Source organism: Haliotis rubra, unplaced genomic scaffold, assembly GCF_003918875.1.
Source record: "Haliotis rubra isolate DU_JTF1 unplaced genomic scaffold, ASM391887v1 Scf120, whole genome shotgun sequence".
In the NCBI taxonomy this organism is placed as follows: Eukaryota; Metazoa; Mollusca; class Gastropoda; order Lepetellida; family Haliotidae; genus Haliotis; species Haliotis rubra.
The window spans coordinates 1,866,872-1,932,848 of record NW_025765115.1 but is presented as its reverse complement, the minus strand read 5'-3'; the positions used below and the strand labels follow the sequence as shown (position 1 = coordinate 1,932,848).

The following is a 65,977-nucleotide window of genomic DNA, read 5'->3' as shown; positions in this document are numbered from 1 at the left end:
ACAGACCCCTCAAAAACAGAAAGTTTAGAACTATCACAAAGCGTTGTAAACACCTTTCCAGTTTTGCCACATACTAAGATCAACAAGAAAGAAAGAAGTTTTAGATCGAACTATAACACTCAAGCATCACAAGCATCAGTGGCGTATCAGAACAGATCGGCGATATGTCATACTTTTCACACAACTCAAATACACCCTCACAATTTTTTTAAAATTAAAAAACTATCACTATTACTTGCAAACACCTTTCACCTGATAGTATATTCCCCTCATAAAAATTAAAGGTGTAGGTGAAAGATGTTTTAGAACAATAACTAGAATACTCAAACAACACCCTGTAGTATTTCAATGGCATATCGGCGATATGTCATATTTTTCACACACCTCAAATACACCCTAACAATTTTTTAGTTATAAAACTATCACTATTATACTTGCAAACACTTTTCACCTGATGGTATATTCCCCTCATAAAAATTATTTGCTGTACAGTGTAGACAGTATGTTTTCAAATGTGAAAATCGGATAATTACTGGGAGTACTGAATTTCAAAAATAACATATTAATGATCACTGAAATCAGTTTTTCATGATATCACTTATGATAATCTGAAATGCTGCCGATGAACCTAGAATCGGTTTGGATGTTTTCGAAAATATACTCACCCGAACGTCTAAGTGCGCTTTCCGCCATATTGGATAGTGTTTACAAAATCACGCCTCGCAAAGGCCGGTATTGAGACGCCTATTACATCACGTATATTTCATAGTCAGCTGCGACAAATGCATCACTGAATTCCCCATACATTTTGAAATCAAATCACAGTTGGTATTTGTTACCAATACCAACTGTATACTGGGTGTGAAAACAAACGCTGTGCTCGGAAGACTGCGCTACTGTAATTTGAAATGTAAACAACAAAATATTCCGATTTATACTGCGTAGCAGCCGGCTATTCATTGCTTGCAATGGCTCAATACCTTTAGAATATGTATGGAAAGAGTATCATAGCAAGAAAGAGGAAATTAAAAATAGATACAATGCAATGATTTGATACTTCATAAGAAATTGTCAAAGTTTCCGTACAGCGTGACGCCATAACAGACGCAAAATCACGCAGAACGACAACGGTAATTATCAGCATTTCTGGCTTCTTCTCTTACTTACAAAGAAAACATATAACAATACACAGACAGTCAGAGTCACTCTGATTACTTACATTTCATATTTATGTACAAACGATCCCTGAATCAAGGGAAGAGTCCTCGCAATCGTCCTATCCTTCTGATTACACTTTCAGTACTATGATGTATATTTTGCGTATCATTCAGATATTATTTTTCATGAAACCAATTTAAGTACCTACATTTAGCCTTGTTCAATATCATTTCATACGTGGATATAGGGTATACGTTTTTATTCTTTGAAAGAAATTGACACATTTAGAGTATCACACCATATTTTAAACCAGATTTTAGATCAAGCGTAGCCATAACTGCAACATTGACTTTAGGTCCTATAGTGTGCAATATTCAATACATTGGGACTAATATTCCAGTTTCATATGAACAAGTTGATGGACAGCGATTTAATATAAACCTTGTAAGTAAAACTGATAATATTAATGGAAATGATTTATACAATTTTATCTTGTAATTTTCAATGAAATTTAGTGAGAGAATCCCAAATAATTCATTTATTGATATTTTTTTACGATAAGATAACCTGTACATTGAATTAAAAACATAACATTTGCATTGTTATTCAAACTGTATTTCTATTTTGAAATACTTTGGGAATAACAAGATAAGCGGGTGCCCGTTCGGTCTCGCTTTATGCGTTGCTATGCAACGAAGTACCTCTTATACAATGTACGACATCCGGGTTAGGTTTGGTCTTCAGCAACTCATGCTTGTCGCAAAAGGGGGCTAATGGGATCGGGTGGTCAGGCTCGCTGACTTGGTTGATGTCATTGCATCCCAAGTGCGTTGATTGATGCTCATGCTGTTGATCACTGGATTGTCTGGTCCAGACTAGATTTTTACAGACCACCGCCATATAGCTGGAATATTGCTAAGTGGGGCGTTAACAACAAACAAACCGATAAATCATTTGGCACCAAATGGTGTGAGTTTACATCTGATAATTATTGAGTCGCAAGGACATGAAGCACTCGTACAATTTCAAGCATTCTGCTCGTATTATGTCGAATCCGATTTAAATGAGATCTCAGTCCTCGCTACTTCAAAACAAAAATCTAAGGACGTCCCACAGGGGATTCGAATCACTGTTTAAACGAAAAAGGTGAAGAAATAAAGATTTTAGAAAATTCTACTGCTACACTCATTACATGAAATAATTTCGATTTTGTTCAAATTTGAGATATATGTTAATCATAAAATATGTTTACAATATATGATTGCAAAAGTCTAGATTTTTATTTTTAAATTTTTTGCCCAAACAGTGATTCGAGCCCCTGTGGGATGTTCTAATACAGGCAACGTAAGAACACACCTTTCATTCGACCAATCAGAGCATCGCTTACGAGATCGAGAAAGTAACAGTCGGAATACCTTATCTAATCATGCGGCCTTAAAATGTCTATGGTGATGAAGTCTGTTGTTTGCTGCTGCTGCTCACACGTTCTTCACATGGATTTTACTCAGTAAATACATGTAATATATATTTTACAATGATTGAGTTATGCTTGGTACTAAGACACGAAATTATCCATGTCGATAATGCGATCATCAAGTTCTGATGTCTTCACTTGTGACATTATTGTTATAGTACATACATCGCCATGGTAAATAGACTATAATACAGTTTGATTCGAAAGGGGAACGACGCCCTCAGGATGTCAATGATCTGGCTGTTTCGTTAGTCAAGAATCTAACACTTACAAGTTTGGCATAAATGAATACGAACAGGAACGTATTTCTACAGATTAACTTCGAGGTATACATAGTAAATGTATAGATAGATGAGCAACAAAAATAACCCCAAACAACTCCAAATAACAGAAAACCGACATAAAAACATAAGATAGTTTCGCCAATGGTGTGGAATGTGTTTTAACAATTAACCGCACTTTTCAAATTGTATCGTACAAGTGTATCATTTTGGTATTGTCAAGATACTATATCGTTAGACTCTATAGGTCGGTAAACTGAGTGGGATCCGTTGATACACAAAAACAAGAATGGGCGTCTTTAGTTGGAACACATTAATAATGATACATCGTCATAATAACAAAACAAGTTTGACACTGGAAGGTGACATTTTATGACGCGGCATTCGTCATGCTTAACTCCGACGTGTTTGGAACACACCATGTCTGGCAGAAGCTAACCATGACTCGTGCTTGTGTTGTGTTGGGACACTCATACACAACAAACGTGATACCATGGAGTGAGTGAGATTGACGCCGGTTTTAGCAATATTCTAGCAATATCACGGCGGCGGACACCAGAAATTGGCTTCATACATTGTACCCATGTGGGGACTCGAACGTGACGGCGTGACGAGCGAACGCTTTAACCACTAGGCTGCCCCGCCGCCCCGATACCTTGGACGTACGACAACCACTGTATCATGTTTTCGTGTATCACGTATCATCTCCACATTCACAACACTAGGCTACCCCACGGCCCCCAATTTGAGTTTACGGTCGTGCTACGGTCGTGGTTGATATGTGTGCGGGAGGCATATGGCATAGATGCATATGTCATGTGTAATGTACGCTGACTGACTGACTGAGTTTAGTTTTACGCCGCTTTTAGCAATATTCCAGCAATATCACGGCGGGGGACACCAGAAATGGGCTTAACACATTGTGCCCATGTGGGGAATCGAACCCGTGTCTTCGGCGTGACGAGCCAACGCTTTAACCACTAGGCTACACCACCGCCCCTTATGTACGCATTGTATCAGGCGGTGTAAGAGTGTGACATAAATACATTGATAATATTGACATTTTTTGTACCTTGAGTGGAGCGGTGTGGTAGCCTAGTGGTTAAAGCGTTCGCTCGTCACGCCGAAGAGCCGGGTTCGATTCCCTACATGATACAATGTGTGAAGCCCTTTTCTGGTGTCCCCCGTCGTTGCTTAAATTGCTAAAAGCGGCGTAAGACTTTACTCACTCACTCACTCATGATGGTAGACGTTGTTTCATAAAGCTATATGTGGCTGTGTAACTTTGATATTACAGATATAAGGAATGTCCAAGAGATAAACTGCCGGACAAAGCAAACAAATAATCATACCAAACGGACACACCCATGTGTGATGGCACCCTGAAATTAAACACACAATAAACTTCATTCAATGGGGATGCATTTGAAAAGGGTTACATAAGTTATGTTTGTAACGCAAGTTTACAGTGTTTCCGCGAATGTACGAACCAAGTGACATTTTGATCGTTTGTACATTTGGTCAAAACACTCAATTCTCAAGTTTGTAGCCTACTTTGCCAGTCATTTTTAAATCACTGTAAAAGACATCGAATTTTATGTTCATTTTAACGAATTTCGTATGTGGAGTGAAACTGAGAGAATGTCCGCGAGGGTGTATTGTGTATAAATGTGAACTTCGACAACTCCTCCTGTAGAGACAGATGAATTAGAGATTACAATATGAGTGAGTGTTGAATATGGAACTATTCCAACGAGATATTTTCAAACTCAATTCAAGCAGTTTTTGACCAAAAAACTCAACCAAACAAAGCAGGTTTGTTGATAATTAAAATTAAATCTCGGTGTTCTAGGGATTAGTACTTTTTTTTCAATTGAATATTTTTAATTGTTTATTTTCATCTATGAAGTCGTCGAGACAGAGTTATCTCCCTTTCGTTTTGTTTACATCCGGCATCGTCTGCTTGATTTGTCATCATGGATCACACTGTTTTCCCGTCCTGTGTGTAATAGATCACAAACCTCGTGGATGTTAATATAGAAATTATTCCAACGAGCGAAATATTTATTCTCGAGAGGATATTTTACATATTCAACACCCACTCGTTTTGTAATCTCTACTGCAGTATATCATCTGAAGTACTGATAACAAAAGTTGCCTCTGTACCCCAAAGCTAATTCCCTGGAGGCAACAACGGGCTTCCAAAATTCACGACCATTCGCACGACGTCGTGCAATTCCGGGACAAGCCCTCGTGTAGTTTCCGGAAATTGCGCGTGTTGTCAGAAGTGAAAATTTTTCCACCGGTGACTGATTTAGAAATGGTGAACATCACGCCTCTTTGAAAACCTTCAGTGTTCCTTCCGCTTTCGGGCTGATGTGAGTGAAGTTTTGTGACGGCTTTGTCTTAACGCCTTCACGATACAGGCCAAGTTTCCGTCATGTTGACGCGGAGCCAAGGTGATTGAAGAGCGCCCAGTCATACAAATTGAAGGCATAGCAAATGACATTAATGAGATAAGTTTTCAGTCATTTGTTACAGCCACCAAAGGGAAGCAAATGGTACGACAAACTACCATTGTGATTTTGTTTTGGTTGTGGTCTAAAGTTGAAATAGGTAATACTCAAGCGATAAGACGATGGTCTGGTTAACCGTATCTCGTAACAAACATGTGATCGATATCATAAGCCACGACGCCCGCCATCAGAGAAGAATACCACAAAGGCCATCGGGCGTAACCATGCGGACATTTAAATATAGTCCAGGGCCCAGATTTTCGAAGCTCTGTTAGCGCTAAGATAGTCGTAACTTAATGTTAATGTATGGCACAAGGTCTATCTTAGCGCTAAGAGAGCTTCGAAAATCTAGGCCCATGTGTCTAGGAACACATTTTAAATCCCACGGGAACTGCCATTTTGAGGCAGTCTATGAGTCGAAGAACACATTATAAAAACCACGGTATTTACTATTGTGAGATAGTCCATGTGTCAAGGAACACATTGTAAATCACACGGGAACTGTAAGTTTGATGTAGTCCATGTGTTTAGGAAAACATGTTAAATCTCACGGTATCTACCATTTAGGGGTAGTCCATGTGTTTAGGAACGCATTTGAAATCCCATGGTATCTACCATTTTGAGATAGTCCATGAGTCCTGGAACACATTGTTAATCCCACCCATTTCAGTTAGGTAAGTCCATGCTCTTGGATTCAACCAAATCAGCTCCATTTTATATAGATAAACGCTTCCGTTTTTCTTCCGCAGAAAGTGACATTTTAAACGTACGTTTGGAGTAACGATCATAGTGATTATTCTAAGATTCTAACTCTAATTTCCTGCGAGAGAGGAGGGCAGTTTGGGAATTTTTACGAGAGCTTCAGAAAATCTGCACGATCGTCATACTACGTAGTATTTTATATTATCCACTGTATCTTCTTCCCCGTGACTTACGAAACCTCAATCGTCGAAAGACGTAAACAATCTTCTGACGTCATTTCTCTCGCCTTCCCATCCATAGGTCATCATAGTATTCGAATGGCATCAACAACACTGCCAATAATACGTAAACAATATGGTGTTCGTGAAGTGATATTTGCGCTAGTGCACATAGGATTTTTAAGAACTCGTTTAATCCTACATAATCTCCCGACAAACACCTTTTGGGAGCATTGTGAAAAAATTAATGAAGTTAAGTTTAAATTCAAATCCTACATCAAATGAAAATCTTATATTTGGTTTAAAGTTGAGCAAGGATAATTGATAATGGCAATAAGCCTATAGTTCAGCGATTGCGGGTTAAATTTCATAGAAATTTAAAAATGCAAAATACATGGAGACGTGGCAATCTTGAAGGATGGATGTGTCCATCATATGAAACACAAATAGAAACACGAGACGACTGGTGCAGTAGGAGACATTCAGCTCCATAAATACATTTCACCTGACACATAGCAACAAGAATTTGCAGAATTTGTTGCATATATTAACGTATGGCTGAACATGTCTTCGGACACATAATTTGCACCATGAACATCATGAACAAAATGAAGGTAGAAGGTGACTCTACTTCACTATTATTAATAGTATTAAATACATTCACCGCAAATACAAAACAAAACAGAAAGTGGACAAACTCCGGAACTATCATCCGAGTATTGTACCATTTTATAAATAATTTGAATCTTTTATTATTTGCTCGTACCTAACCTTTAAACACACACACACGCACGCACGCACGCTCATACGCACGCACACATTTATTTAATGTATGTGATATAAAATGTGTTGGAAAGGACAATGAAAATAATTTTGTTACCTGCAGGTAGACAAGAAATGTCAACTCTGTAAGCCACCAACGAGTATGGGAGAACATTATCTTCACACGTGACACTGTCTTGACATAAGCTCGTAAAAAGCCTGCCTGATGTGTCTCTCCCAGAATGTAGACAGATGTATCTAGAAAGGCCATTATTGACAACGAATGTTGCCTCTGCATAACTGATAACTGACTTTTTCCAAGTTGATCGTAATTCATCTCCGTCAATCACCAGGTAACCTGTTTAAAAAGCACATTCGAAAACCATTCAAAACCAGAGCTTGTCAGACTGTAATGAAACATATGCCGTCGAGTCTGTAATCAGTACAATGCGTTAAGTCGACAGTTCGTGTGAATTATATATACTCGAAGGGGCAGTGGGGTAAAGCGTTTAATCGTCACGCCGAAGACACGGGTTCGATTCCCATATGGTTACAATGTGTGATGACCTTTTCTGGTGTCCCCAGTGATATTGCTGGAATATTGCTAAAAGATGCGTAAAATTATACTCACTCTCTCACCCATACCCATTATCAACTGATTAATGAGGTGGTGGTGTGTGCATCTAGCTCAGGTCACAATTTGTTAAAGAAAAGCAACGTTGGGCGCGGAGAGTTCTTGGGCATGTAACCGTGTTTGGCAACTTGACTCCTGAGAGTTTCTAGGACTTCAGTCCTGCCCCACAACGAAGCACGTGTGATACATGTGGTCTCGCCTTAGGCATGTGAGTTTGTTCAAAATTGTCTCTGTTCACCCAGCAGAGAAATGGGTACCCGGTGGGATAAGTCATGTGACTATATATAACCTTCTAGCGCCTCACAGGCAGCTTGGCTTATCCGGGCATTATAAGCATGCAGTCGGTGTGGATTTTATGCAATATATATGGACTAATTGTTGATTCTTAATGATTCGGATTGGGATGTGAAAGAATCTCGAAATACCATGTATCAGTATCATGACTGTTTGTTACTACATTTTCATATGGTTTTCATATATTTGAGGGCGGTGGGGTAGTCTAGTGGTTAAAGCGTTGGCTATTCACGCCGAAGACCCGGGTTCGAATCCCCACGTGGGTACAATGAGTGAAGCCCATTTCTGGTGTCCCCCGCCGTGGTATTGCTGGAATATTGCTAAAAGCGGCGTAAAACCAAACTCAGTCAGTCAGTCAGCACAATATACAACAGTGCAGTGAAATAATGTTACATGCGGATACTTTTCCACAGAGATAAATGTCAGTTTTATCATGTGGATGAGGAGGCAATCAGATTTAAGTCTCAGCTCCCTTAGCAGGATACATCTATCATCCACATTATCTTGCAACCTTGTCAGTCTGACACCTGTCTATTACTATTTAACATAATTGTTAACTATACTTACCTTTTTTTTGCTTCCTGCTGACTGGTCAGTTCATAAACGACTATTATTGAATACGACGTCATTCATGATACAAAAGTTTCAATGAGAAGACTCTCCAGTTTTAATAGGGAAACCCACTTTCAAAGAAAAATATATATAGTTTCATGAAAAACGCTGAAAGGTAAAATATAACTTGATGTGTTGTTAGGTTTTTCGTTTGTTCGCATCAATGTTTAATTCGACACCGAAACAGCTTAATATACTCCACTCACAAAACACGTACCTGTTGGGCTAAAACATTAACAAGAATTAAGACTGCTATGTCGATATTGTAGATACAAGAACTAGTCTCAACACTAAGCTCAAATGACAAAGTGGATATCTCTACTGTGGATGAAAAATGTAAACAGCTGGTGATGAGTCCTTTTATGTCCAATACATACCTCAGCGGTAGTCATTTCTCCCCATTTATATTCGGATTCCGTACTTACTAACCTATTTGCTTTTGTCCATTAGCAGTTCCGTATCAATGCTTATCCAGACATGACATTTTATAGCCAATATGGTAATTTGAGTTCCAACATTAAATTAGTACAAAGAGAAATACATGTAATTGGTTATTATGTTGGAATTTAATCTATTTACTGAGACCGAAAGTAATAGTGTTTATATTCCCGGTGAAGTGATAAACCTACAACGCGATAGCCGATTATTTCAGTTTATGTTTTTGATCTTCAAGCACACGCCTGCACGTTCCATTGTCAAAGCAATTAGTATGTTGAATTCAATGTTCTACATATACAAGAGTGCATGTGCGCGTGTTTGGGAGAGAATTGTGTTTCTAGGCAGCACTGAAGTTGACCACGTTCAGTGAGTGAGTGAGTTTAGTTTTACGCCGCTTTTAGCAATATTCCAGCAATATCACGGCGGGGGATACCAGAATTGGACTTCACTCAGTGTGCCCATGTGGGGAATCGAACCCGGGTCTTTGGCGTGACGAGCGAACGGTTTAACCTCTAGACTACCCCACCGCCCCTTGACCCCGTTCAGACAAACACGATTATGTCCCAAATTGTCTACATGTAGTCTTGTATATTTATGACACTAAATTCAATTTGTTATTTGGTGTATTTCGTATTGGCAATAATCTGAGAACTAGTATATTTCAAATTAAAGGAGCACTAGTTTCAGGACTAGTTTCTGAATCATACTCGATGATCCAGTGTGCTGTAAGCTTCATCCAATTAAGCTGCAATCCTTTGATTCAGAAGCGTCTTCACCATCTCCATCCATCATATCATTATATCAGCAATCTTTCGCTCTTTAACGCATTTTGAGTGAGTGAGTGAGTAAGGTTTTACGCCACTTTTAGCAATATTACACCAAAATCACAGCGGGGGACACCAGAAATGGGCTTCACACATTGTACCCATGTGGGGAATCGAACCGGGCCTTCGGCGTGACGAGCGAACGCTTTAACCACTAGGCTACCACACCGCGCCAGTTTGAGTGTACGGTTATAAGTCGTTCTATTCGGATAGTCCTCATGTTTGCGAAAGGGTCCACAGTATTTCTCCAAGTAGAATGAAGAAATCGCGGATGATATGATCGTTGTTTGACAGTGATGAATCAACACACTCTTATGCTATAGTCGTATTTTGGACCAGATATTGGTTTCGTCGTATTTATTTTTCAACGAGTGAGTGAATGAGTTATAATTTAACGTCACATCGGCAATATTGCAGCCATATCGTGACGAGAACATATTTGACATTGAAATGGAATATATGTATATTATAAAAGCCTGTCGACGAAGGACAGTAAAACAACTAGAATATCACAATTAGAATTAAAACTAGCGTGGAAAGTTAAACCTAATAGCACTATTTGGACAATACAATATAAAAACAGGCTATAGATCGCCAACAACTGAAGGTAGATCACCATACTAGGGACCATGGGGACTTACATTACTTTTGCTACCTGCATGGACCCTAGCTGGATTTACACCATCCCTTCAGCCGCTGGCGATTGTAGGATAATTTAACCGAAATATAAAAGAACAAAAATACTACGTTTAAAAACTTGGTACGTGAAAATTTTACTTTGAAAGTTTTTGGGACTTACGTACCCTCTCAGGAGGACAATAATATTACGCTACTTCAACCCGCTTTGAGGATACAGCCACTAACAATCTAAGTTGATAATCTGAACTGCCAATTATAAAACCTTATCTATTTACAAAACATATATCAAAATTCATTTTACAAGTCTATCTCTTTTAAAAAATCAATGATTAAATGATAATTAACTTTATTAAAACGGTCCTTTACTGTTTTGATATTGAAATATTTATCCCTTATGATGGAGAATTCAACACAGTCAAGCAGGTTCTCTCATCACAAGGGATACAAAACGGAGGACCCTCACCTTTCAATAGGTATGCATGTGTATATCTTGTGTGGCCAATACGACGTCATCGCTTCAAATCTGGACTGACAACCCAAGTAAGTGTAACCGATATACGGTTTTATTACCTAATTGGTTATACCTACTTGGGGTGTCCCACTTCTTCTGCATCAGATCACGGATGTAGGATCTAATGGCCGCTTTGTAATCAGAGTATGGGATAAGAAGTGGTGTCACAGATTTGTTGAGTGCTGCCTTAGCGGCAAGATCGGCCATTGTGTTCCCAGAAATGCCAACGTGGCTGGGTAACCAACAACCATGTAGTATTGGCCAGTAGCAGGATCATTGTACAATTCAATAATTTCTAATAAAAGTGGATGTTTGCAAAACAGATTTTTAATAGCCTGAAGGCACGAAAGAGAGTCTGAAAAGATTATGTATTGTTTAAATTTGGGGTGTCTATTAATATATTTCAGAGATGTTAGTATTGCGTTTGCTTCTGCTGTAAAAATAGAGCTATTATCCGGTAATCGAAAATATATTGTTCTGGATCCAACGACAGTGGCCCAAGCCACTGCGCAACCATCCTTGGATCCATCTGTAAATAAGGACTTGTATGTATTATATTTACTTTTTAATTGATTATATTCCTGTTTATATTGTAATTCGTTAGTTTCTGATTTTTTAAACTTTGTCAGTGTTAGGTCAACTTGTGGCCTCACTAATTGCCAAGGAGAAGAAAGAAGACGGGAAGGAGATATATTCTCCAACTCAATGCCAGCAGCAGAAATGTATTGTTGGATTCTTATCCCAAGAGGCGGAACAAGTGAAGTTTTTTTTATTATACAAAAAGAGGATTAAAAACGCAGTTGTGAGCAGGATTGGATTCATTAGAATATGCCTTTGTGATATATTGTAAAGACAATTTGATACGGCGAAGTTTTAGAGATGGCTCATCGGCCTCAACGTAGAGACTGTCAATGGGAGAGGTTCTGAAAGACACAAGACAAAGTCTTAGACCCTAGTGATGGATAGAATCAAGTAGTTCGAGGTTGCTTTTACAGGCCCCACCATATACTATAGAGCCGTAATCAAGTTTCGATCGGACCAGTGATCTATACAAATGAAGAAGGGTGGTTTGGTCCCCTCCCCACTTTGAAACGACTTTCAACAAATCGAGTGCCTTCAGGCATTTGGCTTTTAGATGTTTGATATGTGGCAGAAAGGTTAAATGCGAGTCAAAGATGAGACCAAGGAATTTAGCTTCCTTGACAACTTTGATGGGTGTGCCATTTAATGATAATTCAGAATCTTTAAGGGGTTTGTATTCCCTACAAAAATGGAGACAATTGGTTTTGGATTTCGAAAATTTAAACACGTTTTCCAGACACCATCTATGAAATTTGTTGAGACAAATTTGTAATTGTCTCGCAAAATCTCGCATGTTTTTACCACGGCAAGAAATATTAAAATCATCCACGAAAAGGGATCCATCGATTGAATCACCTTTGAAAGACTTTTTTTTTTAATACTAAAGAGCGTGACAGACAAAATACTGCCTTATGGGACACCCTGGTCGTGTTTGTGATGATCAGATAGGTAGAACCCACGCGAACTTGAAATTGCCTGTCCGTTAAAAAGTTGGATATAAATTGAGGCAAACGGCCTCTCAATCCAAAATCGTGTAAATCTCCTAAAATACCATGTTTCCATGTAGTGTCATATGCTTTTTCTAAATCGAAAAAGATCGACACTGCACTGTTGTTTTTTAATAATGGCATTTTTACAAAGGATTCTAAACGCACTAAATGATCGATGGTACGTCTGTTTTTACGGAAACCACATTGAATGTCTGTCATAAGGTTATTAGTTTCCAAGTACCACACAAGTCGATTATTTATCATGCGCTCCATGGTCTTGCAAACGAAGCTAGTTAGTGAGATAGGTCGATAATTCGAAGGATCAGTATGATCACGTCCAGGTTTAGGGATGGGTACAATAAAAGCTTCGCGCCATGAAGAAGGAAATTGTCCAGAAGTCCAAATATCATCAAATATGTTTAAGAGGGGTTCTAAGCATGAATCCGGCAAGTGCTTCAGGAGCTGATAATATATGTTCACAGGCTCACAGGCTGTAATGTTGTAGGAAAATGGTCACTTCCACAGAGGTCATTGTGGACTGACCATTCAAATTAATTCAGTAGGTTTGAGTCTGTAATTGACAGATCAAGTGCTGAATAAGTTCCTGTGCCAGGATGTAAATATGTGATGGAACCGTCATTATATATGCATAAATCATTATCTGAACAGAACTCTTCCAATAGTTTACCTTTAGCATTAGTAGTTGTACCACCCCAAAGAGGGTTGTGGCCATTTAAGTCCCCCATAATAATACAGGGTTTTGGTAGTTGGTCATATGTAAATGCAACGTGTAATGTAAGTCGCACTGCAACTGCTTGGAGATTAGTAGTAAGTGTAATAGGGCTATGGATAACATTATGCTTGACTAGGATCGAAGATCCTCCAGTGGCCCTTTCATCCGGAGGTGAAAAACAATGATATGCCTTGTAATGACGCAGGTCAAAAGTGTCCGTCTGTTTTAAATATGTCTCCTGCAGACAGAATGCTGATTGCGTTAAATCCTGGACTAAAAGCTGCAATTCATTGAAATTAGTTCTGAGTCCTCTGCAATTTCATGTATAATATTATTCTGATAACCTATCTTTTGGGGGGATTTATTGGGGATCTACCCCGCACTTTTTAGGTGGGCGACAAGCTGTGTGCCCTACAACGGACGTTTTCGGAAACGTCCATATCCTCAAGAGATCCATATTCGTTGAATAATTGAATTTGATTTTCCGACCCTTTGGGGGCTCTACGACTGAGGTTTTTTGTAAGAATCTGGCTTTTTACTTTTGGTTTTAACGAGACCTTGTTGAGACTTTGTTGACGACTGAGAAGATGGTTCATGATCAGGGGATGTCTCTGATTGGATTCGAAATGTACCAGGAAGTGAGTTTCCAGTTTGTGTAGATGAGAAGGTGAGAAAGGTTTAGGAGATTCTGTTTTTACCCAAGTTAAGTTTGTCTGACAACTTGAAGATACTTCAGTTACTCTAGATGTTGCCTCAGCCGCTGTTCTGACAATGGAAGCATAACTGTTTGTCTGTTCTGAGCTGTGGACTAGTTTCTTGGCATCTGCAAAACTAATGTTTTGCGTGAATTCTATTTGATTGATTGAAATTTGCTGTTTCCATACAGCGCAGTCCTTAGAGTAAGCTGGGTGATTCCCTGCGCAGTTGGTGCACTTTTTGACATTTCTGTTACAATCTTCTGTTGTGTGTGTCTTTTCACCACAGTGAGCGCACACAACAGACAATGTGCAAGTATTTACGCCGTGGCCAAAATTTTGACATTTAAAGCACCTAAGAGGGTTTGGAATATATGTCTCAACATTGAGGTTACAATAACCTGCCTTCAGTGATTTTGGTGCATTAGGGAGAGAAAAGGAATACAGGTACGTGTTGGTTTTAATGGTTGTGTCGTTTTTACGGGTTGAGAAACGTTTAACATAGAGTAGACCCTGATCCTTCATCTCGGAGACAATATCTAGTTCCGACATGTCAGCCAGCAATCGCTCACGATCTCTAACCATTCCCTTGCTCGTATTAAGGGTCTTGTGAGCCGTGACGGTGACAGGAATGCCGACAAAAGTTTCGGTGTTCAGTAGGTTGGTTGACTGTTGTCTTTTGCCACATTCGATCAACAGCGCACCAGAACGTAATCTTTTAATGTTCTTCACATCGCCGGCAATACCTTGGATACCCTTAGACACAGCAAAAGGGTTCAATTTTAATGGTGTCATATCTTCTGTCTCAATGACAACAAAACGTGGCCAGTAATCAATTGGTTTGGGCAGTCTGAGGTGGTTATCAACATGGTCAATTTCAAGAGGACGTTTTTTTTTGCCTGGGGTTTCATGCATAAGCCATGGTTAGTGTTTAGATTTCATCATCCGAGCTCCCCACCCACCACGGAGTATCACAAGGACAATGCTAAAAACAAGCGGATCTCCGACTTGCAGCACCAAGGATACTCGGATGATATACTCAAGCGGAAAAACTAAAAGTTTAAGTTTCCCACCAGATTGGCCCATGAGCCACCGCCCTCTGGCATACGACTCTAGGCAAAAACACATATCAAATTATACTGATTTGGAATCATTGATTTAAAATAGTTTGGCCAAGCCTGAAATACCAAATTAATATTTTTGATTAATTTTGAGCATCACGTAGTTGCAGCACAGGGCTTGGCTTGACCAGCCGATTGGGCAAAGGAACACTGTTCCTGGAACCAGTGCCCTCAACCACCAGACTCCCGTCCTCCACCGACACAGGGGCGCAACCCACGGCAAACGGGTTGGTGGACCAAATATACCCCCGGGATGAGTGTGTGAGTGAGTGAGTTTAGTTTTACGCCGCACTTAGCATATTCCAGCTATGTGGCGGCGATCTGTTAATAATCGAGTTGACTAGATAATCCAGTGACCAACAGCATGAGTATCGATCTACGCGATTGGGTTACGATGACATGCAACGCGGGATGACCAGGGCGGTGGTTTAATCTTCAGTTGCATCTAAGTCTTTGGAAGGCATTTATACGTGATTTCACCCAGTGAAACCCCAGATACCCGGACCCAAAATATCCGGAAACCTCGCCTTCCGGTCAATTTTCATAAAAACACACAATCTCTTACGTTATAAAAGTGACTGTCTATAACGGATATGCGGTTTCCGTTCCCGGACGGTAAATTTTACAAAACCAACCGGTTAAATCAACACAAAATTGACTCACTTATCCGCACGAAGCTTTGATCTTCCGCTGACCGTGTGTGAAGTGAAGCGCGAGTGTCCCACGTGTTTTGACACAAGACAAGTTCTGCTAATCCGGATTAATGATCGATCAGCAGGGTATTGGTGGTGATTAGTAGGACTGTCTGACACGGAGTGAATTGTAGTTGGCAAATCAAAACGACCATGCTGGTTTGTAAGTGATTTTAAACCAGAAGTGTATGCTCGCTACCGTTCAAACACCTACTATATTTTTGTGCATGTTTGAACTTGTTCGCCGGGAAACCTGTGCACAGCTGATTGCTATTTCCGGCTCAAATACACACGGTAATCTTACTGCCCAGCAAAAACAACTTAGAACTTAAAAGGTAAATAATCTTGTCTAGTGATGTTAATTGCAAATTTTACGTCTTTACTGACAAAGTTGTCTTTTGTTGTTTGTTCACGCGAAGTGATGTTATATTGTTTTCGTACCCCTGGGAAACAGTTTGACGAAAGCGTAACTCATAGATAAGCCGACCCCCTTCTACACACTGCTTTTTTATCCTCAAAATTCGGCTTATAGACGGCAGTATACGGTAAGCCTGGATGACAGAAATCCAAATATACTGTTATCCGGACGATTTACGTAAAAACGAATGTGTACGGATATCCGGGGTCTCACTGTATATGAATGTGTCCTTCGGAAATATGAGGAACACGGCGTATCGAGTATATGATGTCTCCTTCATCAGGGGAAAGATGACTTTTCGCAGTATATTTTCACTCCTTCTTCAGGTAACATAGTGAATACGACTTACAGTGATGGTAAAAAGTTCGCTTTCCAAGAAAAATATTCATTTTGATATCGATAAATCTGGTCACTGAGTTTCAATGATGGTGTTACATTAGGGGTTAGATCGACAGCCTGGAGACTGGGAGCGGTTATCAGTAATAATAATACTGATGATAATATTTCTTGATTCTATGTTACATGGCGAGGAGGTCCGTGTTCTCGTAGTATCAGCGTACATAACACATGAAACCTTGAGGTTAATTCATACAAGTGAAGTACAAGCAAGTTGAAATGGTTTGCCAAAACAAGACAAAAACCAGAGAGAGAAAGAGAATACACGTTATATACGTTTGTGTAAAGGAATATTATGAACACTTACGTGAGTACGACATTGTATTCGAGAAGATGAAGACAACAAAATAACTCCCTGTCCCACACCAGATGGTGAACTCCCCGAGGACACTGTATTAGTCCGTCCACCAGTTGACCGTTCGCGTGACCAGGTCACCAGGATTGATGCACATGGCCACCGAGTACACACACATATAGCATATACACAGATGTACTCTTTCAGTCCTGTATGCTGATGTGATGTGATATTGTCCCCGTCCATGAAAGGAAAACTCACAGGTCATCACAGGTCAGGGGGCTTGCTGACCAAACGGTTGTTAATACTGACCAGTTTGACAGATGGCAGTGATGAGCTGATATTGACAGCAACCTACATCTGGCAACATAACAAGAAGAAGGAACATAGACATGTACGGTTATAGTATAAAAGGTTGATAAATATTTCAAAATATTCCGTTCTTTATTTAAAGCTGGTGAGTACGTTTGGCACAGCTGTTTTGCAAATGGGTGGATTGGGTTGTTGATGTGAGGAGTGGAAGATTGTTTTGCAAGATGTAAAATCGGATCGTATTGATACGGTCTAACATCCATTTCAGAAATGACATCAGGAACATCTTTTACTGTTTCAGAATCCACGGACACTGTTAAGTTGTGAGGTAAAATCAAAGAAAGCCATCAGCAACAGGCACTTATGACGTCATGTCACGTGATACCCCCTCTGCTCATTAACTGTCGGGTGTTTCCGTAATAGGCGGACAGACGAGTACGTTTTTTGTGTTTTTATTGCTATTTTACAAACTTTTTGTTCAATTTTAATCACGGAATGTGACTTTTAGAATATCCTTAACAATATATCAAAAGTTTTCTTTTCGTTCGTATTCTCCTTTAAGATAGCACATAATTCGGGGAATAATTTCTGGGTCAAAAGTGTTACTAGATTACAACGACTCCTTGCACAATGTGCTGACTGCCTACATTCGTGCAGGACATGAAAAACATTCACTTTATTTATTCCTAGTATATCATATCAACGACATCGAAACGCACTCTTTTGTCATATCTAAAACAATTAATGTTTCATATAAATTCAAAAAATGTAATTTTTATGTCTGGTGTAATGTTAGAAACAAAATGAACAATTGACAATAATGCCTGAGTGAACGGTCCTAAATGTGATGTAGTGTCAAACACCTAGCAGACATGTTTGTTGAGAGAATTATACTTCATTAAGTCCCAACCTGATGCTTCGGGCAATAATTCGTTCAGTCAGTAAAGCAACATCGGCTTGGTGACCTTGTTTGCACATTTATAGCATTGTGATAAATGATTAGTTTATCACAAAGAAGCCATATATAATTTATCTTACAATACATGATTGATTGCAGGCACGGATAGTTAATGCACAGAAGAACATAGACTCAAGAATAAAGATCGAGCTCTTTATTCTCACGAGTTGATAAGCACAAGTATGTTCTCTAACTTCAAAGACACATCCCTCATTTCTCAAACATAACTCACATTTAGATATTGCCAAAACATTCCTCTGTGCTAAATTTCGATTTACGAAAGATTAACCATATACCTGGCGCTGTTCTATAAAACAATTATGATATGCACTAATATGATCTTAACTCAAATATATTAGCATGGGTTTATTATTATCATGGAGCTTTGATCGCCTTGTATGAATATCGGTATTGATTATCTAGAAAACAAACTATCAGTGGTTGCAGCAGATTTTGATTTGGGAAAACATGACGTTCTATTGATGGGAGATTTTAACGCCCGAACCGGGCTACTTGATGATTTTATCTTGGAGGATGAGGATGATATCAGATTTCTTAATCTCGGTTCTCTGCACCATGTGGATTCATTCTGTCAGCCAAGGAGTTCGATGGATGAAAAAGTTAATAGGTTCGGAAAATCTTTAGCATCACTGTGTAAAGCTTGGGGTCTTCACATTGTTAATGGAAGAAAGCCAGCGGATAGTGATGGTTCTTTACTTTATTGGGAATAATGGTACTAGTCTAGTAGACTATTTTCTTGCATCAGCTAGTCTGTTTTCGTTAATAACGGATATGAGAGTACATTCTTCTACAGTGTCTGATCATTTACCTATATCATACAGTTTGAACTACGAATCTACGTCTACGTATACTACGGCTTCAACTAATATTCCATCTTTTGATGTACCTAAGTTCCGATGGAAAGAGTATGGGAAACATCTCTTTAGTGCTAATTTTGAAAATATCAGAGCTAAAGAGCTAGTATCAGAGTTTACATCTCTTCTTGAAAAACTGATGTTAATGGTGCGGTTGAAAAATTATGTCAGCTTTTCTACTTTGCTGGGGAGCACTTTAAATCCAACAGGGGGTTGCTATGAAATCTATGAAAAAACAACCGATTTGGTTTGACAAAGAATGTTCTTCTTTAAAACGTAAAAAGTATAGCACTTTAGAAAAGCTACGTATGAACAGAATCAGAGTCAATATCAATCAATACTTGGAGGCCAAACGTATGTTCCGGCGCATCTGTAACGAAAAAAAGGAAACATTCATTGCCGAAGCTTTAAATAACTTGTCAATAGCTGTAAATAATAAAGACTGCAGAAACTTTTGGAAACAATTGAAACGTCTCCTTGCTAGTAAACGTGATGAAAATGATATAACACCAAGTGAATGGTTTGTATACTTTAAAAATCTTTTAAATCCTTCTGATAGTCAAACTGAATTTGATCACGATGTTGCACATTTTCTTGAAAATCATGATAGTTTTCCATGTGAAAAATGCTTGAACATTGATATGTTATCAGATACCATCAGCCATGAGGAAATTATTAAAGCGATCTCTGATATTAAATCGGGCAAGTCACCAGGAATAGATGGTCTTCCGCCAGAATTCATGAAGAATGCACGTTCCCTTACTGATCATTTCTATGCATTGTTTAATGTCATATTAGATTCAGGAGTATTTCCCTCTGCTTGAAATGTTGGTTTACTGGTACCTATCTATAAACAAGGAAATATGTCTGATCCCAACAACTATCGGGGAATATCCATGTTAAGTGTCATTGGTAAAATTTTCACTTATGTTCTTGAAAAAAGACTGCGTAGCTGGGCCGAGTTTAATGCTTTACTAAATGAAGGGCAAGGAGGCTTTAGAAATGATTATTCTACCATAGATAATATGTTCTCACTCCATTCTTTAGTTCATAAGTACCTGCGTAAAGCAAAACATCGTTTTTATGTAGCTTTCATCGATTTCCGCAAGGCCTTCGATCTTATTGATAGAAAAAAATGTTATATATTCTACTTGAAAAGGGTGTACACGGCAAGATGTATAAAATCATTGAGAACATGTACTCAAATGTATGTGCCTCCGTTCGTTCTGGTAAATCTAGAACAGATTTCTTTTCAACCAATAATGGTGTTCGTCAGGGCTGCATGCTCAGTCCGCTACTAATCATCCTATTCATCAATAAACTTGCAGACGATCTCCATCATGGCAATACTCGTGGAATGTATGTAAATGAATACATAGAAGCTATTAAGATATTACTGTTCGCGGATAACGTTGCACTACTAGGAGATAGCATTGTTGATTTACAAAGAAAATTAGACATTCTTGAAGATTTTTGTAACACGTGGGGCTTTGAAGTAAATCTGGATAAATCTAAGGTGGTTGTTTTTCGAAACGGAGGACGCGTTAAGAGAAATGAAAAATGGTTTTTTAAAGGTCTACCTGTAGAGGCCACCCCTTATTATAAATATTTAGGAATTGTATTTTCATCTCGTTTAGTTTGGTCCAAAGCATGTGAAACGCTATCTTTACAAGCCAAACGTGCATGTTTCCCCTCTGTTTCAACTGTTCACCAAGTATCAAAGTATGTCTTTAACTATTGCTAATAATATATTTGTCAGTAAGATACTACCAATTCTAACCTATGGAAGTGAAATTTGGGGCTATACTTATAGAACGTGTATTGAAAAGGTTCATAGTGAGTACTATAAAAGATTTCTGTTACTCAGTAAAAAAACTGCATCATGTGCTGTACTTGGAGAAATTGGCAGATATAACTTGTGTGTACATTACCATTCAAGGTGTATTAAATATTGGTGCCGAATTATTCGTATGGACCAAAATAGATACCCGAATGCCTGTTATAAGATGATGAAAGCCTATGATGATAACGGAGGCACAAACTGGGTTTCACATGTTCGAATGCTTCTTTTTACTACAGGTTTCTCCTATGTCTGGTTAGCCCAAGATTGTGGCGATGTAAATCACTTCATGTTTGAGTTCAAACAACGCTGTATAGATATTAATATACAACACTGGAATAGTAAAATAAGAAACTCATCATTTCTTGTAAAATTATAGTACATTTAAGTGACTTCTTGAACCTGAACTGTATATTTCCTGTGGCGCATTAAACAAAGATCTTATGCGAATGTTGATCAAATTCCGATGCCAATCACATAACTTGAATATACAAAAACAACGTTTTTCAAAGATAATTGTCCCATATAAAGAATTAGTTTGTAACAAATGTAATTTGAACGTGCTTGAAGACGAATATCACTTGTTGCTAATATGTCCATTTTATAACCGATGCAGATCCCAATGTATTCCAGCCTATTTCTACAGCCCACCTTCAATTGTCAAATTCCGAGCCCTTATGAAGATACACAGTGTCACTGTTCTTAAAGGAATATGTATATTCCTGAAGCAAAACCTACGTTAAAATAATTCTATTATGAATTATATTTTAACTCTACACACCATGACAATATTGTATTACCTGTTGTACTCTTGGCCACATGGCCTTCAATTCTGAATAAAGTGAAGTGAATATCAGTGAGTGAGTATGGTTTTACGCCGCATGTTGAGCAATACCCAGTACCGGTCACACAAGAAGTGGGCTTAACTCATCGTACCTATGCAGGTGTGAATGTGCCAAGACCATACAGACACATCGTCTATACTGATCTTATCTTTCTGTATCGTCATCAGTTAAATATCCAACTTCTAAATGCACCCCCCAAAATAAACAAAACAAACACAGACACACACAAAAGACAACAACAAAAACAACAACGAAAGAACAAAACACAAACAACACCTCCCCCAAAAAAAAAAAAATAATAAAAAAATAAATAAAATAATAATAAACAACAACAAAAAGCAAAACAAAACACACCCCCACCCACCCCACCCCCAAAAAACAACAACAAAAACAAAAAAAAACCCCAGAAAACAACCCAACAATAACACAACCAACGATATATTCTTTATGCAGGTATCAAAACTTGATTAAGATATACATCTCTGACGTATTAGGTAAATATTCTTTTTGGCACGGGCACCCTAAACGTTATGTCGTCTATATCCATAGAAGGTGTGGAAAGTGGAATATAGTCTTCGTTGCTGATAATCGATAGTTAATACAAGACCATGGTGCAAGGCCATTTACAATTTCCATGGACCCTGAACATGGATTACAGAGATACCCGAACATGGATATACGCTCTGCTCTGATTCATGCGTTCCAATTCTACAGTTCACTATGTCGTACAATGAAGCTGTTTTACCAGACAGTTGCATATAGCAGAAGATTATGAATGTCAGCATGTGCTACTAAATCATCGTTCGTTGTCTCATCGTGTTACGCCTGTCACAGTTGACTGATAGCTTGTCAATAGCTTGTACATTTAATCTAAATATATATGCAGCATGTGTCTTTTCTACCTCATTTGCGACTTCAGTCACTTCGCTGGCATCATGTCCCCCAGGTCTCACACCGTCTTCGTAAGTGTTCTGTTTAAAATTATCAATTTGTGCCGTGATTTTATTGATATCTTACCCGATTTTCATTTTTCTGATAGGATTTGATTAATAAGTCAACGGGTATAGAACGTAAGTTACATGCAAATTAATATTATACCGTTTTCTTAATCGTATATTTAGGATCATTCCTTCAGTTACCTTCTTTTGCTGTTTGTATGAATATAATGAGTGAGTATGGTTTTACGCCGCATTTGAACAATGCGCCATACTGGGGCACACTAGAAGTGGGTTTCACTCAATGTACCTATGCAGGTGTGAATATAACAAAATAATACAGATATCAACATCTCTATTACCGTTATAAAGTAATTGATAAGTCAACGTTCTGTAATTGTAATACAGATGTTGATCAAACCTTCTGTATGGTCATTCGTTAAATATCCAACTTCAAAATGTGAAAAACAACATATTTTATATGACTATATCACAACCATGTCATTTGTCTTATCGAAAATGTAGCTTGAAATAAGGTGATGAGAGTGCTATACAGATAATTGAACATAAGTAAAATCTCTCAAATTGATTAAGATACATGTGTATACATGTTTGATATATTAAGTAAAGTAAGGTACTTATTTGGATCAGAATTAAAATTATACTCGGAGGCAAAATATCTTTTTAAACAATTTATCACTAAACATTAATGATAATTATGGCGAATTACGTGGCCTGGCAGACTGATGCCTCTTTTGATGGAACACTACATCCTGAGTAGTGCCAGGATGGCGAACTTGATGTTGGTTTGAATGCGCATTGGGGTAAGAAACTAGGGAGTCCAAATAAGGAGACATGTTTAACGAAGAACAATTCTTCGAATAGAATATTTTCTGGGTTTTCATATATGGCTCATTTCAAACATTCAAACAAAATTTGTGCTTTCTGTTTCCATGTAGTTTTAATTGATGTTGGCAGTTTTATCAGCTAGTTCATTTGCAAATGTTGTTTAATTTAGTGATTAGTTTCATTTATTGTTTCATTCGGAAGGGCGGTAGGGTAGCCTCGTCACGCCGAAGACCCGGGTTCGATTCCCCACATGGGTACAATGTGTGAAGCCCATTTCAGGTGTCCCCCGCCGTGATATTGTTGGAATATTGCTAAAAGCGGCGTAAAACCCAACTCACTTCCCCCATTGTTTCATTCGTATTTGTTGTTTGGAGATGAAGAATAGACAGTGTCAAGTGGTATGTCACCGTCCAGTCAGAGGAAAGGTCTCCAGTAAAGGAAATTAAATAGTGAAAGAGTTTTGCTTGTATCACAGTGCCATTTGTTTCACATTTCAGGGCCGGACCCTTGTCCTAATCCTCTGTTTCAGCCTTGGACAAGCGCAACAGCAGAGTCAGGCCGAAGTCGAAGTACAAGAGGTAGCTCAAGGACAAGGCCCTATAGTATATCATGCTCGGATAAGACCAGGACAAGCAAACCAAGGTGCCAATGGTGCCACTGTAGTCACCGAAGCACCAGATGTCGAAGCACCGGAAGTGGCTGAAGGTCAAACTGCTCCGTTAGTTGTCCAGACTGGGGGTCCAAATTCACCTGGAGGAGCAGTATCCACTTATCCCCCAAATTATGAATACGAAGCCCCTGAGACACCCGAGGTGACGTCTCCGTTACCCACCACAGGACCTAGTGTTCCCGAGACTCCCCCACAGACTGTAGTGTCCGTCCCCAGAAGGCAGCCTTCATATAATCAACAACAGGCCAGAGGTACGGCAGGATCTGTGTCAGCGTCAGGTCAGTCTACACCTGCAACATCTGCCGGGCAGCAACATCGGCATAAAATCCTGACGCAAGCTACAAATGCGGCGAAGACACATCTTATGAGGAATCTGTTTGAACAATTTAGCAAAATGGCGGAACACCATCAGTTTGACATGCAGAAAATGCGTGCCGCCATGCAGCGGTCAGCCTCATCCTCGGTTTCAGGTCAACGTGGGGCGCCGGTTTATGATGCAGGTCTGGGAAGCAGGCAGACATCAACTTCAGGTCAGAGTGGGGTATCGGTGTATGATGCAGGTCAAGGGAGCATGCAGACATCAACTTCAGGTCAGAGTGGGGCATCGGTGTCTGATGAGACATCAACTTCAGGTAGGTCGGTAATGATGCAAGCAGGAAGCAAGACATCAACTTCAGGTCAGAGATGCACGTCAAGGAAGCATCGGTATATGATGCAGGTCAAGGAAGCGTGCAGACATCAACTTCAGGTCAGAGTGGGGTATATGATGCAGGTATATGATGCAGGTCTGGGCATCGGTATATGATGCAGGTCAAGAAGCGTGCAGACATCAACTTCAGGTCAGAGTGGGGCATCGGTATATGACGCAGGTCAAGGAAGCTTGCAGACATCGACTCCAAGTCCTATTTGGGTACCGATATATCTTGCAGGTCGATGGACCAGGCAGAAATACAATCCAGAAGTTCCAGTGTATGCTGGAGGACAAGGGAACTTACAAACATCCACTCCTAATCAGATAGGATATGAAAGCTCGACTGGGACACAGCCACCAGTTACAGCTGTACCAACTTCAAGTCAGCCTCTCGAACAGACAACGGCTACCTTTCAGACAGGAGCACACTATTCATATGTTACAGGTGCACAGGCACCAGTCAACGGCCAGACAGGTACACAGACAACGACATCAGCACCACTTCAAGTAGGTGCTCAAACACTAATTGAACACCTTTCAGAGGTTTATCCAATATCCAAGACACATGTCAGTGGTCAGGCAACGGCACAGACAGCACCAGCCGCAGGTCAGGATAGGTCACCAGTTACTGACCAGACTCCAGTTGCCATAAAAGAGATTGTACCTGTAAAGACTGTAGAGAACTCGGTAAATGCTAAACTGAGCCATCCGATCGAACCAAGGCTTTCACCCGTTCCCAACACAGACCCATATACAGGCACTGGTAATATACTGAAACCGATAACCAATGCCGAATTTGGGGCAATTATGCAAAGAATGCTGGTTCAAAGACTACGAAAATACATCAGCTCCCAACGAAAATTCCCAGCTTATAATCCAGAGCCTTGAGAAACCCCGTCACCAATTAGACAAAAGAGTAAGTAGCAGTTGTAGCTGTAGACTGTTTTACATTTGAGGTAGGAAGTCGTAAATTTGGTATGTTTCATTTACCAAAAGCTAAAATGAACAAAGTATGATATGACACCTTAACAAAGAAAGGCCAGCGATAATTTCGATTTATTCAAGGTATCGTGAAAGTGCAAGTCAGTGAGGCATCGCTTGTCAAAACGAAACTGCTTTATAATGCCGGTCCACGATATGTTTAAATATATATTTTGAAAGCTTTGTCTGATTGTTTGTTGTTTCAAGCCCTATTCAGCAATATTCCAGCTATATGGCGGCGGTCTGTAAATAATCGAGTCTGGACCTGAGAATCCAACAGCATGAGCATCGATCTGCGCAAATGTGAAACGATGACATGTGTTAACAAAGTCAGCGATTGACCCCCCGATCCTGTTACGACAAGCTTGGGTTTTTGAAGACCAATTGTAACCAGGTTTTGAAAGCTACATTGGTTTTGAGCGCTGAGCACTGTGGCGTCTGTTGTGTCTGTGCGTTGTTAGCACTGTTAGCGTCTGTTAGTGTCTGTGGCGTCTGTTAGTGTCTGTGGCGTCTGTTAGTGCGTTGTGGCGTTAGTGTCTGTGGCGTGACGTCTGTTAGTGTCTGTGGTCGTCTGTTGTTACTCTTTCCGTCGTTATATCATCCGTCTGACAAATCCTCAGGCACAAACATTGTTTGTTAAATTGTTCTGTTATTTCTGTTAAAGATACTAGATACCACCGATGGATGGTCCCACATAATATGACGTCTCACCACGGCGTGACTAGAACAGCCTCAGAAGACAGACCTGATCCATCAGTTACGTTGAAGAGAAGACCCGTCTCATTGCTGAATGTGCTAATATATGCTCAAAAGTCTACTTTCTGAAATAAAACAAATGGTATTTTTCTGTGTAAAATGGAGTGTTCAATTTCCATTGGGTCACTGAAATAGTCCGTTATAGTCCTAACGAGGAAGAACTTTAGAAGGGGTCACTGAAACTGCTGAATGTTACAACCCGTTGAAATCTTTGAAATCGAGAGTGTTTTCTCGAGAACGCATGATTTGGGACTTGTTGCAGCAGCAGATATAGACGTTATAGTGTCGTTTAGTACTGTTACAAATGTTGAACATATATTCCAGGATAATAAAATCACGGGCAAAAGAATGTTTTAAAAGTAATTGTATAGAAATACCAAAAACGCTGGTACAGGTTTGAACCCGCGCAGTAAACATTCATCAAAATGTAGCATGGTCAAGATAACAAAGCAGCTGTCCGAAAACTCCCTACGTATCATGCATTTTTCAAAACGTGAAAAACGTAATTGTGGGACAAAAACATCTCCGTAAGTGTTTGCAAAATCAGACTCCGATTCACTGAAACGTATTTGTTTCTGGCACGCAAGCCTTCTGCTGATTGTTTGTTGTTTAATACAGCTCTGAACAATCTTCCAACTGTCTGACGGTTGTTTGTAAATAATCAAGTCTGAACCAGACAATCTGGTGATTGACATCATGAACTTCGATGTAAACAATATGGGGTACGATGACATGGCTCAGTCGGCGACCCTGGACCAAGTATTGTTTGCTGTAGACTAATTCGAACACTTTTGTCACGGAGACATTGGAACTTTGTCGGACAAAGCTGGCCAACATCGTTTCTTTTAGAAGTTTTGATAAAGACAATACATGCCGAAGTTTTAGACAATTAGTTTATTCAAACATTTCATGTTGTTACACAAAACTATGATCGAGATCCAAAGACGAATTCCAAAAACGTTTGAACAGAGATATTGGCGGATTCAAGAGGACATGAACCTCTCAGGGAACACATACGTGATGTATTACGTACTCCGAGTTAGTCAGTTGGCTATAACGCCATTTGAACATTGTTTCAGTTATGTCATGGCGTGAAGGCTTCATGTGCTGTAGGTGTGGCTGTTGACGTTTAACCCATGCATGGTGGCAGGTTATTGTTCATAATCTGGGTGGACATTGTTTTTAACCCAAGATCAAACAATCTTGGCTTGACCAAGGGACGGAACTGCCCACCTTGATTTGCGATGCATTGGGCCGCTTGTCAGCCTGTACTAATAACCCAGCTAACACACCAACGTTGTCGCAACGTTGTGGGAAGGTTGTAGACTGGTAACGCCATGCCACAACGTTAGTATTACGTCATTTTATAACGTTATGTCACAACGTAATAACAAGGTTGCAAAGTTACGTTGAGGAAACGTTATGCTTTGGGCTCCTCACAACGTTATAACAACGTTTCTTATGACTTGGTGCCACGATAGTTTTCTGTAAAACTTTTCATTTTCAGATTCTTTTTTTCACAATTCAGCTACAGCTTCAGGAAACACGACCAAAACAACATGGAAATTGACGAATAAACATTGAAGTGAATTTCTGCTTTGTTTCAGATGTACTTTTCACTACTGGGAAAACTATTCAACTATTAACGTTAAATAGAACGTTACGACAACGTAAAATACGTTAGCATCAAATAACTTAACCTTGTGGCGACGTAAAAATGACGTATCACAACGTCAGGCCACAACGTTGTGACAACGAAAATGGAGTCCACAGAATAGCGTTGTTACAACGAAGGCATAACGCTGTGACAACGTTGTGACAACGTGAAATTGTTAGCTGGGAATACTTTAACAGTGCGGTTATCCTGTTTTTAAATCTCAGTTTACTACTAAATGATGTAACCAGAATTTATTCAAACTGGATATCAAACTGATTTTATAACAATTACAGTAAAACGTTTTCAGACTTCATACATGCATGCCATTTGAACTTTCATTTGAATATTTGTGCAATTTGTCATTATGTACACACATACACATAATGAAACTTGTGTTGACTATTCGTTAAAGTCAATCAATGAAATGACATAAGGAGGCATCGATTTTCTTTGTTTCTATGATCGTCAAACTTTGTTTTCTAAACAAATATGAAATACCTGGTAGTGGTAAAACTGGTTAATAGGAATGGAATTGACTGTGAGCTATTCAGGTCACGTATTTCGGTCCTCCAGCCTATTATTATCGCTTGATGACTTCCATTAATACGGAAATGATCGATCCTAGCCTTTTCTAGTTTCATTGTATATACGTTTGCAGAACTCCGCTCTGCCATTTACAACGTTTGTTTATGTAGATCGAATATCAGGCCAATTACAATGACTTGTTCGTGATGGCCTGCCCACTCCATCTTGGCCTACCCACCCACAGAGTCGTTCCTCTGTAACGTAATGTCCCTGGTCCTAATACAATACTGAAACGATTTTATGTTTTCAAAAGGGAGACAATTCAGGACAAGTAAATAATTGATTTTGCCTCCAACAGCTAATACATTCATCTGTCAAACAATAAACTAGGTGCATTTCAGATGAATAAATATTAAATATTGAGGTTATCCTAAAATGCATAAAACTGAATGGTTAACAGATTTAAACACTAACTAAACATTGTGAAACTACACTATGGTGCACAGTAGGTGGACACTCAATTAACTGGGAATTTAGCCAGCGGAAAGCATATACAATGACCCCGTTATGAACAGATGATACGGCTTTAAGTAATTATCACACATTCATACATTCACTCACTCACAGGTTATTGACGTACATGTTCATGCCATGAACGGATTCCGGAACTAAGTAATCTGTAGGACTGGCTAAAAAGATCAATAATCGGAAATATCGTCGATGGGAAGAATTATTACATAAACTATTGTGACGAAATGAAGTTTTTATTTATCCAACCCGACTAATACACTACCTGCTAAATACATATGTCCCTCCTAAACTGCTTTAGTGAGTGAGAATGGTTTTAGGCCGCTTTTGGCACCTCTCAGTTTGTCACGCCGATGGATTCCAGGAATAGGTTCCAACATATCCATGACTGGAATTGAAACGTGGTATTCGGCTCGTGGACGAACACGTTAACATATGGCTACCTTACAGCCTGTCGCAAGCTCTAGAGGCTGTCGAGTCGGCAGCAGGAAATATAATCAATCATACACTGAGGAGCAATTGAAACTGAACCTCTCGTTCACTTTATCATTATCGAAAAATTGTCAGTTACAAAGTTATCGTAGTATATCTAAACATGAGTCGTAATTGCCCTTTGTAATACCTTTTCATTTAAAACCTAAAAATAAATGGTATAACGTAATGAACAACTGTTGATGGGTACATCAGACATTTCTTTGAAAATAAAACATTTGCATTCTTCGGCAAAAGATTACAGTTCAAATATAGCAGGGGTCATCTGATTGCAAACTCATTTCTTACACCGGTCTTTCCTGAACCGATGTAGTTTTTACACAACAGTACCCATCCACAGTTACTTTTTACAATCTTTCGTAACTTTAGTGATCGTTAGATGCACATTATCGTATTTAACAACAGCTCTTTCAATTTTCACTGATGCAGAAACATACGGCGTATTTTCCTTTGCTCCTCAGTCTAAACCAACATATACTGATCAAATAAGGAAGGATGCTTTATTGTTTGCCATGATTTGAGAGGTACGAGGGTAATAACATGAGGACTTATCCACTCCGTCATCATACGCGAAAATAGTTGTCTCACATACTGAAAAAGGAGAAAAGATTAAATATATATAAGTCACAAGAGTATAAATTGAAACACATGTTTCCTCTGCTCCAGATAAGCCAGAAGACAAAAGTGCATTCGTTCTCAAATATGATAAATAGCTTCGGTCGTTGATTAATGAAATATCGTGGTTGTTTACATGGTTGTGAATCAGCAATGATGAAAGTAGATGATGAACAGTTTGGTGATGCTGTTTAGTTCATTTAAGCCAATGATTGTCACTTTTCAAAGACTAAGCTGTTTTCTCATATTAAATATACATTTGGCACTTTTTAAAGAATTATGAAAAATAACTTTTAGCTGGATAATTTGAATAAGGTAAAACGAGAAATTAACTTGACGTAAACTTTCTTTGTAAATACTCCTGATTTAAAGGCTTATTTGGAGCTCTATATATGTACAGTGGTATCACAGGCTACGCTCCTCTTAATACACACATATGTTAACGAAGAGGATTGTTTCTTTTGTACACGGCATATCTAATGACGATAACACAAAAAATAACACCCTGTAGGAAAACAAATGTGCGATCATATTGGTTGATATACTGTCAGCTTATTGCAATGGAATTCGAAGTATGGAAATCTTGTTTTTTATATCAGGGGAAGAATGCTATATTTATTTTTGATAAACATATTAATGTCCCAAATGTGACAAAACAAGGTAATCAGCAGGATGAAAAGAATACCATTAATTATGGCGCTTGATAAAAATTTCACAGCTGTCGTGGAAGTTTGATGTCGTCATCAACGATGACGTCATGTATGTCAGCAGTTTAAGTGCGCGTTGAAAAGAATTAAGGCAACTGTTAGGCTATCAGTTCAAGATATAATTTCAAACACTCACACTATCAATAAATTTGAAAACACTTAACATTAACTTCTTCTTTAAATATGTACATTCTGTTTAATGAGTTGCTAAGCAACACCAATGTGAGATGAAACGAAAGGTATTACCAATATCAATGTCGGTTTTGCGGTGACAAGTGTGTGTTTTAATCTTGAACACAATGAATTTGTTCCCGCGGAAGGTTAACTAGAAGAGATTAAAATGACACCTTTATAACTTTCAACATGTCTATATCTACACAATTACCTATCACCCTTTACAACATTAACTAATGAAAGATGAAAGTCCTGATGTTAATAAAAGAAGTTCAATTGAATGTTCACAGGCTTTGGAGACGAATTCGGTAACTTTCGTTTCATTTCGGAACTACTCGGTCTGTTCCGGTGTTTTCCATCACTACATGTAACTGACAGGTTCAATGGGGGTTTTGCTGCCCTTCTTGCTGTTTCCGACGACTCTCCGAGTCGCAGCCTGACCGATGGAGAAGAGGAAACTGAACAGCTCTCCGAGAGTGATGGCAGAAAGGCCAAGCCATAGTCCGAGTTGACCGCCGATATCACTGATCAGGTTCTGAGACTGAGTACAAGAGGGAGAATAAGTGAGTGAGTGAGATTCATTTTACGCCGCTTTTAGCAATATTCCAGCAATATCACGGGGGACACCAGAAATGGGCTTCACACATTGTGCCCATGTCTGGAATCGAACCCGGGCCTTTGGCGTGACGAGCGAACGCTTTAACCACTAGGCAACCCCACCGCCGAGTACAAGAGAGATGTATAACATATTACAGTGTTTATGTTTCCACAAAAATATATTAATTAAGCTCTGGGGCTTAAAGCTAGAACTATTATTCACATCTTGCGTCAAAATAAGCCACGTTCAGTTTTCGGGGGCATTTACCGATATTTCCAAACATCTTACATATTTCGTGTCACAATAGGCCACAATACAATTAAATTTGATTACAAGAAAAGAAAAACTGTCTGTTGATATGCATATATGTTTTTACCTCGTATGCTTTCTGTTGTTCAATTTCTTTGAACAAAAGGTCCTCAAAATAGACTTCTACCCTTGCAAAATCTTCCTCCCTGAAAGGAAATGTAATGTGGATGAATTCTTCATTACTATTACCAAGTTTTCATGACTAGCTCCTTGTACATTGCAAGCATTGCTGGATTTAGAAAAAATATTTCTTCCTGAATTTTGTTGTAAAACAATCATCAGGATTTACCACCGAATTTGTGCTAAATAGTTTTATGCTCTGCAAAATTGTTGTGGGGCCCATACATTTGTTCGACTATGATCTGATTGTCTATCAAACAGCTCGTACATTGTAAGCATTGCTGGATCTAGATGTCTTATTTTGAAAAAGATTTCTTTCTGAATTTTGTTGTAAGAGAATCATCAGGGTCTACCCCCGAATTTGGCATAATAATTCGATGCTCTGCAAAATTGTTGCCCCTAAATGTGTTAGAACGATGACCTTGTTGTCTTTCAAACAAAAGTCCCAGATCCCTCTAAGAATATGGTAAGTTCCTTAATTTGTAAGACACGCATGCTGTAATGTGACATATGAAAGGTTGACTTACTCGACCTGCGATCCGTAGAATTTGTAGTTACTCTGCTGGACTTTACTCTGAAGATGATGCTAAAAACATAATTAAAAAACCCATAATAACAACAGGTATCCAATCTACCAATGTGTTCCGAGGATTAAATAGCCTACCCAGTTTACTTTGGATTTGTAATAATAATAAATAATAATAGCCCATTTATATAGCGCCTTTCCACGTCACAGGGATATGCTCAAAGCGCTTAATGAGCTTTGTTTGGTGTATTTGTTGTTTAACGCCGCACTCAGCAATATTCCACCTATATAGCGGCAGTCTGTAAATAATCGAATCTGGAACAGACAATCCAGTGACCAACAGCATAAGCATCGATATACGCAATTGGTACCATGACATGTGTCAACCAACTCAGCAAGCCTGACCACCCGATCCCGTTAGTCGCCGACAAGCATGGGTTGCTGAAGACCAATTCCTTCCCGGATCTTCATGGGTAGTTTACTTTTTGAATGTTTCTATTTTGGTCTAAAGATTGTATCCATTTGAAGGAGTACTCGTAAACAGGCATTCTTCCCAGTTTACAAAAATGTTCAACCGACGCACTTACTAAAGTATGCAACTGACTAAAGATACCTAAAGATCGTTCTCCGTTATGGTGGAGAGCCGCCAAGTCATAACAGTCAGATCGTTCGCAATTTCCAAGGGGTGCCACTGACTCATTCACAGTGAGTGAGTGAGTGAGTGAGTATAGATTTACGTCGCTTTTAGCAATATTCCAGCAATATCACGGCGGGGGACACCAGGAATGGGCTTCACACATAGAGCTCATGTGGGGAATTGAACCCGGGTCTTCGGCGTGATGAGCCAACGCGTTGACTCATTCACAGTCGTAAGATATATCTCAGTTTATTAAAGTAAGCATCTGACTCTTGACGCGCCATCGTTCCCAGTTTACTAACGTGTGATACTGACACACTCTTTACTGTGATTTATGCCAGTCTGTATCTTTTTCTGAACATTGCCAAATTCACCAAAAGGGTCACTCTTCTTCAGTAAATTTTCTTGTAATTTGTTACATGAAATGTAAAACATACTGACCTTATATTGCTTAGAAGGCCATTGTGCAGCAGACAGCGTCTTCTCGAAACGAACCTCTCTGTAAGTATACATGGGATATTTGGCAGATGCCGTCTAAAAGTTCTAAACACTACAGGAATTTCATGCTCATTTACTTCATCACAAGTCATCGAACGGAGCATTTAACAAATGTCTGGGTGATGCTTCTTTAGGATTAAATTTAGTTTTGTGAAAATATATGGTGTCAGAAATAATGTTAAGTTATATAATTACTCATGTATTATGCTCGACAAAACTCGCTCGTTTGTTGAATGTTGAAAACAAAGAGCTTCCTGGTCTATATTCTACAGTATTTCGAAACAAATATCATATTTTGTATATATATACGTTATCTGTTTCTGTCATGATTTGTTTATTGTTAGCTCGATATATACACATATAATTCACAATGTGGGTGATGCAACAATGATATTGACCGAGAAATGATCATTATCAATTTTTCATATCACGTTTCTATGAAAATGCTCAAACATATTTCAATAATAGCAAAATACTTATGTTTGTGCACGAAAACGATTATTGAAGTGTGTACCCAACAACCAAAGGAAGCATGAGAACATTTATCAATAGCTTATGCTTGAAAATCAAATCATACATGCACTACAACATACTACATTTGAAGTATTCAAACACATGTCTAAACAAAGAAAATAGTTCCATCCTCTAACACGGAAACCGTCCCATCCTATAACACGCACCTGCATGGCTGAGGACAGCTCTTGTCACACTGTTGGAACTCAATACTACACTACATTTGAAGTATTCAAACACAAGTCTAGACAAAGAAAATAGTTCCGTTCTCTAACACGGAAACTGTCCAATCCTATAACACGCACCTGCATGGCTGAGGACAGCTCTTGTCACACTGTTGGAACTCAATACTACACTACATTTGAAGTATTCAAACACAAGTCTAGACAAAGAAAATAGTTCCATCCTCTAACACGGAAACCGTCCCATCCTATAACACGCACCTGCATGGCTGAGGACAGCTCTTGTCACACTGTTGGAACTCGGCTTTTTGCGTGTCCGGTAATTCAGTGCTGCAGGTTTCTGAAAATGCCACAGAGAAGGTCATGGGAGAGATTTGTCTAAAAGTGCCCCTCAATACATTTCCGGCTCAGCTGTCATGTCATTTATGGGTTAATGATTGTGGATATGCCAATATGCTCACAGTAGCGCTCATATACCAGTGACTGTTTTCAACATTTAACTGTCATTTAACTATGATTCTGTTAAATAGCTTGAAAGCGATGAAGGGGAAGCAAAACGTGTTTAGCCTAGAATACATATATCATAAGTACTGAAGTGAGATTTAATTATTGTTTAACATTGCTGTTGAAAACACTAGTTCTGTATCTTGTTGATCTATGACCTATAACTGTTGGTCCTATTAACCATTCCTTTACAGCAGGAATCAATTCTTCATCCTTAGTAATATAAATATCTGGGAATAACGTGAGCAGGGCGGAATCTCGTGACCAAATTCCGGGCAACAACCATTGCAACGTGTTTGATGTGCCCTCGAGGATAGTCGTGACGGAGGATAGCACGTTCTGTTGTGACATGTGACTTTATAGCCTCCCCTAAACAGCAACGTTCCTCACTTTTCTTGTCCATAAAACCTTGCCTGGCTCACGCGTTAAGTGACTGGAAACATTGTGTTACACACTTACAGTGGTATTGACATCTCGCATTGATATTTGTGTCGATTGGTAAGGTGACTAGAAACATTGTGTTATATACTTACAGTGGTATTGACATCTCACATTGATATTTGTGTCGCTTGGTAAGGTCACTGGAAACATTGTGTTACACACTTACAGTGGTATTGACATCTCGCATTGATAATTGTGTCGATTGGTAAGGTGACTGGAAACATTGTGTTACACACTTACAGTGGTATTGACATCTCGCATTGATATTTGTGTCGATAGGTAAGGTGACTGGAAACATTGTCTTACATACATACCGTGGTATTGACATCTCGCATTGATATTTGTGTCGATTGGTAGGGTGACTGGAAACATTGTGTTACATACATACCGTGGTATTGACATCTCGCATTGATATTTGTGTCGATTGGTAAGGTGACTGGAAACATTGTGTTACACACTTACAGTGGTATTGACATCTTGCATTGATATTTGTGTCGATAGGTAAGGTGACTGGAAACATTGTGTTATATACTAACAGTGGTATTGACATCTCGCATTGATATTGTCTTGCATTGTGTGATATACATTTGTATTTATATGTAACAGAGAGTGGTGTTGCTGGGTAAGGTGGTGGGGGATATTGTACTCCTCACATACAGCTGTACTGACACGTTACAGACAGTGATGTTAGCAGGGTAAGGAGATTCCAAACACGGTGTTACATACTTACAGTGGTATTTGTCATGTTACAGACAGTGATGTTAGCAGGGTAAGGAGATTCCAAACACGGTGTTACATACCTACAGTGGTATTTGTCATGTTACAGACAGCGATGTTAGCAGGGTAAGGAGATTCCAAACACGGTGTTACATACCTACAGTGGTATTTGTCATGTTACAGACAGTGATGTTAGCAGGGTAAGGAGATTCCAAACACGGTGTTACATACCTACAGTGGTATTTGTCATGTTACAGACAGTGATGTTAGCAGGGTAAGGAGATTCCAAACACGGTGTTACATACCTACAGTGGTATTTGTCATGTTACAGACAGTGATGTTAGCAGGGTAAGGAGATTCCAAACACGGTGTTACATACCTACAGTGGTATTTGTCATGTTACAGACAGTGATGTTAGCAGGGTAAGGAGATTCCAAACACGGTGTTACATACCTACAGTGGTATTTGTCATGTTACAGACAGTGATGTTAGCAGGGTAAGGAGATTCCAAACACGGTGTTACATACCTACAGTGGTATTTGTCATGTTACAAACATTGATGTTAGCTGGGTAAGGAGATTCCAAACACGGTGTTACATACCTACAGTGGTATTTGTCATGTTACAAACATTGATGTTAGCTGGGTAAGGAGATTCCAAACACGGTGTTACATACCTACAGTGGTATTTGTCATGTTACAGACAGTGATGTTAGCAGGGTAAGGAGATTCCAAACACGGTGTTACATACCTACAGTGGTATTTGTCATGTGACAAACATTGATGTTAGCTGGGTGGGTAAGGAGATTCCAAACACGGTGTTACATACCTACAGTGGTATTTGTCATGTTACAGACAGTGATGTTAGCAGGGTAAGGAGATTCCAAACACGGTGTTACATACCTACAGTGGTATTTGTCATGTTACAGACAGTGATGTTAGCTGGGTAAGGAGATTCCAAACACGGTGTTACATACCTACAGTGGTATTTGTCATGTTACAGACAGTGATGTTAGCAGGGTAAGGAGATTCCAAACACGGTGTTACATACCTACAGTGGTATTTGTCATGTTACAGACAGTGATGTTAGCAGGGTAAGGAGATTCCAAACACGGTGTTACATACCTACAGTCGGTATTTGTCATGTTACAGACAGTGATGTTAGCAGGGTAAGGAGATTCCAAACACGGTGTTACATACCTACAGTGGTATTTGTCATGTTACAGACAGTGATGTTAGCAGGGTAAGGAGATTCCAAACACGGTGTTACATACCTACAGTGGTATTTGTCATGTTACAGACAGTGATGTTAGCAGGGTAAGGAGATTCCAAACACGGTGTTACATACCTACAGTGGTATTTGTCATGTTACAGACAGTGATGTTAGCAGGGTAAGGAGATTCCAAACACGGTGTTACATACCTACAGTGGTATTTGTCATGTTACAGACAGTGATGTTAGCAGGGTAAGGAGATTCCAAACACGGTGTTACATACCTACAGTGGTATTTGTCATGTTACAGACAGTGATGTTAGCAGGGTAAGGAGATTCCAAACACGGTGTTACATACCTACAGTGGTATTTGTCATGTTACAGACAGTGATGTTAGCAGGGTAAGGAGATTCCAAACACGGTGTTACATACCTACAGTGGTATTTGTCATGTTACAGACAGTGATGTTAGCAGGGTAAGGAGATTCCAAACACGGTGTTACATACCTACAGTGGTATTTGTCATGTTACAGACAGTGATGTTAGCTGGGTAAGGAGATTCCAAACACGGTGTTACATACCTACAGTGGTATTTGTCATGTTACAGACAGTGATGTTAGCAGGGTAAGGAGATTCCAAACACGGTGTTACATACCTACAGTGGTATTTGTCATGTTACAGACAGTGATGTTAGCTGGGTAAGGAGATTCCAAACACGGTGTTACATACCTACAGTGGTATTTGTCATGTTACAGACAGTGATGTTAGCTGGGTAAGGAGATTCCAAACACGGTGTTACATACCTACAGTGGTATTTGTCATGTTACAGACAGTGATGTTAGCAGGGTAAGGAGATTCCAAACACGGTGTTACATACCTACAGTGGTATTTGTCATGTTACAGACAGTGATGTTAGCAGGGTAAGGAGATTCCAAACACGGTGTTACATACCTACAGTGGTATTTGTCATGTTACAGACAGTGATGTTAGCAGGGTAAGGAGATTCCAAACACGGTGTTACATACCTACAGTGGTATTTGTCATGTTACAGACAGTGATGTTAGCAGGGTAAGGAGATTCCAAACACGGTGTTACATACCTACAGTCGTATTTGTTATGTTACAGACAGTGATGTTAGCAGGGTAAGGAGATTCCAAACACGGTGTTACATACCTACAGTGGTATTTGTCATGTTACAGACAGTGATGTTAGCAGGGTAAGGAGATTCCAAACACGGTGTTACATACCTACAGTGGTATTTGTCATGTTACAGACAGTGATGTTAGCTGGGTAAGGAGATTCCAAACACGGTGTTACATACCTACAGTGGTATTTGTCATGTTACAGACAGTGATGTTAGCAGGGTAAGGAGATTCCAAACACGGTGTTACATACCTACAGTGGTATTTGTCATGTTACAGACAGTGATGTTAGCAGGGTAAGGAGATTCCAAACACGGTGTTACATACCTACAGTGGTATTTGTCATGTTACAGACAGTGATGTTAGCAGGGTAAGGAGATTCCAAACACGGTGTTACATACCTACAGTGGTATTTGTCATGTTACAGACAGTGATGTTAGCAGGGTAAGGAGATTCCAAACACGGTGTTACATACCTACAGTGGTATTTGTCATGTTACAGACAGTGATGTTAGCAGGGTAAGGAGATTCCAAACACGGTGTTACATACCTACAGTGGTATTTGTCATGTTACAGACAGTGATGTTAGCAGGGTAAGGAGATTCCAAACACGGTGTTACATACCTACAGTGGTATTTGTCATGTTACAGACAGCGATGTTAGCAGGGTAAGGAGATTCCAAACACGGTGTTACATACCTACAGTGGTATTTGTCATGTTACAAACATTGATGTTATCTGGGTAAGGAGATTCCAAACACGGTGTTACATACCTACAGTGGTATTTGTCATGTTACAAACATTGATGTTAGCAGGGTAAGGAGATTCCAAACACGGTGTTAGATACCTACAGTGGTATTTGTCATGTTACAGACAGTGATGTTAGCAGGGTAAGGAGATTCCAAACACGGTGTTACATACCTACAGTGGTATGTGTCATGTGACAAACATTGATGTTAGCTGGGTGGGTAAGGAGATTCCAAACACGGTGTTACATACCTACAGTGGTATTTGTCATGTTACAGACAGTGATGTTAGCAGGGTAAGGAGATTCCAAACACGGTGTTACATACCTACAGTGGTATTTGTCATGTTACAGACAGTGATGTTAGCTGGGTAAGGAGATTCCAAACACGGTGTTACATACCTACAGTGGTATTTGTCATGTTACAAACATTGATGTTAGCTGGGTAAGGAGATTCCAAACACGGCGTTACATACCTACAGTGGTATTTGTCATGTTACAGACAGTGATGTTAGCAGGGTAAGGAGATTCCAAACACGGTGTTACATACCTACAGTCGTATTTGTTATGTTACAGACAGTGATGTTAGCAGGGTAAGGAGATTCCAAACACGGTGTTACATACCTACAGTGGTATTTGTCATGTTACAGACAGTGATGTTAGCAGGGTAAGGAGATTCCAAACACGGTGTTACATACCTACAGTGGTATTTGTCATGTTACAGACAGTGATGTTAGCTGGGTAAGGAGATTCCAAACACGGTGTTACATACCTACAGTGGTATTTGTCATGTTACAGATAGTGATGTTAGCAGGGTAAGGAGATTCCAAACACGGTGTTACATACCTACAGTGGTATTTGTCATGTTACAGACAGCGATGTTAGCAGGGTAAGGAGATTCCAAAAACGGTGTTACATACCTACAGTGGTATTTGTCATGTTACAGACAGTGATGTTAGCAGGGTAAGGAGATTCCAAACACGGTGTTACATACCTACAGTGGTATTTGTCATGTTACAGACAGTGATGTTAGCAGGGTAAGGAGATTCCAAACACGGTGTTACATACCTACAGTGGTATGTGTCATGTGACAAACATTGATGTTAGCTGGGTAAGGAGATTCCAAACACGGTGTTACATACCTACAGTGGTATGTGTCATGTTACAAACATTGATGTTAGCAGGGTAAGGAGATTCCAAACACGGTGTTACATACCTACAGTGGTATTTGTCATGTTACAGACAGTGATGTTAGCTGGGTAACGAGATTCCAAACACGATGTTACATACCTACAGTCGTATTTGTTATGTTACAGACAGTGATGTTAGCAGGGTAAGGAGATTCCAAACACGGTGTTACATACCTACAGTCGCATTTGTTATGTTACAGACAGTGATGTTAGCAGGGTAAGGAGATTCCAAACACGGTGTTACATACCTACAGTGGTATTTGTCATGTTACAGATAGTGATGTTAGCTGGGTAAGGAGATTCCAAACACGGTGTTACATACCTACAGTGGTATTTGTCATGTTACAGACAGTGATGTTAGCAGGGTAAGGAGATTCCAAACACGGTGTTACATACCTACAGTGGTATTTGTCATGTTACAGACAGTGATGTTAGCAGGGTAAGGAGATTCCAAACACGGTGTTACATACCTACAGTGGTATTTGTCATGTTACAGACAGTGATGTTAGCAGGGTAAGGAGATTCCAAAACGGTGTTACATACCTACAGTGGTATTTGTCATGTTACAGACAGTGATGTTAGCAGGGTAAGGAGATTCCAAACACGGTGTTACATACCTTACAGTGGTATTTGTCATGTTACAGACAGCGATGTTAGCAGGGTAAGGAGATTCAAACACGGTGTTACATACCTACAGTGGTATTTGGTCATGTTACAGACAGTGATGTTAGCAGGGTAAGGAGATTCCAAACACGGTGTTACATACCCTACAGTGGTATTTGTCATGTGACGGACAGTGATGTTAGCAGGGTAAGGAGATTCCAAACCCGGTGTTACATACCTACAGTGGTATTTGTCATGTTGCAATACAGCGATGTTAGCAGGGTAAGGAGATTCCAAACACGGTGTTACATACCTACAGTGGTATTTGTCATGTTACAAACATTGATGTTATCTGGGTAAGGAGATTCCAAACACGGTGTTACATACCTACAGTGGTATTTGTCATGTTACAAACATTGATGTTAGCAGGGTAAGGAGATTCCAAACACGGCGTTAGATACCTACAGTGGTATTTGTCATGTTACAGATAGTGATGTTAGCAGGGTAAGGAGATTCCAAACACGGTGTTACATACCTACAGTGGTATGTGTCATGTTACAAACATTGATGTTAGCTGGTGGGTAAGGAGATTCCAAACACGGTGTTACATACCTACAGTGGTATTTGTCATGTTACAGACAGTGATGTTAGCAGGGTAAGGAGATTCCAAACACGGTGTTACATACCTACAGTGGTATTTGTCATGTTACAGACAGTGATGTTAGCTGGGTAAGGAGATTCCAAACACGGTGTTACATACCTACAGTGGTATTTGTCATGTTACAAACATTGATGTTAGCTGGGTAAGGAGATTCCAAACACGGCGTTACATACCTACAGTGGTATTTGTCATGTTACAGACAGTGATGTTAGCAGGGTAAGGAGATTCCAAACACGGTGTTACATACCTACAGTCGTATTTGTCATGTTACAGACAGTGATGTTAGCAGGGTAAGGAGATTCCAAACACGGTGTTACATACCTACAGTGGTATTTGTCATGTTACAGACAGTGATGTTAGCAGGGTAAGGAGATTCCAAACACGGTGTTACATACCTACAGTGGTATTTGTCATGTTACAGACAGTGATGTTAGCTGGGTAAGGAGATTCCAAACACGGTGTTACATACCTACAGTGGTATTTGTCATGTTACAGACAGTGATGTTAGCAGGGTAAGGGAGATTCCAAACACGGTGTTACATACCTACAGTGGTATTTGTCATGTTACAGACAGCGATGTTAGCAGGGTAAGGAGATTCCAAACGGTGGTGTTACATACCTACAGTGGTATTTGTCATGTTACAGACAGTGATGTTAGCAGGGTAAGGAGATTCCAAACACGGTGTTACATACCTACAGTGGTATTTGTCATGTTACAGACAGTGATGTTAGCAGGGTAAGGAGATTCCAAACACGGTGTTACATACCTACAGTGGTATGTGTCATGTGACAAACATTGATGTTAGCTGGGTAAGGAGATTCCAAACACGGTGTTACATACCTACAGTGGTATGTGTCATGTTACAAACATTGATGTTAGCAGGGTAAGGAGATTCCAAACACGGTGTTACATACCTACAGTGGTATTTGTCATGTTACAGACAGTGATGTTAGCTGGGTAACGAGATTCCAAACACGATGTTACATACCTACAGTGGTATTTGTCATGTTACAGACAGTGATGTTAGCAGGGTAAGGAGATTCCAAACACGGTGTTACATACCTACAGTCGTATTTGTTATGTTACAGACAGTGATGTTAGCAGGGTAAGGAGATTCCAAACACGGTGTTACATACCTACAGTGGTATTTGTCATGTTACAGACAGTGATGTTAGCTGGGTAAGGAGATTCCAAACACGGTGTTACATACCTACAGTGGTATTTGTCATGTTACAGACAGTGATGTTAGCAGGGTAAGGAGATTCCAAACACGGTGTTACATACCTACAGTGGTATTTGTCATGTTACAGACAGTGATGTTAGCAGGGTGGGAGATTCCAAACACGGTGTTACATACCTACAGTGGTATTTGTCATGTTACAGACAGCGATGTTAGCAGGGTGCGGAGATTCCAAACACGGTGTTACATACCTGTGGTATTTGGTCATGTTACAGATAGTGATGTTAGCAGGGTAAGGAGATTCCAAACACGGTGTTACATACCTACAGTGGTATTTGTCATGTTACAAACATTGATGTTAGCAGGGTAAGGAGATTCCAAACACGGTGTTACATACCTACAGTGGTATTTGTCATGTTACAGACAGTGATGTTAGCAGGGTAAGGAGATTCCAAACACGGTGTTACATACCTACAGTGGTATTTGTCATGTTACAGACAGCGATGTTAGCAGGGTAAGGAGATTCCAAACACGGTGTTACATACCTACAGTGGTATTTGTCATGTTACAGACAGTGATGTTAGCAGGGTAAGGAGATTCCAAACACGGTGTTACATACCTACAGTGGTATTTGTCATGTGACGGACAGTGATGTTAGCAGGGTAAGGAGATTCCAAACCCGGTGTTACATACCTACAGTGGTATTTGTCATGTTACAGACAGTGATGTTAGCAGGGTAAGGAGATTCCAAACACGGTGTTACATACCTACAGTGGTATTTGTCATGTTACAAACATTGATGTTAGCTGGGTAAGGAGATTCCAAACACGGTGTTACATACCTACAGTGGTATTTGTCATGTTACAAACAGTGATGTTAGCAGGGTAAGGAGATTCCAAACACGGCGTTAGATACCTACAGTGGTATTTGTCATGTTACAGACAGTGATGTTAGCAGGGTAAGGAGATTCCAAACACGGTGTTACATACCTACAGTGGTATGTGTCATGTTACAGAACAGTGATGTTAGCTGGGTAAGGAGATTCCAAACACGGTGTTACATACCTACAGTGGTATTTGTCATGTTACAGACAGTGATGTTAGCAGGGTAAGGAGATTCCAAACACGGTGTTACATACCTACAGTGGTATTTGTCATGTTACAGACAGTGATGTTAGCAGGGTAAGGAGATTCCAAACACGGTGTTACATACCTACAGTGGTATTTGTCATGTTACAAACAGTGATGTTAGCTGGAGTAAGGAGATTCCAAACACGGCGTTACATACCTACAGTGGTATTTGTCATGTTACAGACAGTGATGTTAGCAGGGTAAGGAGATTCCAAACACGGTGTTACATACCTACAGTCGTATTTGTCATGTTACAGACAGTGATGTTAGCAGGGTAAGGAGATTCCAAACACGGTGTTACATACCTACAGTGGTATTTGTCATGTTACAGACAGTGATGTTAGCAGGGTAAGGAGATTCCAAACACGGTGTTACATACCTACAGTGGTATTTGTCATGTTACAGACAGTGATGTTAGCTGGGTAAGGAGATTCCAAACACGGTGTTACATACCTACAGTGGTATTTGTCATGTTACAGATAGTGATGTTAGCAGGGTAAGGAGATTCCAAACACGGTGTTACATACCTACAGTGGTATTTGTCATGTTACAGACAGCGATGTTAGCAGGGTAAGGAGATTCCAAAAACGGTGTTACATACCTACAGTGGTATTTGTCATGTTACAGACAGTGATGTTAGCAGGGTAAGGAGATTCCAAACACGGTGTTACATACCTACAGTGGTATTTGTCATGTTACAGACAGTGATGTTAGCAGGGTAAGGAGATTCCAAACACGGTGTTACATACCTACAGTGGTATTTGTCATGTGACAGACAGTGATGTTAGCTGGGTAAGGAGATTCCAAACACGGTGTTACATACCTACAGTGGTATGTGTCATGTTACAAACATTGATGTTAGCTGGGGTAAGGAGATTCCAAACACGGTGTTACATACCTACAGTGGTATTTGTCATGTTACAGACAGTGATGTTAGCTGGGTAAGGAGATTCCAAACACGGTGTTACATACCTACAGTGGTATTTGTTATGTTACAGACAGTGATGTTAGCAGGGTAAGGAGATTCCAAACACGGTGTTACATACCTACAGTCGCATTTGTTATGTTACAGACAGTGATGTTAGCAGGGTAAGGAGATTCCAAACACGGTGTTACATACCTACAGTGGTATTTGTCATGTTACAGATAGTGATGTTAGCTGGGTAAGGAGATTCCAAACACGGTGTTACATACCTACAGTGGTATTTGTCATGTTACAGACAGTGATGTTAGCAGGGTAAGGAGATTCCAAACACGGTGTTACATACCTACAGTGGTATTTGTCATGTTACAGACAGTGATGTTAGCAGGGTAAGGAGATTCCAAACACGGTGTTACATACCTACAGTGGTATTTGTCATGTTACAGACAGCGATGTTAGCAGGGTAAGGAGATTCCAAACACGGTGTTACATACCTACAGTGGTATTTGTCATGTTACAGACAGTGATGTTAGCAGGGTAAGGAGATTCCAAACACGGTGTTACATACCTACAGTGGTATTTGTCATGTTACAGACAGTGATGTTAGCTGGGTAAGGAGATTCCAAACACGGTGTTACATACCTACAGTGGTATTTGTCATGTTACAGACAGTGATGTTAGCAGGGTAAGGAGATTCCAAACACGGTGTTACATACCTACAGTGGTATTTGTTATGTTACAGACAGTGATGTTAGCAGGGTAAGGAGATTCCAAACACGGTGTTACATACCTACAGTGGTATTTGTCATGTTACAGACAGTGATGTTAGCTGGGACGTATAAACCTGGCATGGCGCAATGGCAGTACTTAATGACCAGGTTTTGGTAGCAGGACTTCAGACAGGACAGCTTCGAGTAGTTCGTGTGCAGGTTCGTGTTGTAGAAATCTTCAACCAAGCCCATCTCTGCACATACTCCATGTGGTGGGGTCAGGCGGGTGATGTCAACCTGGGGAAGGTATGTGGACATATATGAGTGAGTGAGTGAGTGAGTGAGTTTAGTTTTACGTCGCACTCAGCAATATTCCAGCTATATGGCGGCGGTCTCTAAATAATCGAATGTTGACAAGACAATATAGTGATTAACATCGTGAGTATCGATCTACGCAATTGGGTCACGCTGACATGTGTCAACCAAGTCAGCGAGCCTGACCACCCGTTAGTCGCCTCTTACGAGGAGCATGGGTTACTGAAGATCAATTCTAACCCTAATAACGATATTAGGTCGTTATCGCTGTTAGCTACGAACCTGGGCAATTGCATTGATTTTTATCATTAGGTTCATCTGTATATATTTCAGTTTTTAACGCAATGTTTGAATTCGTAACATTCAGAGTATACTTTAAATAGATTCTGGGATTGAAATTTAACATCATCAGGTGAACTATTATACATCATCAGGGTGAATTATTAAACATTATCGGGGTGAATTATTAAACATCATCAGGGTGAATTATTAAACATCATCAGTCCGAATTATTAAACATTATCGGGGTGAATTATTAAACATTATCAATGTGAATTATTAAACATTATCAGTGTGGATTATTAAACATTATCGAGGTGAATCTGGAATTCGAATACATGATCAGTGGATCATAGCGCGGCTAATCAACACAACTCTGCACTGATGATTGCGACTGGGGAGCCTTCCTAAAGTGCCAGGACAACATACAAACATACAAGGAATATGTATGAAACACAGTTCTTACCTTGCGTAATCCTACTGAGGTAGACACACCCGGGGCTATGGAGATTCCCTCGTCCTCGGGGAACGGCATGGAATTGCGAGGGTGGATGAGGACCCTAGCTCCAGCTGATGGGGAGAGCGCGGCGATGTACTCGTCCTGGTCCAGGTACAGCTCCAGGGAGAGACCTGGATGTGCAGGACCGTATAGGCACGTCCGGTAAATTTCATACAGTTATACAGTGTTGCTGTCATTCAATGGTGGTTTATGATTCAATTTACTCACACAAAGTGAAAGTTAAGTCCTAAATTCATAAAGTTAGGGCTAAACGCTGTATATACTGTGATGCTGTCATTCTATGGTGGTTTATGATTCAATGAACTCACACAAAGTGAAAGTTAAGTCCTAAATTCATGTAGTTAGGGCTAAACACTGTATACACAGTAATGCTGTCATTCTATGATGGTTTATGATTCAATGAACTCACACAAAGTGAAAGTTAAGACCTTAATTCATGTAGTTAGGGCCAAACACTGTATACACAGTAATGCTGTCATTCTATGATGGTTTATGATTCAATGAACTCACACAAAGTGAAAGTTAAGACCTTAATTCATGTAGTTAGGGCTAAACGCTGTATATACTGTGATGCTGTCATTCTATGATGGTTTATGATTCAATGAACTCACACAAAGTGAAAGTTAAGTCCTAAATTCACACAGTTAGGGCTAAACACTGTATATACAGTGTTGCTGTCATTCTATGATGTTTCTGATTCAATGAACTCACACAAAGTGAAAATTAAGTCCTAAATTCATAAAGTTAGGGCTAAACACTGTATACACAGTGATGCTGTTATTCTATGGTGGTTAATGATTCAATTAACTCACACAAAGTGAAAGTTAAGTCCTAAATTCATAAAGTGAGGGCTAAACACTGTATAGACAGTGTTTCTGATTCTATGATGGTTTATTATTTAATTAACTAACACAGTGAAAGTTGAGACCTAAATTAATAAAGTTAGGACTAAACACTGTATATACAGTGATTCTGTCATTCTATCATGGTTTATGATTCAATTAACTAACACAGTGAAAGTTGAGTCCTAAATGTAGGTAGGTGTTGAGGTAAGTTAGGGCTAAACGTTGTTTGTACAGCATTGTCGTCATTCTAGGACGGCTCTTGATTCAGTGAACTCACACAAAGTGAACGTTAATTCTTTAATGTAAATACGTGCTGACCTTTCATAGTTAGGGTTAGACATTGTATATATTGTGTGGCCGTCATTCTATGATGGTTTATGATCCAATGAACTCACACAGTGAAAGTTAATTCTTAAATGTATATGCATACGTGTGTGTGTGTGTGTGTGCGTGCGTGCGTGTGCGCGTGTGTGTAGGCATAAATGTATTTATTTGTGTATGGACGTATGGAATCTGCTGACGTCGTTATGACGCACAAGCACCATACTTTATTTGATTAATACACAAATGTAACAGAGAGACGTTGAGCCTGAAATCATTGCAAGCAGTGCTAAACGCTTGGTCATTGTGTTAATTGTTGAGACAGATGAAGTGAACGCAATTATCATTCGGAGTATTCAGTTGATGTTTACGATCGTGATACCACCGCTATCGACACTAAATACCTGACATTACAACCAACCCACATTCTTGTAATGTATGGTAACCATAGTAACATATAAACGCATCTACGCCTCAATGCCCATGTGAGCTTGGCGACAGTTATCGCCCTTTGTTAAATTACAACGATTGTATTGTACACGAGTGTTTGTGAATACGTTTGCACATGAATTACTCTTTCTTTTAATTACTGAATAACCCCTCTCTCGTGGGACAGCTGCTAATAGAGTCAGCCAGTTAATACAACTTGTGGTAAGGGTGACTTTGAGGTGATTTATATCCACTGGAGCGTGAAGGAATCGTTAAGCAATCTGAATCATGCTCATAGATGTTGATGTGGCTGGGATGAATGAAGTGGCATATTTTGAGGAAACAACTCAGTGGTGAACATATTAAACAAAGGTTATATTATGGAAAGGTAAATATCATTAGTAGTCGCGTCTATATGGTCTTCTACCAGAAGCATTGACATGTGAAGGTGATGGGTTTATGTAAAGGAGAGAATACAAACATACTCTGCCTCAAACATAAAGAAGTCATGTTTCTGTTTAATTGGGTCATTAACATACAAATTGAAGCTCAGAGAATACACAGCTACGAATCACAAAATGATTGTAGGAGACATTAACACTGAGCCCTGCTGTGGTGCAAAGCGTTTTCCATTCTGTTTTCTTGGCATACAATCTCTGCACTTAATCACAGCTGCTGCTACTGCAGTAACTACCACCACCACCACTACCACTACCACTACCACTACCACTACTACTACTGACCCGTAAAGGTCCGGGTTAGAATTGATCTCCAGTAACCCATGCGACTAACGGGATCATGTGGTCAGGCTCGCTGGCTTGGTTACAGATATCATCAGTTCCCAATTGCACAGATCAATGCTCATGCTGTTGATCACTGGATTGTGTGGCCCAGACTCGATTATTTACAGACCGCCGCCAAATAGCTGGAACATTGCTGTGTGCGGCGTAAAACTAATCTCACTCACTCATTATTACTACTACTACTACTACTACTACTACTACTGCTGCTGCTGCTGCTGCTGCTGCTACTACTACTACTACTACTACTACTACTACCTTAGCAACCCATGCTTGTCGACTAACGGGATAAGTTGTTGGTCAGGCTCGCTAACCTGGTTGGTTCATATCATTGTATCCCAACTGCAGAGATCGATGCGACAGACATCAGTCACAGGATTGTCTGATCGAGACTCGATTATTTGCAGACCGCCGCCATATAGTAACAATATTGCTGAGTGTGGCGTTGTTGAAGAACAACCAAACAAGTAAGACTACTTAACCGACAAACATTTTACTACAACATCGACTACACAAAGGAACAACCAACAACCATGACAACCACGACTGCCACTACTATTACCACGACCACAAGTCCAATTAAAGAGTAATATACGTATCTGTAATAAATAAGGCTAAAATCAACTTTTATCTTCTATAGTGTAAATAATTATCGAGATTGATCTTGTGATGATAGTTACTGATTTCAACCATTCCACTACTGAAGAACACATTGAAAATCCAATCTTTCACAGACACTCAGCAGAATCGGTTTCATTATTGGGAGCATTGTCATAGTTTTTCAAGACCCGTACTACATCCTTAACATTTATTATAGATAACACCAGGTCATTAGCCTAGTTGAATGGATTATTTACGTGTTCCATATTGTTTGCGTATCTTTTTCCATTTATCGCTGACAACAAAGGAATAGCTGTAGTACTTAAGGATTATCTGGCCTAATTAGTGACCCAAGTGTCAATCAACAATATACCTAGATTTGTGTATTATGTGGTATTCTGTCAAACCTATTTCAATTCCCTAAAAATATTAATTGTGTGTGCAAGGGTTATTTGGTGGTTAATGAACCATATCAACTCATCGATATTCATGAAGCTCGACTTAAACGTCGTTGCCAAATTACCGTGGTTTCAAGTTGGCAATCCGTTCAGATTGTTTAAGAAGTCCAATTTTTATGCATAAAGACACAGATCGGCACAAGGGTAGCACACTTGGTGCCCATGGGGAAACATACGTCTTGCTCTAATGTTTACCCCACAATTGTACATAGATGTTATCAAAGGAAAGTCAGTCACTCGACATTAGGGTTTCTCAGTACACTTCAGATTGCTTTTTCTTTGATTCTTGGCAAACTGCCGAGCCTTTGAAGACAGATAGGTAACTGGGTGTGTGATCACCGACGTTTTGTAACAGTTTTAGAATCAAATCTTTTGATGCAACTGAACTTCATTCTTTCTGAGATTGCTAAATGATCCGGGATAGAATTGATCTTCAGTAACCTATGCTTGTCGTAAAAGGCGTCTAACGGGATCGGGTGGTCAGGCTCGCTGACTCGTACATGTCATTGTATCCCAAATACAGTAGATTGATGCTCATGTTGTTGATCACTGAATTGTCCGGTCCAGACTCGATTATTTACTGACCGTCGCTATATAGCCAATTCTAACCCGGATCTTCGCGGATCCCAAAACTAACTAATAATGCATAATACTAATTAAATGACAGGTGTATATTATCAAATGTAAGATATTATGAAATTGTATGTATGTTGTATGAATCATATGTTGACAATATGACTGACAGCGCGAGCAAGAGTTGCCTACATTTCGGCCAAAAGCGTTCGATCGTCACGCCGAAGACCCGGGTTCGATTCCTCACATGGGTACAATGTGTGAAGCCCATTTCTGGTGTCCCCGCCGTGATATTGCTGGAATGTTGCTAAAATTGGCGTAAATCTAAACTCACTCACTCACTAAGCATTGCTCGTTTATCCACTCGTACTACAAACACGGGAAAGGAGTCTACGAGGGACAGTCAAAAAGTAGTGGGCCTGACCTAGTAAATGATACAAATGCAGCTGTTTTTATGTTTTATTTTTCTACATATTATCTGTCAACCTCAAGCAAATTGGTTTTGCTACGTTCCAGCCTTACGATCCCCATTTTGTTTGAAATTTTATCTTGGTACCCCCCAAAAGCGCAAAATCTGCAATAAATGCACCACAAACTTCAGGTAACAAAATATGCAAGAAACATTTTGTGTGTTTGAGATAGGTAGACGTCCGCTAGAATCAAACTTAGATATTAAAGTGGATAACAAAGCAATTTGAAAGTACAATCGCTTGTTAAAGTGATTCCCCTGTCATGTTTACTGAAACAGCTTGTTTTGGAGACACTACCCACCCCTGTTCAGACGGCGAATTCATAAGGACATAACTTATTCTAATGTTTTCACTTTTTCACACATGATGCTAAAGGTTCAAAGTAAATACTGAATGGTCACACAAGTGTCAACTCTCAGTATATTGTAAACAGGGCCAGCTTGAATATCTGGACACAATGTTTTTGAAAGACTAAAACGGGTGTGTCCTTAAAAAAACAGCCCTGTCTAAACATAAATCAAGCAATCCAAATCTTTAAATGTTGATTATGACGGGAAGTCATTCAATACTATACTAACATATTTTATCTGACATTATCTGAGGGCATATCATTATCCAAGAAGTACTAAATGACGGATCGTTTTTCCTTTTCTGCATTTTTTCTAGGAATATTATACCCCAATGTGTTGTGATGACTAATATCTCGTTAATCACATTACCCACATATGTGAATTTTTTTTATACGACTTTGCTAATGATTCCTACAAACTAAAATGGAAGCTTTTCAAACATTGGACATCGGGAATATAGTTAGGCAACGTACTTTTTGACCGACCCTCGTATTTGTGGTGGACGGAATGAGTACAAGGCACGGTGTCCAAAGTTATGTACTTACCGTGACTGGGGCCAGTAAATCTTGACACGACCTTCTTTCCGTTTCCCTCAGCATTGAACGTGTAACAGTTGCCATATTTGTGACTGACGAAGGTGGTGAAGTTCCTGAAAATGATATCAGCACATCTATATACAATGTACAGCATTTATGAGGTCATGTATCCAGTATATAACATTTATTATTATGATGGTATTTTCGAAGTTTGTTATAATTATAACTGCACCTATCGAACATGCAACTGAAGTGAATTAAATAGTTATTCAGCCATGGTTGAATATGAAAAAATATCGTGAAAAAATCTAAACTAGATAAATATATTTGTGTCTAAGCAAAACAAGTCGACCGTATCATCATACAGGGGACCTTTTTCTTAATACAAGTATCGAATTCGGTTTCGATTTACCTTGTGATATTGCCAGTCATTTTGAAACTGATAAATCTGATAATATACTACTCTCACTTTGCTAAGGATCACAAAAATTCACAACTTTACTTAAACGTACATTAATAATTTGAAATTGTATCCATTTAAAAAATGGATAAATAATAATATGGTAGCCCCTCTTTAGGCAAACAGGCACTTTAATCTAACCTTCTGCACTTGATAGATGATTAACCATAAAAACAGTTTTCATGGCACCAATCAACCATTTTACATAGCATGGTACGAGTCATTGGCAAGTACACAACACCTGTCAATAGCAGGTATGGTATCTACAAGATGAAATGACATACTGAAACCTAGGATCAATGCTTACAATAAGCTAAGATGTTTACACCAAATTTGACCTCCACATCATAGTTTTCTGTCGAAACCATGATTTGATCCTTAGCAAAGTGTGAATAGTATACTATTGGTAGTACATTGACAAAGAAACACATGTATTTTTGACACTTTTGACACAAGTATCTGTAAATGAAACACATACTTGGGAGAGCATGGGAACCCTTCCATTTTGCAGTCAATAATGAAGTTCTTAGCCGGGTGGCCCCCTTCAATCAGGGTGGACGCATTGTGTGTCTTAGAGAAGGTAGCATAGGCCATTGAGGCGATGTACTCCCTGTCCTTATCTTCATAAAACTCGTTAGCCACGTTGCTCCGTTCCAGCATGTCCCATTTGTTGAAGCTATTTTCCTTCAAGAAATCAGTAAGATCAGCTGCTTGTCTCTTTTTACGTTTCTTCGGTGTAGGTCCTCCTCCTCCTACTCCTCCTCCTACTCCTCCCATCGTGGTGAGTGGAACACCTCCTGTCATGCCTGATGTTGAGTCCGTGGCGCCGCTGTCGTGTGTTGTAGAGGATGAGGATGCGGTTTGGGAGGATCCAAAAGGAGCAGGATCTCCGCTCTTTGTCGTAGTATCAAGACCTACGCCCATAGAGTCTGACGTGGAGTTTGTGGCTTGGCCAGAGGAGTTCGTTGACGGCTGTGACACCAGTGGCCCTGTAACTTGTCCAGATGTAGCAGAAGGAGCGCTTGTTGCCACACCTGGGGGTGATTCAGTTGTTGGGTTCGGGACGCCGTTTCCATTTGTTCCCCAGGACGTGGACGACACTAAACCAAATGTGTTCGGGTTTGACATCCAAGTCGTCATTGGCATACCAATTACCGCTACGAAAGAGAGATCAAAGTGCATATGTACATCACAGGGTTAATATGTGTGTGTTCGGTCCGACAGTCACCGACAGTGACCACCAATCATAATTATTATTTACCATTGCTAGACCATGTATTCATTGTGGTCACATTCTTGTAAAATCGTATACCAAGTGTGCTTGCAGAAAAAACAGAGATAACAAGTTATTGCAGATTATACAATTTTATGCAACACACTGTAACCCAAGAATTCCCCAAACCTCTAAAACCCAAACAAACAATTACAGAACTGTGTACTGTATTCGTCGCAAGACCATAGTCTTCACCTTATGGTGGTTGGTTGGTTGGTTAGTTCGCTGTTTAACGCCGCACTCAGCAATATGTCAGCTATATGGTGGCGGTCTGTAAGTAATGGATCTGGACCAGACAATCCAGTGATCAACATCATGAACGTCGACCTTCGCAATTGGGATACGATGACAAATGTTAACCAATTCACTTTTGAACTGTACATGTATATATATGTAGTATTTAAATACTACTAACACATTGGTTAGGTGTTCAACACACTATTCAAGACGGCCTGTTGAAGGTAGTTTGCGATCACAAGGATGTGAGTAGGCACACCTACATTTGTAGTTAATATTCAGTCATACTTACCGTCAGGCTTCCGATGTTTGTCTTCGTACCAGTCGTCATAGTAGTTGTCTTTAAATGCGGTGTACAGCTTGTCTTGTGATTCAAGCTGCATGAAGGATGCGAGGTCCCTATAGGGCATCTCGTGTAGTTTGGATTTCTTGAGTGGGTTCAAATTACACACTGTTATGCTTGGGAAATCTAGTTCCTGTGCCGCCACCAAGTCCATCTTAACTTCCACGGGATAGTTAAAGTACCGCTCTAGAAGCCAGTAACACTGAACTGATAGCCAGGCCAGCATTGCCAGGAACACCACCAACCACGCAAGGCGCTTTACAATTGATGTGGCATTGTAGATTCGAACCAGAGCAGTGAAACTGGTCTCCTGAAAGAACTTGTTAAACTGTTCCTTGACATTGCCAGATTTCATTTCTTCTTCCCCTCTGTAAACAAAGGCTTCTGGGATACCGTTCTTCTCCGATCTGGTTTTGGGGAGCGCCATCATGGTTGAAGGCTGGGAGTGTCTTCGGCGTGGAGCAATTGTTAATAGATGTTTCGTCAGCTCTGGGTGGTCCTCAAACAGCGCGACTGAACTGCAGTCACATCGTGAAGAAACTTAAGAACTCAAATCGTTCGATAATAACGTTTAGCTTGAAATAAAACTTAATCACATCACGTACAGAGTTGAGATAATATGCGGAAAATAATCTCAGAACGTCAAACTCCAGCGGATGTTTCTGTTTCACGCGGCCTACTACGATGTTACTATGATGCCAACATCAGTGTTCATCGTCTCTCTCTTCAGTCTGAATATGTCACCACGAGTGTGTGTTAAACTCATTAACGCGCTTTGCTAAAAGCAATCAATGAGTGCTTTCAATACAGATAGGCTGACAAACCAACCGCGAAATCACGTGAATATGTTGCTATTGGATAAACTTACTAAAATAGCGAGGTTGTCAATAACCTTGACGTTGGTACCCGTCTGAGAATTACCCAATGGCAGCGTTGATGCGATGGGAACGTGACGTTCTACAAATACAACGTATATTTCTTATCATGGTTTGAGGGTAATGGGAAACTACCTCTTTCAAGTGCAGAAGGACTCAATTGTCCGTGCATGAGGATGAACCAACTGACATCGGTTAACATTCCCGGGTATCAGTAAACACATTGTGTGTTAGTCAATGATAGTTTTATGAGCATATTCCACCAAGTTGAATGACCATGGGTGTCGTTTTGATGGGATTATCTAATAATTTTATTCATAGTTGTATATTGTCTTGTGTGTGCTCATCTAAAACCGGTATTCATCATGTTACTATCTCCAAACATATTTAGATTGTTACTTTTTCTCTCTCAGTCGAACAAAATATGTATAATCCAGATATTGTAAACAAATAAATGCTCTCTACTTTAATGCATATTCATAACGTGACATATAATTATAGTTTGGTTGAAATAAATGTTGACAACACAGACACTTCAAATCGGCACCCCAAGTGTGCTACAAAGAGCCATTAAATCTTCTAACATACCTTTTTAAAGTCATATTATTGACGAGTTGTTTATGTTTACGATGCATTCTCCACAAATCTTATGAAGACTTTATTGATTAGAATACCTTCTTGCTTCTGCACCTAAGGTTTGTGTTTGAACAAAGACTCTAAAAGAACGTCATATAAGATGATCAGTTGTCTGTTTCTGACATGACCTGTTGAATAAATTGAACGCCATCTTCAGTGAAAACCCAGCTTGACATTGAAAAAATCTGTTCCCGCGGGTCAGAAAGCTTGGATACCCAGACGTGTCCCAGAGAGGTATTGTTTGCAACACAACAGATTCAATCAATCGTTAAGTATTTCTACAGTGTAAAAGTGGAAGGCTGTGTGACTGATATTGTTTTTACAAATAGGTAACCTTTAGCGAGCCAACGAGGCTGTTTATCTGGACCTGCCGACCATTACCAACAATCACGAAGCCAAACATTACATGCCGTAGAAAGTCTATAATCAGAGGATCCTATGTTACAACCGCTCAATGTCCCGCATAATGACCGTTTCGCTAGCATGTGATCATTAATTTGTAATAACTTTTATCAATTTGCATCCCAAAACCGTTGCTACTTGACAAAAAAGTGTATTATTCACCATTCGTTAATAGACTAGTGTAGCGAATAATTCTAGATCGTCATCAAGTACTTGCTTGCCAACACTACAGAGCCGAGATTAAACAGTAGAAATTGTGCAATAACATGTCGGTTAATGAGGAAAGTTGTTTTGAAACTTCCCTGATAAATTGGATTTGAGCAATTCGTAACATTAGCACAATTGGAGATTATAATGAATAAACACCATATATTTATATACACAGTCCCGGGGATTCGTTAATTGAGTAGACAAAACATATGATAGTTCGGTGTATTTGATCGAATTTGTTCATCGATATGCAGAGACAAACCAACTGATGTTTATGATTTCAAATCAATAAAGTCATCGAATGTTTTCAGTCGGCAAATCAAACGTGATTATTATTAGTTGGAGTTAAAACGTTAGTTTAACAATGTTTCATCTCGCCTTTTGTTTCCATCAGATTGAAAATAAACAACTTGCATACATTCTCATATGATCCTTAAACGTTAAGATGAATTGTTATATGAGTAATACATTTTATGAGACTGTTCAACACCTTGTCAGCCGATGTCCATAACTGGCACAAAAACATATCTTACCATGGCATGACACATTGTTTACATTGCCGTCTTCGCCATGTCTGTGACTTTGAGACCCATGAAGATCCGGGTTAGAATATTGATCTTCAGCAACCCATGCTTGTCGTAAGAGGCGACTAATGGGATCTGGTAGTCAGGCTCGCTGACTTGGTTGACACATGTCATCGGTTCCCAATTGCGCAGATCGATGCTCATGTTGTTGATCACTGGATTGTCTGGTTCAGACCAAACAAACCAGTGATCAACAGCATGAGCATCGATCTACGCAACTGAGATAAGATGACATGTGTCAACCAAGCCAGCGAGCCTGACCACCCGATCCCGTTAGTCGCTTCATACGACAAGCATGGATTACTGAAGATCAATTCTAACCCGGATCTTCACTGGTCGACATTGGGAGAGAAACCAGGTTTGCTGACAAGAAAAGAGCCCTTTTGACGCTCGGGGTAATAGAGAAAGCTGCAATGTCGATGTTTACCGAAGGGCGGCCAGACGTTTGTTCAAAACGGAGGGTAGTGCTAATGCGAGGGTCAGTGGTCAAATATGAAATGCTGTTAGACAAACTGAATACGATGAGCAGAAGGCAAAAAGAATAGCCTACAAGCTCAACACATTGTTTTGTGAAAAACGTAAAGTTTGATTGAACGCACGTTAAAATAGTCGGGCTGTCCGGTTTTCGGTCAGGCTTTTAGCATCGCGAGTGTCACCCCTTGTGTATTTTATGTAATGAGTGTAGCGGGAGATTTTCAAAAAATCCATTTCTTCACCTATTTCGTTCAAATTTGAAACATAAGTTACTCATAACATATGAAAACAATATACGGTTGCAAAAATCTAGATTTTTATTTTTTTAAATTATTGTCCAAACAGTGATTCGAACCCCTGTGGATCTGTGAAATTTGGAACTGTCTTCTACATGCCTACCACCCAAAATAGGAGAACACGTTTTTTCATCTTTTGCAATGTAGAACGTTAGTGCAAAAGCACACCTCTTGACTATCCTCAGAAAAAAATTCCGGGTGGTGTAAAGGGAATAAAAGTTGTGAAAATCAGTTGTAAGGATAACTGAATATGAGAATGACACCAGGTAGCATCCGCCTTTCACAACATGCGAGGGCGGCCTGTAAACAAACCAAACAATCAAGTGATCACATGGATCACATGAAAAGTTCATCTTTAGCAAACAATCGTTGAAACGTACTTCATGAGCTTTTCAAACGAAATCCTTAAAGACTGGACACAACACAAAAATGCATGCATACGAAGGACTAAATGGACTATAAGTGGCATTTACAATTAATGGTGTTTACAACTGATAAATGTCATTCAGGAGAACATATGGAATATGTATTGACCCTCTTAATGTATATCAACAATAGACGTACCAATAGGACAACGGAGCAATCAAATTAAGTTCCCTCCACTCCTGTAGAGATACAAGGCCATTGAAACACTATTATCATGCTATTATCAGTGGATTGTGTTATGCTCCAGTGGAACTTGTAGACAATCGTCGTGGCTTAGCTTATCTCTTGTCATTGTTGATGTTTAATTGCACATTCAACGAGGCACTGTCAACTTTGTATCATGTTACTTCGCTGTAGCAGCGTCTCTTGTGTTGACGCCATGGCAAGCGGCTAGCATTGATTAGTAACGTGGATGTATTTAAAGCTGAACTAATCAGTTGCTACACTCAACTATGTGGCTGAGTATGTTGGGATGACATCACCTCAAACAGTATTTCAACTATATCTAGGATCACTTCTTCCAGTAACAAACACCCAACCCAATGATGTTTTCCTTTGTGGTGGTCATGTGGGATACTGGTGTAAAAAACTGATGAATCAAATCTTTTGACATAATTAACTTGATAATAAATTTGGCAGATTTACGATTTCCTTCCTCTGTTAACATACTGGCATTACATATGGCATTATTTGTCATGTCTTTGATGAAACCACCAATGACGTGTTCCACACACATAATGGTTATGACTTTTAAGCCGTGTCAGTTAGAAGCGCTGCAAACCTTTCATGCCAGGCAACCATACTGTTGGATGACATCTGGTTGGGACAGAATTAGTTTAATCTACATCATTTGTGCATTCTACATAGCAACATCAAGTCCTGGCCCAATCCACACTAAGTGACATTTTTTGGTCCAAAAATATTTTTATAGTTGGGATCCAGTTTGGAAGGAGATTGCTGAAGATATTTCCGTCTATACATGAATAAATGACAAAGGTTATTATTGCCAACAATTGGAAAGTCAATTCTGATTAAACGACGAAGATGATGGTAGCACTATGTTGGTCTTGGTAGCCATCTGCAGAGGAATTGACAACAGTTGCCAAGGAAATGTTCGGGAATAATTTGAATAGTTTCTGAAAACTGAACTATGTTGGGGTATTTAAGGCAGCTGATTTTGACTGAAAGTTTAATCAACATTTATGTTTGAAAATTTCAAATTGAGGATCATGAGATTTGCCTCCTTCCGATTTGGACAAACATTTCAAAGCAATATCGAGAAGAATACTTATTATGTCGGGTATAATAGTTTTCCGAATCACCCACCAAAAGTTGCTTGGGTTGTTTAAAAAGTGTTAAACAACAGAGAGTGTAGTCTTATTCTTAAATGAAATTTCTATCGTTTGAGCTTGGTGAATTAGATAGAAATTGATTTCTTAGGGACAAACCAGATAAAGGATCCAGTTTTAATTGCACATTCAACGAGGCACTGTCAACTTTGTATCATGTTACTTCGCTGTAGCAGCGTCTCTTGTGTTGACGCCATGGGAGGTAATGCATGGTCTATATGTCTATAAATGTGACGTCATAGCGCGGTAAGTTCAATCACGGCTGCGACGACCAGTTCACAACATATTGATTTGTTATATGTAAAACAAAGGTTTTTGTGTGGTTTTTGGTTGTTGTTGTTGTTGTTTTTTAAGATGCTGCAAAGAGGTTTTGGGAATGTAAATAAAATTGAGATGTTAGACACTGCTGCAGTGTTGTCATACCTACCTTGTAGGTGGAAAAGATGTTACTGTAGCATCTGATATCTACAGTGATAATATGCTTACTTTTTCTTTTAGGATGCAAGCGTAGAAACTGCCTTGCAGGAGTGCTCTGAAGGTCAATCTGATTGACGGTTTGTATGCGTGGAACAAGACGGTGAGGCGTGAATCATCCTTGATGTGATGTGATGTGATGTGATGTGACGTGATGTGATGTACCGTGTACAATTGTAATAAACGCGCAAGTGTCGCAGGGGACTTACAAAGATGTTTGTTCTTTTATCTGGTTTGTGCTGGTGGTAGAAAGAAGATGTTATGTAGTCTCAACGTTTCCTGAATGAGAGAAACTCAAATCATGATGTCACAGATAGATAGCACACGCTATTAAAGTTGCTATATCAAATATTGGATCTGAAAGGTGTGGACACAGAATGGCACTGCTTTCGGTACTTTGTGCTTTCTGCTTTCTGCAATGTCAAAAACAATGAAAGAAAACTGTTCAGGATATTGTGACATTAGTGTAATTTATTACCAGATGTGACTAAGGAGATTCAGAGTAGTACGAGTAGTTCATGACGGTGACGGTACCACTGTACTAGCGTCATGATACACTGAGATTGTAACACTACTGTACTCGCGTGTATTCGGGCATCACAGGTTCAAGCATGAGGAAGGCGGTTGTCACGATTGAACTGAACCCCGTTTTCTCCTTGTATGACAACATCGTTTTCTGTAAACAGACGAAAATACATACACTATTCGCTACGGTGATAGCTTATGTGTGATTATATTGAACTGAAACACAATGAGAGGAAGTCGATCGACATTACTTACTCATCCTGGTTTACCTCGTGTATTTCTGTAATTGTGTATACCATGGACTCATTCGGCCCCGGAAGTGACGTCACTAAAAGCGTTAGGTAAGTGCTGTCTCTAACTTACTGTCATTTATCTGTGCCCAAGGCACTTTACTGCATGATGACCGGCACAGTGAGTCCAATATGGCGAACTCGCTACACTTACTCTGGATCATTCCTAAATTATGCATTTCCAGGTTCCTTCATTTTCTTTGAAAGTTCTTACTAATAAGACATAGTCATATTCCTTCGTCATGAAGAGCTGCATCATAGCGGATGCAGCGTTAAGCAATTTATCACTCACTCACTTCGCAAATGTGACCCAAGTCCAGATTACCATGGTACATGAATGTGTTATGTCTAACAAACGCAAATTCGATGATGTTTGAAGCAAAACAATTCAAACGGTTCTTCTGAATTCGAGTTCTGCACGGATCTATTCACAGTCACGACCTCGTCCGAGTGAGTCCTCCACATATTGACTGAGAAGTCTTTTAGTATATTTTTGCATATTTAAGAAAAAGGTCAGATCGAATACTGTGGTAGCCATTGAGTCCAGGGTATGTATCACAATGGAGAATAAATATCCTGGGATCCTGAATGTGTGCATTAATTCCGTCAACAGCATAATGGACATATAAGGGACCCTGCGTTTAGTGGCAGTGGTCCCCGGGGACGTATAAATCAATGATATAATCCCGATTGTTACAGAAGGAATATGTTAAGATCATTAAAACAACGATTCCCCGATGTTACTATTGTTCATGGCAAATTAACAATGCATGGATATGTCAAACATAAAAGATACGTTTTGCCACTAGTGTTCTTACCTATACCGGTTATGATGTCACGGATGGATTCCCCGTTGATTGAAGTCATTTCCAGCTTGATGGGGAGTTCTATGAGTCCATCACTTAATTCCCAGAACCCATCTGACGTGTGCTTCATGGGCTCTGGTCGTCCATCGCGATCAACCAGAATGGAGTTGACTGGGAGCCTGGAAATAGTTAAGCGCTTTGGTCAAATGAATTTGGTGTTAGGCCCCTTTACAGATATTTACATCATGGTTATGAATTTGTCATAGGAGCAAAGCCCAAGTTAATAAAGTTCGTTTGTCTTTTGCGATAAACTTGGAGACCTTTACTATACACCCGTTGTCCTTTATTATACACCTGGATACCTTTACTATACACCTGGATACCTTTACTATACACCTGGGTACCTTTACTATACACCTGGAGGCCTTTACTATACACCTGGATACCTTTACTATACACATGGATGCCTTTACTATACACATGGAGGCATTTACTATACACCTGGAGGCCTTTACAAGACACCTGGAGGCCTTTACCATACACCTGGATACCTTTACTATACACCTGGAGGCCTTTACCATACACCTGGATGCCTTTACCATACACCTGGAGAGGCTTTTATCATACACCTGTAGGCCTTTACTATGTACCTATTTTTCAGGCATATCATGTTAGTAGAATATGTCGACAAAACGAACTGTAACTTATAATGGTACTATTTCTTTGCTTGCTTTTAACGTCGTACTCAACAAAATTCCGGTCTGGATCTATACGACCACACAATACAGTGATTAATATTCTGAGTTACACATATGACACAAACCAACCAATCATCCGAGCCAAACTACTTGTTAAATGTGCGTTAACGTTCAGGACAGGAATAAGTCAAAGGGACCAATCCTCACCGGAATGTCTACTGGATCAGTACATATCACTGACAAATCCATGCCCGTTGCATGTACGAACTCAAACCCAAACAGAAGATCTTTGCACGTCTTTGGGCTGCAGCCTAACAGAAAGTCACCTTTCTTCGTTGCATTCAACATTAATGTAATAATTAAGAAAAGGGTCGAATACTGTGGCAGTCATTGAGTCCAAGGTATGTATCACAATGGAGAAAGTCACCTTTCTTCGTTGCATGCAACATTAATGTAAATTTCTTCTGGAAAGCTGGGCTGTAGATTACAGTAACACATTGGCTTAGATGAGGCTATCCTCGTGAAATGGCCATATGAATAAGTGGTAGTTATGAAGTTGAATAAACTGTTACACATGACTTTGTGTTACTGACCTTGCGTTCCTGACCTGGAGCTTGATGTACCATGCATTGCTTCCTTGGAACTTATATTCTATCTTGGTGTTTCCGACCGGACACTGTACAGCCTGAATCTCCACCTCCCAACTTCCATCACCTTCCTCCGCGAGGTCAATGTCGCCTGCAATAGGTCAGTGTGTTGGATGAGTGAGTTGAGTTTAATGCTGTGTTGTCTGTGTTATCACAACGCGTAGGGTTAATGTGTGCCCAGTCGTACATATGTGATACTTTTAAAAAACTGTCAGCACTGTGATGCTGAGAAACATACGAACTTGGATTTAGGATTCGAATCAACAATCTCATCACTGTTACCTGGAAGTGAACCTGTACAGTGAGTTGTGCTGTTTCACGTGACGGTACCAACGTCACAAACGTTGTCGTTTAATCGTTAACGACATAAGCACAAGGGACATATCTAATGTCTGGAAACATCCTTACCCCACCACAAGGTCAGCTGATTTGAAATGTTGTTGGGATATATTACGAACTAACTTTACAGGTAAAAGATACTTGTCACTGAAAACTAGTTTTCTGATAAAACATATTTAATCTTACTCTTTTAATATTCTTTCAATCCTGTGAAAATGGTAAACAAGGTGTTACGTGGCCGAATCAAAATTCAAATATGGAGTGACACCAACGAACGCGTATCACATGAAAAACATGTTGTGTAATATAGTGAATACATGTATACATTACTCACCTTCTTTACATTCCGGACATATGTCGTTGACGAAGACGTAGAAGTCTCCTTTTATAGGATCTGATCCAGTACCCACACCTGTACCTAGCACCTGCAGGAATAGAAACCACGTACTGCGTTAATGGCACCTACAAGACGTAAGGTACATTTATAGTGTTGTTTCACAGAATGATGACAACAGACATAGTATAGTAGTTTAAGGAAAGACAACCTACCCTGAAGCACATGCCACATGCAAGAGATCCAGAGTACTGTTCTGCGTTTATAGCCACCAGGCTCTTGATCCGAGGATGGGTAGCAACAGGTGGGAATTCTGGCCCCATCTGACATGCCCCGGATTGTCCTCTTCCAACATAGGTGCCCTACAACGCGCCACACACTCAGTAGGACATAGTTATTATGCATACATAATTATACCATCATTGAACATTCTACTCCAACAAAATTCCAGTATGTCCAAATTTGATTTGGTTCGATTTAAAATATATATATATATACACACACTCACCTCCCCGCTGAATCTCTGAACATACAAACTAAGAACCGCTTTGTTGTAGGCCTGAACACTTCCCAAATACCAAATTATGGCTGCTGCAACACGCCACTGAATAATATCCATGATGAATAGCCCTTTAGATCCAAAACGACTCTCAGCGATGTGGGGATTTTGAAGTTTGCAGTGCTGATAGAACAACGAGGGACTTATATAATCTCCTTGCATTAGCCATGTTTACAGTGTGATTCAGCTGTGGGAGCGAATTGCCCAGTGTTTTTCTGTGACGAAACATCACACAGGGAGGAAATGGGGAGATTATCGGTGGACACAAATCAAATTTCGAGGTCCAAGCCGGCTACTTTGAAGAATTGTTTATTTTCGCGTACATGTTGTCTCAGAGTGTAAGGAAGAATGGCGCGTTTCTTGTTTCAGGCCTTCAAACTAGACTGCGTCCAGACATTCAGTTTGCAGAAGGGGCCCGTGGGTTGGAAAAACAGGCTCTTTTGAGCCAAGCTCTAACTGTATCATCAAGGGAATTAAGTGAAAGTTTCGTGAATGGACACATCCAGTAAAACCGCGACGACGGCGTAGCTAAGCTGAAAGTAGAACAGTCTCCTACGTGGTGATTATCCGTTTTGTTAAATTTATAGTTTGATTGTAAGTGATCAGGATGCCCAGTTGAATTGATACCTCAGAAATATCCAGTCGATTTGGCCATGACAAAAGTCGGTATTTGAGTGAACATATATTTTGAAAGTTTAAAACATGCCTGTTAGGTTTTATCTGTCATAAATGAGAACATTTGTAAGCAATCAATTCACAGAAATATCATATAATTTGATTTATGGTCGAATAAAAAAAGCCGCTTTAATCAATTAATTAATCTTGCGATTGATGGATGGATGGGATAAACAGAAAACGAGACAGTGTTCAGGTTCAGGAGCAAAGGTTGTCAAGCAGATATATGGACCTGGTCACTGAGATGTTTTTTTACGTTGTGGCGACAAACATGATTACCTCGCTGTGATGTTCTTTTGGTGTTGAGGGAGATATGACGACCTTGAAGTCACTGCTATGTTGTGATGAAGGGGCACACGTGATAACCTCGGAATATTGGGGGTGTTCTTTTGATGTGAGAAAAATCATTGCTACCTCGAAATTACTGAGATGTTCTTGTGATGTACTGACACATACGACTACCTCAAAGTCACTGAGATGTTCTTGTCATGTATCGACACGTACGACTACAGCCAAGTGACAGAGATGTTTTTGTGATGTACTGACACATACGACTACCTCGAAATTTCTGAGATGTTCTTCTGATGTACCGACAAATACGACTACCTCGAAGTCACGGAGATGTTCTTGTGATGTATC

At 39.7% G+C, this 65,977-nt stretch overlaps 2 protein-coding genes and 1 long non-coding RNA gene across 3 annotated transcripts; 1 reads left to right on the top strand and 2 right to left on the bottom strand.

Moving 5' to 3' along the window:
* Positions 1-25,063: 25,063 nt before the first annotated feature.
* LOC124263737 lies at positions 25,064-26,796 on the top strand. The gene is made up of 2 exons (XR_006894923.1): positions 25,064-25,875; positions 26,605-26,796. It is a non-coding gene; the product is annotated as an uncharacterized LOC124263737 (long non-coding RNA).
* Positions 26,797-29,626: 2,830 nt separating this feature from the next.
* On the bottom strand, positions 29,627-55,445 carry LOC124263518 (acid-sensing ion channel 2-like). The gene is made up of 10 exons (XM_046698181.1): positions 54,689-55,445; positions 53,365-54,043; positions 52,436-52,539; positions 46,991-47,154; positions 46,011-46,227; positions 35,039-35,117; positions 34,026-34,083; positions 32,949-33,007; positions 32,369-32,447; positions 29,627-31,935 (listed from the first exon to the last, which is right to left on the bottom strand). Exons 1-10 carry the CDS (start codon positions 55,167-55,169, stop codon positions 31,756-31,758), a joined length of 2,100 nt encoding a protein of 699 aa, XP_046554137.1. The 5' UTR covers positions 55,170-55,445; the 3' UTR covers positions 29,627-31,755.
* Positions 55,446-60,909: 5,464 nt separating this feature from the next.
* LOC124263677 (expansin-YoaJ-like) lies at positions 60,910-65,746 on the bottom strand. Its single transcript, XM_046698335.1, has 6 exons — positions 65,618-65,746; positions 64,320-64,466; positions 64,105-64,195; positions 63,378-63,522; positions 62,099-62,265; positions 60,910-61,141 (listed from the first exon to the last, which is right to left on the bottom strand). The coding sequence occupies exons 1-6, from the start codon at positions 65,744-65,746 to the stop codon at positions 61,071-61,073; spliced, it is 750 nt and encodes a 249-aa protein (XP_046554291.1). The 3' UTR covers positions 60,910-61,070.
* Between the last annotated feature and the right edge of the window lie 231 nt (positions 65,747-65,977).

Excerpts from the sequence above, each read along its gene's own strand:
- LOC124263518 (XM_046698181.1), bottom strand. The coding sequence starts at position 55,169 with ATGATGGCGCTCCCCAAAACCAGATCGGAGAAGAACGGTATCCCAGAA. Across the intron at positions 46,228-46,990 it reads CCTCAGTAGGATTACGCAAG|GTTGACATCACCCGCCTGAC; the intron begins GTAAGAACTGTG and ends TACCTTCCCCAG. Across the intron at positions 31,936-32,368 it reads AACAACAGAAAGCATACGAG|TCTCAGAACCTGATCAGTGA; the intron begins GTAAAAACATAT and ends TCTTGTACTCAG.
- LOC124263677 (XM_046698335.1), bottom strand. The coding sequence starts at position 65,746 with ATGATTTTTCTCACATCAAAAGAACACCCCCAATATTCCGAGGTTATC. Across the intron at positions 62,266-63,377 it reads CTCCAGGTCAGGAACGCAAG|GCTCCCAGTCAACTCCATTC; the intron begins GTCAGTAACACA and ends AACTATTTCCAG. Across the intron at positions 61,142-62,098 it reads TGACATCATAACCGGTATAG|AAAACGATGTTGTCATACAA; the intron begins GTAAGAACACTA and ends GTCTGTTTACAG.